At 44.3% G+C, this 72,089-nt stretch overlaps 1 protein-coding gene across 1 annotated transcript; it reads right to left on the bottom strand.

The window, feature by feature from the left end:
• Positions 1 to 33,257: 33,257 nt before the first annotated feature.
• MATN1 (matrilin 1) lies at positions 33,258 to 62,245 on the bottom strand. Its single transcript, XM_020982986.2, has 7 exons — positions 62,044 to 62,245; positions 55,553 to 55,899; positions 41,501 to 41,723; positions 39,545 to 39,670; positions 37,525 to 37,941; positions 34,486 to 34,638; positions 33,258 to 33,352 (listed from the first exon to the last, which is right to left on the bottom strand). Exons 1-7 carry the CDS (start codon positions 62,135 to 62,137, stop codon positions 33,258 to 33,260), a joined length of 1,455 nt encoding a protein of 484 aa, XP_020838645.2. The 5' UTR covers positions 62,138 to 62,245.
• Positions 62,246 to 72,089: the final 9,844 nt, after the last annotated feature.

Below are 72,089 nucleotides of genomic sequence, written 5' to 3'. Positions count from 1 at the left end.
TTCTTAAGTTAGTGAGTTCCCCTTCCCTAGAGGTATGCCACTGGTTGGATGACCATTTGTCGAGGACATTGGAGAGTGGATTCCTGCCCAAGTACATGTTGGACTAGATTTTCTCTGAGGTCCCTTCCAACTCTGAGGTCCCGAGATTCTGAGTCTTTCCTTGACTAAGGCAGGGAAATGACACAGTGAATGATCCATTGGACTTAGCTTCGGGAAGACCTGAGTTCAAATCCAGTCTCAGACACTCGTTTCTGTGAACGTGGTCAACTCACCCAATCTTTGTCCACTTCAGTTTCCTCATCTGTAAAAAAGGGTTAATCATAGTACAAGGTTGTTGTAAGGATAAAATCAGATAACATATAAGGTGCTTTGCAAACTTAAAACACTACATAAATGCTAGCTAAACTCCTCCCACCCTCATTTAATCACTCCTTTCTGAATCCTGTCGACACCCATATCATTTTGCCTATGTTTTCCATTGCCTCCATAGTATTTTATGATTATTCTCTGACATTTCTACCACCTAATCACAATAACTCAGCATTGTGCAGTGGACTGGGATTTATGATTGGGGACCTTAGACTGGGAGGTAGGACACCTGGGTTCTTGTCCATGCTCTGACACTAACTTGCTCTATGACATTGGACAAAATCAGTTTCCCTTTCTGAGCCACATTTTCTTCCTTTATCAAATGAGGGGGTTGAACTAGAGACTCTAAGGGCCTCCTAGCTCTGTCATCCTGTGTTCTAAGGCCCTTCTCAGCTCTGACATCCTGTGTTCTAAGGGCCCTCCCAGCTCTGACCTTCTCTGTTTTAAAGGCCAGCCTATGAAATATCATAATTTATGCATTAAAAAGAGAAACATCTCATTCTGGCCTTACTGTTCACCTAGTTCTAGACTCTGTTCTCAACATGGACTTAAATGCTGGGGATTGAAAAACATCAGTCCCTGGAATGAATTGACCTCTGCTTTCTGTGCTTGAAAATGTGATGTCTTGTGTGAGGTCAGGTTAATGACTTGGAGAAGATACTATATTTAAATGTGGTTGAGTAAACAGAAGCAATGTGTCTGCAGTGGACAAAAAGGATGAGCGATAAGAAATCCTGGCTTTGAATCCTAGCCCTATTGCTTACTATGAATGACCTTGGGCAATTCTCTTAATGTTTCTGAACCTCAGTTTCCTCACTTGTAAAATAGAAAGTATAATACTTGTATACCTGCTTCAAGATGCTGAGAGTCAGCCTGGGAGTCAGAAAGACCCCTCAGTGCCCCCCGGTAACTTTCTTAGACTTTAAATTACTGAAGACTTGCCATTGGTGGGGAGAGTTCCTCACTTGAGAGGAATTGTCACCCAAGGTCACTAACCTACCTCACAGTGTGCTTTAAGGGATAAATTAATTGATGCATATAAACTTCTTCCACAGAATTGGGGGGAGATCATCTAGTCTTACTTCTTTGTTGTATAAGCAGGAAACTAAAGCTCAGAGAGATTGGGTAAGTCATTTAACCTCCTAGGCCTCAGTATCCCTAGCGGTAAAAAGAAGTTGAATTAGCTGGCCTCTTCATCAATCAACAAATATTAATTCAATGACTACATTGTACTAGGCACTAGGTGTACAAAAACAAAAATGAAATCATCCCTGCCTTCAAGAAGTTTACATTCTACCTCTTCCAGCTAAGATACTGAAGTCCAGAGGAAAGTTAGAAATAAAGAAATTAAAAGAGAGGACTCACAAAAGATTAAAATCTTCAAGTCAGCCCGTGGTTCTGGCCAAAGAGAAGACGGGATTCAGAGAGGAACAAGATTTAAGAAAGGGAGGCTGAGGTCAAGTGTTAGAGGCAAATTTGGAGCATATGAAAGCAGGGGACTCCAGAGAAGTCGAGGGTTGAAAAACCAAGCAGCCAAATTCAGAATAGGGTTGGAGGGTAGAGACCAGAGCCATTATTATGAGACAATGCCTACGTGAGGAAACTCCTACCAATGCTTATTAGGACCTTGTCTATAACTGCATGGCTTTGTAACCTACGGTCCATGAACTTGGGGGGAGTGATTTTTTAGTTGTTTTTAGTATTTTGATAACTGTAATTTGATACAATCTTTGAATCCCATGTCTTTTATTTTATACATTTAAAAACATGATTCTGAGAGAGAAGGTCCATAAGCTTCATCATGCTGCCAAGCAGTCCACGATACACAAAAAAAGCGTACACCCACCTCCCGTCTATCTTGGAGGATTTTCTAGACTTCCAGGGGTCAACAAACTATAGCCCCTGGACCAAATCCAGCCCAGCCACCTGTTTTTGTACAGCTAGTGACCTAGATCTTTTTACATCTTTAAATATGAGGCAGGCCTTATTTGCCCAATGCGCCATGGTTTGTTGACCACTGGTCTGGAGTACTAAAATGTTAGGTAGTTGTCCAGGGTTGTACAGCCAGGATATGTCTTGAACCCTGGAATCCTGACTCTGAGACTGGTTCTTCACCCACTGTATCACTCTCACACTGGGAGTAGCTCTGAAAAAATCACAGAACCTTAGACATCTATTTCAGAGGTACCAAACTCTCAGATTAAAATGTCATTGGGAAATGTTTAACAAGATGAATGTAACTACAATACAACATAGATAATGTTAATTTGTGGTTTTCTAAGTCAATATGCTAAGTATAGTTTGACACCACAGATCTACTTCAACCTCCTCATTTTATAGATGAGGAAACTGAGGCCTTTTTAAAGGTCCAATGATTTGCTCAAGATTACAGAGCTCCCTGTATAGGTTTCTGAGCTTCTCTACTGCCAGCATGGCATTCTTCCCATATGCTAGACTGATGGGAATTGTCAGAACCTAGGAAGCTGACGGATATGAGGAAGGGGACTGATAAGAATAAATGGAAAGAAATAGACCAGGTTGAGCTTTATTCCCACTATCACTTCAGCCTCAGCCTAGAAAACTTTATGATTTCCCCCACTCCAGTGGGAACTCATCCTTGACCCATCAGGCCAGCCTGAAGGCCTGCTGAAGAAGGTCAGGAGAACCCCCAGGCTGTGAGCAGCACTGGATTGGGGGGCACGGCAGTTCCTGACAAAGAGAGGTGGAGACTGAGAAAGAACACTCCTTCAAAGCCAGCTTCTGATTCCATGGTGTGTGTGACTGGTTGACTCAAATAGTTTCCCTAATATTCCCCTCACAATTGCTATGAAAGGAAGTTACTGATATGCTCAGGACATGCCTGAGTGGATCTGGTGGACAAGACTTCTCACTAAAAATAAGGTGGAAGAGGAATTATTGGATCTGGCCCAGATGACCAGTGCCACTAGGCAGCCAGGTGATAGAGCACTAGGCCTAGAGTTAGGAAAACCTCAGTTCAAATCTGGCTTCTGACACTCACTAGATATGTGAACCTGGGCAAGTCATTTAATCACTGTCTGCCTCAGTTTCCTCATCTGAAAGATGAAGGGGTTGGTCTGGATGACCTACAAGGTAGCTTTAGATGACGCACTGGGCCTGGAGTCAATAAGACCTGATTTCAAATCCAGCCTTAGATACTTACTAGCTGTGTGACCCTGAGCAAGTCACTTAACCTCTATTTGCCTCCCTTTCCTCAACTATAAAATGGAGATAATAACAGCATCGACATCCCAGGGTTGTTGCGAGGATCAAATGAGATAATATTTGTAAAACACTTACCACAGTGCCTGGCACGTAGTTTGTGCCAGATTAATGTTTCCTTCCTTCTAACCTATAATCCAAATTTGGAACTCTGCTTCTACCCAATACACATTTGTTCAGTGTATACTATCTACAGGGCCCTGTGTTAGGTAATGGTAATATCAGAACAAAAACCACCACAAACGGAACAGTCTCTGCTATCAAAGAGCTTACGTTCTACTGAGAGAATGCAAGTCCTTTCTCTTCCCCTTCACTCCTCAGCAAGAGACAGCAGCAGAAAGTGCCTGGTTTGCAGAGCCATGACTAGGACATCACTGGCAAAGGGGAAGAAAACTTTGGAAACAGAAGGAGGAAGCTCATCTTGGGCCTGGCTAGGGGAGAAAGCATGGAGGAAGCATACCCCAGGATAGCATCATCCCACGAGGCAAAGCCCCATTGGCTCCACCCTAGTTAACCATCTTCTAGCTTGACAGATCCTATGCCCAGGTCCCCCGGCAGTCAGCAGAAGGAGAGGCTGACTTGAGAGATTTTCTGTCTCCAGTCCTTCCCTAGTGCCAGGAGACCTTTGATGCCAAGTGCAATGGCCCATCTAGAGCTGGCATCTCCATAATGCCTCCCAATCTCTCATATGTGCCCTGGCGCTTTCTTCAGCCAGGAGCTCATGCGATCCTTGAAACCACCCTGGGAGGCAGACAAAGCCGGTCTTAACCAGCCCACTTATGCGGGTGAAGAAACTGAGGCTCAGGAGATTAGAATCACTAAACCAAGAGCAGCCGAGTAGGAAGTTATAGAGCGAAGCTCTGCCTCCCAGCCCTGTTCTCTTTCTAGACGGTACCACTGCCTACGGCCCTGATGAGCCAATAACCATAATCACAACAGCAACAACGTAACCAGGCAGGCCCAGCGTGCTTAGGAAAACCTCCGTACCTGGCTGGGTGAGTGAAGGACGGCTCTGGAATAAAGATGTCCTGTGCAGAGGAAATAAATAACATGTTGATTGGCAAGCTAAATCTTCCTCCACCTCACTGCACCAATGATTGGAACGTGAAACGAACTCAAGTGAAACACTTGAGAAGCCAGACCCAACCGCACTCCAAGAACATTTTGCAATCTATTTCATCCCTCTTAGGAACTCCTGCCAGGGATGGAGACCCTCTCCCTTCCCCTGCCCCGAACCAGCCCACCTCAGCCCGGCCTGGCCTCTGGGCTGGCCACGTTCTGGCCTTCAGAGCTCGGCTCTCCCAAGCCCAGATGAGGGAGCAGAACAGAGCCTGGCCACAGATAATGCCCCGGCAGAGAGGAGCTCTGGCTGCAGCTGGCCAACAGCCATGCTTTGTGGTGGAAAAGAATGGGTTTAGAAGCCTGAGACCCAACAGGGAACAGATCAAAACTTCCCTGCTTCATTATCATTATGGCCTATTTTATCCTCCTCTCGCCTTGGGAACCAGAGGTTGCTGCCATAGTAACTGGCATTATATCAGTTAGATAACCAGAACTCTCCCTTCCCCTATGGGATGTGCAAATAAGCAATGCCAGGTATGCAGGATCTCCCTCCTAGGGACCCCTGTGAACCTTCAGTGGGACAGGTATGGGATAAGGGACAGAGCCAGAGGATCCTAGGGTAGGAAGAGATCTCAGAGGTTATCTAGCCCATCTGGTTAGTGCCTAACCCAGAATCCCTTTCATAATGTGGTTGTGGAGAAAGGAAGGAAGGAAGGAAGGAAGGAAGAAAGGAAGGAAGAAGGAAGGAAGGAAGGAAGGAGGAAGGAAGGAAGGAAGGAAGGAAGGAAGGAAGGAAGAAGAAAGAAAGGAAGGAAGGAAGGAAGGAAGGAAGGAAGGAAGGAAGGAAGGAAGGAAGGAAGGAAGGAAGGAAGGAAGGAAGAAGGAAGAAAGAAAGAAGGAAGGAAGGAAGGAAGGAAGGAAGGAAGGAAGGAAGGAAAGGAAGGAAGGAAGAAGGAAAAGGAAAAAAAAAAGGAAAAGAAAGGAAGAAGAAAGAAGAAAGAGAAGGAAGGAAGGAAGAAGGAAAGAAAGAAAGAAAGAAAGAAAGAAAGAAAGAAGGAAGGAAGGAAAGAGGGAAAGAAAGAAATAAAACTACAAATGGTCCATAAATTCAACAGAAATGAAATAACTGGATGTATAGTGGCATATCAATATAATGGGATACAATTATATCCAAAAAATGGCAAATATGAAGACTACAAAGAAATATGGACTTTTAAGAGAGGCAGCATGGATTGCTGGAGAGAGAGCCATCCATGGAGTCAGGAAATCCAGAGATTGAGTCCTGACTCTGACATATATTAGGGGTTGCGGGAGCAGGGATAAACATTTATTAAGCACCTACTGTGTGCCAGGCATTGTGATCAGTACTTTACAAATATTCTTTCATTTGGTATAAGCTAGGGAAGGAGGAGGGGAGCTTTTATATAGCTCTTTAAGGTTTGCAAAGCACTTTACATATATTAACTGATTTGATCCTCACAACAACCCCAGAGAGCTAGATGCTATTATTATTTCCATTTTACAGATGATGAAACTGAGGCAGAGAGGGGTAAAAGTACTTGTCCAGGTTCACACAGCTAATAAGTGTCTGAGGGAGAATTTGAACTCAGTTCTTCCTGACTCCTGACTACTTATTATGCCACCTAACTGTTCTATCCATTGAACCACCTCTCTTGCCAAATTAGACAAATCATTTAGCCTCCCTGGGCTCCTGATGACTATAACAAGTTGCTGATTTGCAAGGAGTGGAGGGAATTTCTAACACGGGAGGTTTGATTTCCAATGAAATCACAGATCCAAGCCCTGCTCCCTCCTCTTCCAAAAAAACAATATAAATTAATAAATGGAAGTCATTATCCACTACGAATTGGGGAAAATAACAATCAATTCAATTAAAAAATATTGAGACTCCCTCTGAGGCAAAGCCCTGGGAATGAGAGGTCAAGCGCCTCAGCCCCCTGCAGATGGCAAGCCCTCCGTCTTTATCCACAAACCCCCGAGACAGTCGAACTGCTCTCAGTTCGTGGTAAAGTGGAGTCCTTAAGGCCTCCTTAATTGGACAAGAGTGGGGCCCCTCTTGTCAGCACGGACGGCAGCCAGTTCTCCTTTCTCCTCCACCCTGAAGGAGACCACGCCCTGGACACGCCAATTTAAATCTGGCCCTCTCCAAAAGAAAAGAGAACAGCTCGGTGGAGGAGAACCAGACCAAAGCCACAAGGCCAATTAAGAAGCTGGAAAATATTAGGAGATGAGATCAAAAAGCAGTCAGCGAGGCAGGGCACAGGCTGGGGATGACTAATTGCATTTTCAGGCCATCAGATGCCAGGGCCCAGCTCTGACCTCTGCTGGGCCCTGCTCGTCTCCCCAGAAGGCTAATGGGAGTCACCGTGACTCAGGGTGAATCTACCTCAAAGACAGAAAGGGAGGGAGCCTGTGAGAGGTTCCGGGACAAAGACCAGGGAATAAGGGAAGAAACACAGTGGGGGGGAAATCTGAAACCCAGAGAGAAAGAGAAGAAAAACCTCTCTCAAGGGCCAAACACAGTTGGAGCCAATAACTGTCTGCCTGAGGAGGAGACCACAGACCTTGAAAGAGCTGTCTGCCCTGAATAAAACCAATTGGGAGAGAATTTAGAATTGGACTAACATTGGAAAATCCAGCCCCTAATAATGCTCATGCTTCCAGACAGAAGGAACTGTCCGAAGGCTGGAAAATCAGCCTGGCTGCCAAACTGCGATTTCTCGGGCACAGCTTACACCACGTCAGTCTCCTGCCCAAGGAGACTCTACGGTTTCTTGTTATCTCTAGGGTCAAATACAGATTCCTCGGTCAGGCATTCAAAGCCCTCCTCCATCTGACTCCAGCCTTTTCCAGGCTGAATAGAACTCAGCCTCAAACACTTGACCCTGCAGCCAAACTGGCTTCTAGCTATTCCACAGACACCACATTCAGTCTCCCACCTCGGTCTTTGCGTAGCAAAAGAAAATCCGATGGCAAGGGGGAAGGAAAACCTCTCCCCAGAGCTAGCCACAAATCAAGCCAACCAGCCCCAACTGCCTGAAGCAGCTGCCAGCCTGCTCCCCTCCTCCTCACCTCCAAGTCTTAGATCCTCCTACCTCCCTTCGAGGTCCGTCTTCAGTGCCACCCCCTGATTCTTCCTGATTCTTCCAGTCTAATGACTAGCTACTAATGTAGCTCCCCCTCCCCCAGCCATATCTTATATTTATTTTGTATTAACTCAAAATCTGTTGTATCTTTCCAAAGGGCAGGGACTATGGGGAGGGAGGAGAGGAGGCTGTCTTTGTATCCACTGGGTCAACAAGGTGCCTGGGACATAGTAGGTGCTTAATAAACACTTGTTGATTGATCCTTGATCATTATAACCTAATTGACCCCTTAAATTTCAATAACACTTTCAATTTTTCAGTATAGCTTCATTTCTATTATTTCACTTAAAATCTATGGCAGTGACTGGATTCTGCAAGATTGGAATTAAGCTCCCATTGCATAGGAAACTAGGAAAGAAGGAAGGAAGGAAGGAAGGAAGGAAGGAAGGAAGGAAGGAAGGAAGGAAGGAAGGAAGGAAGGGAAGGAAGGAAGGAAGGGAGGAAGGGAGGAAGGGAGGAAGGGAGGAAGGAAGGAAGGAAGGAAGGAAGGAAGGAAGGAAGGAAGGAAGGAAGGAAGGAAGGAAGGAAGGAAGGGAGGGAGGGAGGAAGTGAGGGAGGGAGGGAGGGAGGGAGGGAGGAAAGCTTGCTAGTGTTTGTTTTGTCAGGATCTTCCCTTCATTCTTCCCCTGACTAGCCATACCATTCAGACATACTAATGTACCTGCTTTTAGTCATGGACTTTCACCTTGAAATTGGTTCCCTGAATCAGACTCAGGCTTCAGAGGTCATCTGCTCTAACACCTCCACAATACCTCTGACAAGTGGGCATCCAACCTACTGAAACAGCTAGATCCACTTGCGGACAGCTCTGATTTTTAGAGCCAAGTCTTCTCTCCAGACCACAGTAACCATCCCTATATTCTTTGATTGATCACCATCTATCATGGTTTCCAGTTCTTTAACCATCCTGGTCACTCTCTTCTGGATTACCCCAACCTGTCAGTTTCCTTCCTAAAATGTAGTTTCTAGAACTGAACACACAATATTCCATCTGTGGTCTGATCCCAGCAGAATACTGGTCAGTTGTTGTCCTTCTTTCTCAAAGAGAACCAAAATGGTATAACTATGTCAAGTTTCAATGTGTTCGACTCTGGCTGATCAGTTTGGAATGTTCTACCACAGGTCGGGCACAAATAGTCCATGTGAAGAATATAGCAGAATTACAGCTCCCTTCATTCTGGACCCTATGCCTCTATTGTCTATAACAATAACAACTAACATTTATACAGTATTTACTATGTGCCAGGCACCACGCTAAGCCCTTTACAAATATTAACTCATTTGACCTTCATTACAACCCTGGGAGGTAAGTGCTATTATTACTGCCGTTTTACAGATGAGGAAACCAAGGCTGACTAAGGTGGAATGACTTGACCAGGTTCACAGAAGCTAGTGCCTGAGGCTGGATTTGAACTCAGTTCTTCCTGATTCCAAGTCTAGCACTCTATCCTTCAAACCACCAAACTTCCTGAGCTATTAAGAGATCATTGCCTTCAATTAATAGAGTCTTCTTGCTACCTTCTTATAATACCACATCAAAGCCTACATTAGTATCTTTGGCTATCAGGTCACATACTTCAGTCACATTGACCTTGCAGTCTACTAGAACCATTCCCTAGATTAATTTTTTTCACATGAAATAATGTCTAGCTATATGCCTCTTTAGCCTAGCTTTACGATACCTACCTTAGGCAGGAAATATATACTGGCAAGTATAAGAAGCTTCCTAGTTGAGGAAGTACTTGGCTTGCCCACCAGCTGGATTCCTTTCCTGTGTTCTATTCTCTTTGCCTAGTCAAGCCCCTAATCTGCTGGGAGTTGCAGGAGTCCTGCGTTTCCTCCCTGTTCTGACCCCTGGAACAGTTTAATTCTATTCTTTCCTGCTTAGATTTCTGTGATCAGAACCTTAGCTTTCTTCCTGGCATTTTCTGGTAACACTGCTCCAATACTGCCCGTCCTACATGGCATCATTCTCCTCTCAAGAAATGTTCGGGGGCAGCTAGGTGGTACAGTGGATAGAGCACTAGCCCTGAAGTCAGGGGGACCTGAGTTCAAGTCTGGCCTCAGACACATAACACTTACTAACTGTGTGACCCTGGGTAAGTCACTTAACCCCAATTGCCCTAAAAAAAAAAAAGTGTTCGAATTCTTGGTCTAGGTTCCCATTGTCTTCTTTCTGTGTGGAGAGAGAAGTCCAAGGTTCCACAAGAGAAGACTAAGTCTGTTCTATTCCAGGTGCTCCTTTCTCCTCCTAGAGAACATGGGCCAAGCTTGTTGTGATTTGAGTTTGCCTTTTCTGGAGCAAATAGATATGGGAGGGAAGGAGGCAGGGAGAAAGAGAGAGGGGGGATAGGGGAGAAAAAGGGGAGGGAGAAAGAGATTGCCAAGAGTTCCTGAACAATTCAGTTCCTGAATAAGGAAACCAGGTTAAGAAAATGGAGGAGGTAAAGGTCCACTTTGGCCCAAAGCCAAGCCTATCTTCTTTGGGTGGTCAAGTTTGTCCACAATGTCCTAACCTCCTCTTTTCTGTGACCTTTCTGCTCCTCTCAGCAACCCTTACCTCATTTGTCATGGTGCCCCTGGGCCAAGGAACAAATAATACAGGCACATGTGGGACATCATCAAGCTATAAATTTCATCTAATCTAAAAACCGTCTAGTAGTGAGGTGTGACCTTAGATACCATCAAGTCTAATCTTTCATTGTATACATGGGGAAACTGAAATTCAGAGAAAGGAAATTACTTGACCAATGTCACTCAACTAGTTGGTAACCCAAATTTTTAAAAAATTACAGACCTGGGATCTGGTATTAGCTGGGTCTTTTCTCGATCTTTCTGGGTCTGTTTTTTCACCTATAAAAAGAGGTTAGAATAGACAGCCCTCCAACATCTGACATTTTATATTCATTTATATTTATATTCAAAGGTCCCTTCCCAGCTCTGACATCCTGTGTTCTAAGGGCCCTCCCAGCTCTGACATTCTGTGTTCTAAGGGCCCTCCCAGCTCTGACATTCTGTGTTCTAAGATTCTTCCCAACTTTGACATTTTATGAAGAATAATCACATTAAAAGTTCACAGAATCAAAGGACTTAGAGTTGAACAGAATCTTAAGGATAATCACACATCACTGGCCACTCATGAAGGCAACTGGCCCAGAACAAAGGAAAGGATACCAAGGCCCCAGAGGCATTCGGTGTGTGAACAGAAGTAAATCCTCGGGGAGGGGAGCTGGTGATGAAGAGGGAGAACGCTTCAGCTCCCCATTCTTTCTGTGGCAGTGAGCATCATATCTGGCCCCACAGGAAAGAATTCTGTACACAGTGTGAATTCCTTTTTGGATGCAAAGGTTAAACCCATCAAACATTGCAAGGCAGTATGAATGACAGAAGGCTAAATGGTGTTAGCTCTAATTACCGTCAGTGTCAAACTCAGCCGCAAGGGAGGCCAGCCAGGCAAGCCGCCATTCCTTCTCTGATGGCGACCTCTCGTGGCCATATCATTCATAGCAACTTAGCACCAAGAATTCCAAATGAGGTTATGCTAGGCTGACTCTTGTTGGAAACTCATTAATTCACTGAGCTTTCATCGTTACCTTGCCCAGGTCCAGACTTCAATAGTACTTCCTAGAAATCCTCTCACCATGCTGCAACAAGGCCTCATTCCCTCCCCACTTTTAGTGGGGAGCTATTGTCTTTCTCCTGTTTGAACATAAACTCTTGGAGGGTAGAAACTGTCTTGCTAATTTGTATTTTTATCCCCAGCCTTTAGTACAATGTCTGGGATATAGTCAATGTTTAATAAATGCTTTATCTGTCTAGCATCTAGCATCTATCTAATATCTGTCATCTATCATCTATCATCCATTATCTATCATCAACTATCTGTCAACTATGCCGTCTATTATCCATCTATCTACCCATATTTGTTGTTGTGGTTGTTGAGTCATTTCAGTCATGTCTGACTCTTTGTGACCTCATTTCTTGGCAAAGACACTAGCGTGGTTCACTATTTCCTTCTCTGTCTCATTTTACAGATGAGGAAACTGAGGCAAACAGGGTTAAGTGACTTCTTCAAGGTCACACAGCTAGGAAGTGTCCCTGACTCCAGGCCTGGTGTTCTATCCACTGTGCCACCTAGCTACCTTCATGTCATTTTAAAAATAATATATACTAGAAACTCATCAAGAGATAATATTAAGCTTAGTGACCTATAGTTTGTGATCTTTATTCTCTTCCCTCTCTTTTTGAAAAATAGTGATATTTACTCTTCCCAAGTCCTGCAGCACCTCTCAAATTCTCTATTATCTTTCAAAGATTATTAACAGTGGCTTAGCAATTATAGCCACCAGTAATCTCAGTGTGCTGGGTTGTAGATGGGAAGCAACAGAGCATAGTAGAGAGAGTTGGCTTTGGAGTCAAAGGATTTGGGTTCAAATCCCAGATCTGCCATGAGTTATATGTATTACTTTCCTCATTTGTAAAATGAGAAGAATGGACTAAACTATCTATAGAGTACCTAGCAGCTCTAGAACTATCACCAATTAAAAAGTTAAAGTAATCTAGTTGATCTGAGCCTAGTCACTTGGACTCATCAAGGGTATGTATTCTTACTATCTTTATAATTATGTTTGGTTTCAACTCATTAATCATTTTTGTTCCATGCTTTTCAAGCACAGGTCTAAGATCATTGTCCTTAGCAAAGAAAACAAAAGTGAAAGATGAGTTAAGTAATTTTGCCTTCTTTGTACTGTTTCTACTCATCTACCCTGAATAGTGTCCTATCCCTTCATTTATCTTGCTCCTGTCACCCAACATAAGCCCGTTTTTGTTTGTTTGTTCATCCTTAGCATTCATGATGTGATTTTTCTTGTAAATGACCTCTTGATGTGGTTCTTTTATGACTGTACCTTTTTTAAGTTCAATCCTACATGATGAACATGTGCTTTTGTATTTTATTTATGGCTTTTAAAATTCTAAGTAGGTTGGTGAGTTGCCTGGGCATCCACATCTGTCTCTTTAGATAGCTTCCCTTTAATGGAACGGAAGGACTTGCAAGCATTCCTGATGAAAAGACCAAAGCTGAGTAGAAACTTTGAATTGCAAACACAAGAATGAAGAGAAACCTATAAAGATTATATCTTGTCAATGTATTTGAGCAAAAATTTAATGCCTTCCAAGGTAATAAAGTTAAATAAGATGAGTAGAAAACGTGAGGGTGGATTTTTTCTGTTTTGATAGTCATAAAAGAGGAATGAAAGGGGAGGGGGAAAGGAATGCACTAGGGAAGAAAAGAGAAAGAAGGGAGAGAGCTTAGTTTTTCTCATAATTGGGTAGATGAAAAAGTATTTATTAAGGGTATACTATGTGCTGAGCACAGTGCTAAGTACCTAGAATACAGATAAAGTAAGAGAGTCTTTAGTACTCTGAGGGAACTTACATTTTAATTGGGGAGACAACAAATAAAAACAAAGTTTAGCTTCAAGGCAGATGGAAAGGCCCAGTAGGGCTAAAAATTCTTTGGTGGGATGGCATGGCATGGCCCAGGGGCATTTAGGCTACATCAGCTGATTAGAGCACAGCTCTGAGGGATCAGAATGGTACAGAAACAGGGCAAATGGTAAAACCTGGTGACATTCCGTATCACTGGAAGAAATAAAGCTGGTGACTCCCCAAGTCATCTCCCTTATCCAAGCCCTCTGAGCAGTCACATAGTCCAGATGGGTTCTAGATGTCCTGGAATCAGCTCTGCTGGTGACAGGTCTTACTTCTAATGGAAGTCCCAGGTGAGTACTGGGTTCCCAGGGCCAGGGGAAGAGACAAGAGGGGAAAGAAGGGGTTGTGGGGAAGGAGTATTTATACAAACGTGGAGGAAGCAAAATCCACATGAGTCTCACTTATCTAAACCAAGAAAAGTAGAATCTCTCTCTCTCTCTCTCTCTCTCTCTCTCTCTCTCTCTCTCTCTCTCTCTCACACACACACACACACACACACACACACACACACACACACACACACTCAAAGAGTTTGTTGTAGAAATATCTTAAAATCCACAAGGAAATAAGCAGGGACAAGGAGAGGAGAAAGGCTAGTTTAAAAGGGAAAATAACATTGGAGAGGGAATAGACAAAAACAAATTTCAACTTCAGAAATTTGATTGTAGGAGAGGATTAAAAAGGAAAAAATGAAAAGGAGAAAACCAGTGATTGAGGTCTGGGGGAGAGGGTGAGGTGGGTTAGTGAAACTGAAGATCACTCCAATTATATATCATTAGGGCCAATCACATTCCTCTTTGTAAAGAGGAAAGTTCAGAGACAAAGAGAGAGAAGAGTTCAAGAGGACAGGATGGAAAGAAACACAAAAAAATCAACTATCATAAACATGACTGTAAATAGGATGAACTCATCTATAATATGAAAGAGGATAAGAAAGTTATTAAAAAGTAGAACCCAATAATACATTGTTTACAAGAAAAACACATGAACTATTAAAAATTCACACAGAATTAAAACAAGAGGTTGGAACAGAATAAGGTAGAAATAAAAATAGAGACAAGATTAAAAGACATTAGTCAAGGACACTAAATTAAACCTAATGAAGCCTAGACGATGAAATTTTTAAAAATTTATATACATATATGTAGGTGTGTATGTATTATTATATATACATAGTGGCATAGCATCTAAGTACCTAAAGGAAATTTTCATTGAATTAAAGGAAAAACAAACTGCAATAGTGGAAGACCTCAATATACCCCTTTCAAACCTAGGCAAATCTAACAAAAGATAAACAAGAAAAACATTAATGCTCTGAACAGTGTAATACAGGCTCTGGACTTACTCTCCCAATCCCTACTTACACTGAAGGGCCGGGTCTTCAGAGGACAGTTGCCATGTCTACCCTCAGGATTCTAACAGCAGCCTTGAGTATTTAGGGGTACATTTTAATGTTATAACTAATGAGCCCCCACAAGTGTAGTTCCCCCTTTGGTTACTTGTTCATAGCAATTGGTCAGCCAGACAATTAGCTTTTAGAAAAAGGCATTTGTTAAGGTACCACAGTAAGAAGAGTTGGTACAAAACATTTCCCCAAAAGTCTGTAACACATTCTCCCACTGGTACATACAAGTTCCAGGGGAAAGTAGACTCCAGCTTAGATATCACATGTAGCAATGGTGTAATCCATACTTCCTGGTTTATGGAATTCCTTTTTCTTTTTTATGGAGTACTCATGAAGCTCCCTCAGGCATAGTGTAGTTTCCTGCTGGGCTCCTTAATGAGTCCTGTTTTTCCTTAATGTGCTTAGGTTCTCCTCAGCTCTTGATGAAAACACTGCTGTTGCTGCTGTTCCAAGATATCAGTAGGACACAGAGAAGTCTGAAACCTCCAACTTTCCAAAGTCCACAGTCCTTCTCTGGTGAAGGCAGTAAGAAAGGAGACAGAGACTTCTCCTTGCTCCTCCTCACCTGCCGAGAAATTCTCTCTCAGGGCTCTCTGCCCAATTCTGAACTAGCTTGTCACTTTTAGATAAGCCCCATAAGGGATAATCAAGTCTCCACTTGATTAACAAAGTTATTCTTGCTCATCTTAGTTTAATGCTTTTGATTGATTGGTTGAATGATTCAATTGAGATATCTAGGTTTTGTTCATTATTAGATCATATCTCTCTGTAATATATTCAGTTAAGAAGTCTAGGCCCTTTGCAATTATTGGGGTGGAATTTAGAATAGAAATTACAATAGAATTAGACATTCTTTTGCAAAAGAAATTTTTTAAGTTACATATGGTAGTTCTTTTGTAATTACAGAATGGAAATTGGAAGGAGCATGCATATTTCTCAGCTAAGAAACTTTACAAAAATTTACCACATTTTCCTATCAAAAACCTCAGGAAAAATATAGAAAAGAAACAGGGAAATATAAAACACATGCTTTATGGATCACAATGCAATAAAAAATCATAATAAATAAGGAGCTTTTGTAGAAAACAACCAAACTTAATTGGAGACTAAATGATTCAATCGTCAAGAAGTGGTGAGTCAAAGAGCCAATCACTGAAACAACAAATCACTCCATCAAAGAAAATAACAACAATAAGACAACTCAGAGACGGGAGATAGAGTGTTAGGAGGGAGGAACAGCAAGCCGGCCAATATGGTTATAACATAAAGTCGTGGAGAAGAGTAATGTATAAGAAAAATGGAGTATTTTGAAGGGAATATGTTGTGAACAGCTTTAAATGCCAAACAGAGGAGTTTATATTTATATTTATATGTTTATAAAGGTGTTACATTTACAAGAGTTTACATAGTTTACAGGGGTAATAGGGAGTCACTGGAGTTTATTAAGTGAGGGAGAGGGAATGACAAGATCAACTTTACCTGCAGCTAGGTGGTGCAGTGGGTAGAGTGCCAGTCCTGGAGTCAGGAAGATTCATCTTCCTTAGTCCAAATCTGGTCTCAGATATTTACTACTTGTGTGGTCCGGGGCAAGTCACTTCACCCTGTTTGCCTCAATTCCTCATCTATAAAATGGGCTGGAGAAGAAAATGGAAAACCACTCCAGTATCTCTGTCAAGAAAACCACAAGCGGGGTCGTGGAAAGTCAGACATAACTATACAGCTGAGCAACAACAGCACACTTGAGGTGACGTACACGTTAAGAAGATCACTTCAGTAGCTGTGTGGAGCGTGGATTAAAGTGGAGAGAGACTTAAGGCTGGGAGTCCAATTAGAAGCCTTTTGCAGTTCTCCAGGTAAGAAAGGATGAGGGCATCAACTACGATGAATGCTGCATGAGTAGAAAAAGGGGGATATAGATGAGAGATGTTAGAGACCAAGAAATTACAAGACTTGGCAACTGACTAAGTATTTGGGGTGACAGCGAATTGAGGACAACACTGTTTGTAAGACTAGGTGACTAGAAGGATGGTAGTCCCTTCAACAGAAACAGGGAAGTTTGGAAGAGCAGTGAATGTTTACTGAATTTTGAATGGATTTTGAGATCAAGTGGTCATTTTTACTGCCCCTCCAACTTCAAGGTCCCCATCATTTCTTCTTCAGCAGACAATCTTCCTTGTCAGATAGAACCAAGCCAGGAAAAGCAGTTCCTCCAACTCTTGAAGAATGAAATTATCCTTAAAGCAAGACAGAAGTGTTATAGTAGTTCTGCTTTTGTCAGAGAAAACATTCAACAGCTATCTGAATAAGTGAAGTCCTCAACCACTGGTAAATCATGCCTCCATGGCAGACCTGTGAACTTTTTCCTGAATTTTTCATATATTTCCTCCCTCTGTCCAGGTGGTCTGTAATTTACTTCCACGATATAAGTTCTACTTCTTCCTGTTTATCTTCAATTAAACTAAACCACACATCACCCCTCATGTCCCTTAATTTCCTCATATAAGCATCTCTTCTCTACCCCATGCCATGCTGTATTCTCTTACTTTTGACTATAGTACACTTCCCTATTTTAAACATTGTTCCAGAGGTTCCCCTTTCCGTAAAATGGATATAATAATATCCCTACTAACGACCTTATAGAGTCCCTGTGAGGAAAGCACTTTGTAAACATCAAGGCATTGTAGAAGGGTGGACTATCATCTCATCATCATCATCATTATCGTCATCACCATCCTTGTCTTGCCTTCCTGCCTCCTGAATATTTTCTTCAGGTTAAATGTGCCTATTTTCTTCCACTAATCCTCATGTCCCTTGGTTCCCAGCCCTCTCACCATCTTGGTCATTCTCTCTGGACACCTTCCAACTTGTTGATGTCCTTCCTGAAATGTCATCCTGAGAAACGAAAATAATTCTCACGATGTACCCTGGCCAGAGCAGCAGACAACATGACTCTCATCTCCTTCAGTGTGAATGCTCTGCCTGTGTCAATGCAGTTCTAAGATCCTATTAACTTTTTTGGTTGCTATATCACCCTGTTGACTCAAATTGAGCATTAGACCCTCAAATATTTTTTCACATGACTTACTGTCCAGCCACTTTTCTCCATCCTTCACTTGGGAAGTCAATCTTTTTCATCCAAGGTGTAGGGCTTTCCATCTACCCCCTTTAAATTCCATATAATTTGATTCTTTTCTAACCTTTTTGGATCTCTTTAGAGACTGTCACATGTTCTTTATACCTCCATTATTTATATATATATGTATATATGTGTGTGTATATATATATATATATACACACACACACAATACCTGTATCACTTGTGAATCTGACAAATATGCTTTCATCTGAGTCACTAATAGCAATAATGAGTAGCACAGGGCCAAGAACAAACAATTCTCTTGTTAAGAGAGTTTAGTATATTTAGAATAGGCTTAATGATTAAATCTCAAAAGTGCCAATTAGTAGGTTGAAGTCCACTGTTGAGGTCCCTAGTGAAGTGCCACAGAGCTCTCATTCACTCTAAATCTAACCCTAAACTTCAACCCTATGTCAGCACCTGAGCTTTTAAAAACAACCCATCTCAATTAAAATGGAATACTCATCCTAATCCGCACAGTGGGCTATACTCATTAGCCTCACATCTGGAACATATGGGCCAGTGTGATTTTCATTTTTCACAGAGCTTTTGTTGGAGAGATAACCATGTAATTAAAAAGGGAGAAATGCAAAACAAACCTCTTTGAGGGCAGATTCCATCTTTCCACCATTGCAGATCTATTAATGAACTATAATTGCAGTGATAAAGCCTATGTTGTAACCTGGTAACTAATTCACTTAGGGGCCAAGGGGCTTCTTTTGTAGTGCCAGACCAGAGGAGGAAGAGGCTTAATTAGTTTAGTTCTGTTTATCTATAAAATCAAAACACAAAAATATTAGTTGCAAAGTAATCTGGCGCCTGCCAATATATTCAGGATCTTCCACCAAGGGTGTCGGTTTTCCATTCTTTCTTAGGCTTATTTATAACATTCTGTTAATCAAACCTACAGCAGAGCCGTGCTTGGAAATTATCCAGAGAAGAGGTGCTTCATTAGAGCCCAGAACAGACGTGCTGAGAATGGGAAGGAGCCAGTATCAGGAGGTTGGGCTACAACTTGCCCCTCTAAAAGGAAAGAGGAGTCCTCTCTCAGGGTTTAACTTGACCCTTCGAATAAGATGCATGGCAGCTCCCCTTCCTCTAGTCCAGTCAAACTGCCATATTCAACACACTTCAGCTCTCCTGCCCTCCCCAGAATTCTTATAGATCCTGTCATTGTTTGTGTAGAAAAACCAGTCCTTCATGTACAGGACAAAGAAGACACAATCAAGTGAAAAAAAAATTCAGAGTCTTTCTGGAGGAGAGTGAAGGTTGGAAAGGAGATTAGTAGACTCCAAACTCAATAGGACTCAACAGCTTACTGGTGCTCTCTTGATTTCTAAAATCCAATGGTCTTTTCTCAATCCCCATTTTTCTTGACCTCTCTGCAGTTTTTGTCAATGCTGTTTCTCACAACCCCACCTTCTCTACATTCCTTCCTCTCTAGGTTTTCTGTGACCCTGCTTCCTTCTATTCCTATTTCTAGCTCTACCACTCTCACCGCTTTTCAAGCTCTTTTTGTTCTCTTCCCTGAGAGTTCTTGATATTGAGGTCTCTTGGTTCTCCTCCTGTGGTTGAGGGGACTGTGGGTACCCCCTTCTACCTTTCCAATAATCCAACTTTCCAACTTTGATGTCGTCCTCTGCTCTCCACTTTCCCTCACCTCCCTTATACAGTCATTTGTCGAACCTTGGTCTCTACGCATGAGTTTACTCCAAGGCTCTGTCGTGGTCCCTCTGCTCTTCTCTCACTATATTCTGTCTCTGGGTGACCTCCCCAGCTCCCATGGGTTCAATTATCATAGCCATGCAGGTGGTTCCCAAATGTACACAGTCAGCCCTTATCTCTCTCTTACGCACCAATTCTATATCACCGCCTATCTGCTGGACATCACCCAAATGTCCTACAGGCAACTTAAGCTCTGCAGAGTCCAAAACAGAACTCATTATCATTCCTCACAAAACCAACCCCAAGGGGACAGCTAGTTGGCACAGTGGATAGAGCACTGGCCCTGAAGGCAGGAGGACCTGAGTTCAAATCTGGCTTCAGACCAAACACTTGACACTTACTAGCTGTGTGGCCCTGGGCAAGTCACTTAACCCCAATTGCCTAAAAGGAAAACAAAACAAAACCAACCCCTCATCTAAACTTCCCTATTTCTGCTGAGGGTCACACTCTTCCAATCACCCAAGTTTCCAACCTTAATGTTATTCTCAACTCTTCACTTTCCCTCATTTCTCTTATCCAATCACTTGCCAAATCTTGGCATTTCTCCTTCCATGACATCTTCTTGCATCCAACCTTTCCCTCCCACCCAGAGACCACCCTAGTTCAGGCCCTCATCACCTCTCACTTTTATTGCAATAATCTATTAAATAGTCATCCTAATTCAAGTCTCTCCCATCTACAAACCATCCTTCACACAGTTGCCAAAGTAATGTTTCTACAATGTAGATCTAACTATATTACAACCAATTCTTGCCTATTGTAAGTAGACTTTTCACAAGCTGCCTCTTACCCTAGCAGGTGTTCCTGTGACTCTGCCCCATTCCAGACTCTTCAGCCTTGAAGCCAGAGAAGCTTCAGTGCCTGAAGCAGAGGACCCCTAGCATGGGCTATGGAGTCAAATTTGCATAATGAGAAGTTACATGAAATGAGAACCATCTATCTCTCTATATACTTACGTATATTTGTCGTCCCCCCATCTCCATTGGAATATAAAATCCTTAGGAGTAAGGATTATTTCATTTACTGTATTTATATTCCCAGTGCTTAACAGAGTACATGGCACATAGTAGGTATTTAATAAATGCTTGTTTATTGATTGATTGGTCATGTCATTCCCTTAATCAAGAAACTTCAGCAATTCTCTCTTGCCTTTAGGATAAAATATAAACCTTCCTGACTATCATTTAAAGCCTTCCACAACCTGGTGCCAAGCTATCTTTCTTTTTCGGTTCGAGTCTTCCCTTCCCCATGCATACCAGCTTCCAGTTAAACTCACCTGCTGTTTCCCAGACACAATATTCCATCTCCTAGCTCAGCATATTGGCACAGGCTTTCCTCCATGTCTGAAATGCTCTCCTTTCTCACCTCGACTTCTTAGCACCATTCAAGTTCCGGCTCAAGTACCATCTACTACCCGAGACCTTTTTCTTATATTTCCAATTATTAGTCTTCTCCTCCATCCCCCGAATTGCTTTCTATTTACCTTATAAATACTTTATTTCTTTATTTCTGCATGCACATATTGTTCGACTTAGAAGAATGTAAACTCCTGTACTGTTTTGTTCCTATCTTCGCATCCCTAGTAATGCCTAGTACATAGTAGATGCTTAATACATGCTTGAAGAATTGAAGTGAAAGTATTTAAAGGACTGTCACCTAAAAGAGTAATCCTCTTTGGTCTAGCTGGTCCCAGAGGGCAAACCTGGGGTGAGAAGCACAAAAAATTGCAAAGAAGAAAATTTTGGCTCAATATAAATTTAATGTAAAGAGAGATGCTCAATGCACAGTGCTTGGGACACTCGTTCATCCTCTGTCCTATACAGAGGTATTGTAGTTTGTATACCAGGTTCAAGCCTGTCTTTAGTGAGATGAGGTTCCCTTTTCTCACATCCATCAGTTCATTAACAAACCTCCACTGCAGAGTTCCAGGGAAAACTTCCCATGTCTTGAATTATGGCTCTCTAAAGGAGAGAATAAAGGAGGTACAACCTGAATAGGGCATAGTGCAGGTAGTTTGTAGGTAGATGGCCCAGTGAATAGAGTGTCAGACCCGGAGTTAGGAAGACTCCTCTTCCTGAGTTCAAATCTGGCCTCAGACACTTACTACCTGTGTAACCCTGGACAAGTCACAACTCTGTGTGCCTCAATTTCCTTACTATAAAATGAACTGGAAGAGGAAATGGCAAACCACTCTGGTAGCTCTACCAAGAAAACCTCAAATGGGATCATGAAGAGTTGGACACAACTGAAAAACAGCTGAACAAAAAAAACAGGTACTTTATTCCTACACAGAAAGAAATATCAAATATGAAAGAATCAGTATCCATTAACAAAGTTCACAGGATCATGAGGAATCAGAAGCAACTTAAAATCATAGTTACGATAGACTGGAAGACTAATATTTAAGTCTATTAGAACATAAAGCAGTTTTTCAATACTGTTAAACAGTCATTTTATATTTCACCTTGGTCCTTCACTGTCCAACTACTCTTGGGTCCCACCAAAAATTGTCTACTGGTAAGCTTGGGCCAATTTGCTTATTAAAGACCATCATTTCTGATGCAGAAGCTTTCCCACCAAAAGTCACTGTCATTCCAGGAATACCATATCTGGTGTGTCCACAGGCTTCCCAGGATCTCTGGACCTTTCAAACTTAGAAGGATGACACCAGTCCTGTATACATCCACCATGGGATACAAAACCAGGAAAGAAAAAGCCCAAAATAGGCAGAGGAGGCCCTGTACTCAAGACTGGGTGGAGGCTGAATAGAAAACTGGGCAATCATCCCTTCTCCTACTTGACTCTTGGGGATGAAGTTTGAAGCAGTCCATATACTTTTGGAAGGTGGAAGGCTCCTCCCAGAGCCTCTGTTCAAGGAGGGCACCCAAGCCCACCATGTCTTCATTTCCCACCCAGAGGTATTCCTCTGGACTTCTCCATCATACCCTTCCCTCTTCTTCATTATATCCCTCCCTTTTCAGTTTCCTCTTATGTACTGTCTTCCCTCATTAGATTGTAAAATCCTTGAGAGCAGAGACTGTCTCTCTTTTTTAATGCTTATAATTCTGGCACACAGTTGGTGCTCACTAAATGTTTGCTGACTGACTGACATACTTCACAAACAGAAAGGAAGAGAGAGAAGAAAATAGTGATAGCTCACTTCTGCACATTCAATGAGTCATCAGCTCTTCTGGCTCAAGCAATTAGGGGACTCCATCATTTCCCATTGCAAGACTGTCATCAATGAGATAGACATGACTGGAAATAGCCCTATTCCCAGTCTTCCATGTGATAACCAGGAAAAGTCACCAAAAATGTTCTAGTGGAGGGAGGCGATGGGAGGTAAGAGCCCAGGCCATAGGGAAAAATGTATGACTATTAGAGCTATCCAGAAGTAGTGTGAGCTGCCATGAGGCCAAGAGGGTTCTCTAGCCTAGAGGAAGTCTTCGAGCAGGGTCTAGAGGACAACTCACTGGAGGTGCTAGAGAGAGGATACCTGCTCAGGCAGAATTTGGACTAGATGATCTGGCTTCTTCCAACTATGAGATTCCATGATCCTCCAAGAGCACAAGGAACTTTTTGACAATCTCCTTTGATCTAAAACTGCTAACCACAACATTCACTGATTCAGACAGAGGCAAAGGATCATAGTACTGTGTATTTGACCTTTCTAGATACTAAATCATGATTTGCTGAATAATACCCCTGTTTTGTTGGGTATGGTTCTGAAAAGTCTGGCCACTTCTATCTATGATGAATCACCTGCACTTACTGGGAAATGTGCTGCATTGAGTCATTTGGCTATAGCTAAAGTGATTGAGGTCCATGCAATATTCTCCTAGCCCATCTGCCAGTAGCTCAATCATCTTCTTAACCAGCTGTTCACTTCCCAGATCTGCCTTTCACTTCTAAAGCCACTGGCTTTGATCAACAGCAGTGATGAAAGTACTGCCTGTGCCTCAAGGTATTCTATCTCTTTCCCAAGATTCCATAATCCTCAGGGCAGCTAGAAGGCACAGTGGATAGAGTACCTGGGCCTGGAATCAGGAAGACTTATGTCCTTGAGTTCAAATTTGGCATCAGACCCTTACTAGGTGTATGACCCTGGGCAAGTCACTTAACCCTGTTTGCCTTAGTTTTCTCATCTGTAAAATGATGGAGAAGGAAATGGCAAACCATTCCAACATCTTTGCCAAGAAAACCCCAAATAAGGTCATGGGGAATTGGACGTGATTGAAACAACTCAACAACAAAAACACAACAAATTTGTGCGCGATTTAAATGACTCGACAACAAAAACACAATAAATCCTAGAGGACTCAGGTCATAGGGCTTCTTTCTCCTTTATTCCTGTGTGTGAATGTTTGTGATTCTCTCAGATTTCTTACTACAGGGCTTGGTGTCCAGGAAGCTTGTTCTGGATATTTGTGGAGGGTGTCTGTCTCTTCTGGCAAACTACTCCAGTATCTTTGCCAAGAAAAGCCCAAATAGGATCATGAAGAGCCAGAAATTACTGAAATGACTGAACAACCAACCCTATAATCTTCACCAATTTATTCTAGATTATTCTAGCAGAATTATTTGTGCCACATAAATCACTAGAAGTGGATAACAGGCCAAATCTTGGGAGATTCTCCATCCTATCCTATAGGCATGCTCCTCTCCTACCCCATCCCCCAGGAAGACAGTAGACCTCTCCATATTTTCCCGTTATTCACACAGTATAAAATGAGATAATATTTGTAAAACACTTTGCAAACCTTAAAACTTACATAAAAAACTTGCAAACCTTAAACTATATGAACACTATTATAATAATAATTATTTTTATTGTCAAAATAGAGAGATGTATAGTGTATACATATGTATATATGTATTCAAGTATTGTTGAATGGCCAGAAATATGACAGTCATAGTATTTTGTAGTAATAGCTCATTATGACAACCTCGAAGGGGGTCTCTAGTGGAATGACACAGGATACAGGCATTTTCCATGAGAGGAGCACAAGAAATAAACAGGGCAGCACCCCCTTCATGGGATAGTGCAGAAGAAAGGTTGACACAGTCCTATGGAAAGAGAAAATAAGTGGCAGATAAACCTGAGCGCACATGCAGCAGTCGGGGAGATGGTCACTATTCCTAACTACTTCCCCATAGGAATTTCTCATGAACAACAGGTCCATTTCAGGTAGGGCCAGGCCAAGGTCCACTGCTAGTGATCATTAGACTAGCCTATTCCATTCTGATCAAGTCAGAAGGAATCAACTGTGCCACAGTGGTAGATTCCATTGCCTTTTCCTGCATCTCTCTGCACTCACATGGCCCGTCTCCCATGGCAGGGGAGGATCCTTCCTCTTCTGCCCCTCTGAGTTTTTCTCTTCATTTATGGTTTGGCTCAGAAGCTCTATTTTTAGGAAATCTTCACTGATCACCCCAGTTGTTTGTCCTCTTTCTCTCTTCAAATTACCTATTGTTAATTTACCTGTGTGGATTATATACTCCAGGGGAATGTACATTACTTGAGAGCTAGGACTGTTTCTGGGTTGCTGTTGGTTTTTTTATTCTTTTTTGTTTTTCTGTCTTTGTGTCCCTAACACCTAGGAGAGTGCCTTGAATAGAGGAAGCACGGAATAAATGTTCCTTGAGTTGAGTTGAACTGAATTGAATTGAATAGGGTTGAGTGGAATGGAGTTGACAGTGGTGTGTCATAGTGGTGGCATAGTGGTTAGAGTGCTGGGCCTGGAATCAGGAAGACCTCATCTCCCTGAGTTCAAATCTGGTTTCAGACACTTACTAGCTGTGTGACCCTGGGCAAGTCACTACACCCTGTTTGCCTCAGTTTCCTCATCTATAAAATGGGCTGGAGAAGGACATGAGCAACGACTCCAGTGTCTTTGCCAAGAAAGCCCCAGATGGGGTCATGGAGAATCAGACATAGCTGAAAGGACTCAACAACAAAAACACAACAAATCCTAGGGTACTCAGGTCATGGAGTTTCTTTCTCCTTCATTCTTGTGTATGAATGTTTGTAATTCTCTGGAATTTCTTTCTGCAGGGCTAGGTGTCCGGAAAGCTTGTTCTGGGTATTTGTGGAGGGTGTCTGTCTGTCTGTCTCTTCTGTCTGCAGGCTGAGGGAACAAACCAGAGCCTGGAATTCTCAAGTGTGAGGGAGCCCTAGAGGGTGCTCCCTGGCTTGGCTCTAAAGCTGGCAGCTGAAGTTCTCTCTGCTGTTAGCATCATCATCATTGCAGTGTGCATTCATTAAGTGCCTACTATGTGTCACACACTGCACTTTACAAAAGGGCTTTACAAATATTATTCCATTTGATCCTTACAACAACCCTGGGAGGTAGGTGCTATTATTATCCCCATTGTACAGATGAGGAAACAGAGGCAAACAGATATTAAGTGATTTGCCCAGGGTCACTCAGCTAAGTAAGTATCTGAGGCCAGATTTGAACTCAGGTCTTCCTGACCCCAGGCCCAACACTGTATCCACCATGCCACCTACCTACCCTAAAAGACAGTGATGTGTCTGGTAGGAAACCTGGGCAATTAAGATGACTAATCTGACAGCTTCACAGGATGGATCGGAACATGCGAAAAAACACTGGCTCTGAAGTCAAGAGCCCAGGTTCAAACACCACCTTATTGTCTGTGTGACCTTGGGCAAGTCACTTTCACAGGCCTCAATTTCCTCACCCATAAAATACTGGACTAGACAGCCTCTAAGTGTCCTTCTAAACAGAACTAAGGACCTTGCATGTGAGTAGAGAGAATAGAAAGGTTTAGAGTAAACAGGTCTCCCTAACCATCCTTTTCTAAAATTCTACCACACCTGTGATTTCATTGTTTATTCACACCTCCCAGTGACTAAACTCCTTCTACCAATGTAATCATTGAGTAACATACAGCCTTAGAGAGTCCTCTGGAGCACCAAGACATTAAGGTGCCTTGCCCAGGCTCACAGAGCCAGTATGTATCACGGCCAGGACTCGACCCGAATAGTCCTCCAGCCTAACCTTTATCTATCACACCACATGGCCTCCGAACTATATTTCTTATATAGCAGGGATTCTTAACTGGGGTCCATGAACAAAGAGAGACAGAGAGACAGAGACAAATAGGGAGGGAGAGAGGGACAGAGACAGAGAAGAGAGAGGGAGGGAAGAAGGGAGGGAGGGAAAGAGACAGAGGGAGGGAGGGAAAGGAGAGGGGGGAAGAGAGAAAAATATATATGTATATGTATGTATGTATGTATGTACATATACATACATACCTATATATGTGGAGAGAGAAAAGTTTTTCCTTGTAACTGGCTTCCTCTGTAATCCCATGGATTTTGTCTTGTTTGTTTATAAGCATTCTGAGAAGAGGCCCCTGGGTTTCACCAGACTGCCAAAGGGGATCAATGACATAGAAAGATTAGAAGCCTTGTTACGTACAAACACATAACCACTGGTCTTCACCTCTCCCTCTGTGTCCCTTACATAGCCCTGCTCTCCATCCTCATCGTGACTTCCCATCCCTTTCTCTCTCAGTTCTCTCCCAGGCCATCTCCCCTACACTGGCCACTTTTTCCTCTTGTCCCCATCTTGACTCCTTGGGGAACCAGTCCGACTCTACACCATCCTCCTCTCTCAAATCCCTAACCTCTCATCATATCACTGACTATGCCCATTCAAACCTCAGCCTTGGATCACTCCTTCCATTCGCCACCTTTGCCCCTACACACATGCTGCTGAATACAGGTGGAGAAAATCACACAACTGCTCTGACTGGGTCCGCTACAAATTTACGTTATGCAACCTCACCTCGGTCCTCACTGCTACCAAGCAATCCCACAATATCTATCTCCTATATCTATCAGCTCACTCTCCAACCTTATCATTCCATCAAAACTGCTCTCTAAAGCTACTAGTGATCTCAGAGTTGCCAAATCCAATGGCCTTTTCTCAGTCCTAGCTCTCCTTGACCTCTCTCCGGCCTTTGACACTTTTGTTCACTTTCTCCTCTCTGATACTCTTTTCTCTAGGTTTTCAGGATGCCATTCTCTGCAGGTTTTTCTCCTACATCTCTGATTGCTCCATCTCTGTCTCCTTTGCTGGATTCTCATCCAGATCATGTCCTCTAACCATATGTGTCCCTTGAGGTTCTGTCCTGGGCCCTCTTCTCTTCTTCCTCTATACTATACTTGGTAATCGCAAGAGCTCCTATGGATTGAATTACTCTCTCTATGCTGATAATTCTCAAATCTACTTTTCCTTCCCTAACTTCTCTACTGACCTCCAATCTTGCATCTCCAAATGCCTTTCTGACATTTCAAACTGGATGTCCAGTAGACATCTTAAACCCAACATGTGTAAGTAAAACCATTATCTTTCCCCATAAAGCTTATCCCTCCACCACTTTCCTTATTACTACAGCCGGCAGTGCCATCTTCCCAGTACCTCAGGCTCATAACCTGGGGGTCATCCTGGACTTTTCACTCTCTCTCACCCCACCCTACCATATCCAATAGTGCCAACCCTGTCAATTTCACTTTTGTGCCAACTCTCCAATACTCCCCCTTCTGTCCTCTGATGCTGTCATCACCCTAGTGCTGGCCCTCATTACCTCACACCAGAATTATTCTAATAGCCACTAGTGGTCTGCCTGCCTCAGGTCTCTCCCCACTCCAACCTATCCTCAATTCAGCCACCAAAGTGGATTTCCTAAAGCACAAGTCTGATCATGTCACCCTTCTGCTCAATAAACTCCAGGGACCCTCTATTGCCTCCATAACCAAGTACAAAATGCTCTGCTTGGCATTCAAAGCCTTTCATAACCTAGCCCCCTCCTACCTTTCCAGTCTTCTTACACCTCACTCCCCAATACACATACTCTCTGATCCAGTAACACTGGCCTCTTGGCTGTTCCACAAACAAGACACTTCATCTATCAGTTCCGGACATTTTCTCTGGCTGTCCTCCATGCCTGGAACACTTTCCCTCTTTCATTCTACCTCCCTGGCTTCCTTTAAGTCCAACTAAAATCCCACCTTCTACAGGAAGCCTTCCCCAACTCTCTTAATTCTAGTGCCTTCCCTGCTGAGTATTTCTGATTTAATCCTGTATATAGCTTGCTTTGTATGTATTTGTTTGCATGTTATCTCTCCCTTTAGGTTGTAAGCTCCCTGAGGTCAGGGATTGTCTTTTGCCTCTTTTTGTATACCCAGCTCTTAACCCAGTGCCTAGAACATAGTAGGCACCTAATCCATGTTTATTGGTTGCTTGAGAAGGCATCAAACAATCACAGAATCTCCATGCTGAAAGGCCTGGGACCCCCAGAGCATCCAACCTATGCCTCCCTTCAGAGGCCTGGACACTCTTCCAGTCCCTTGCTCAGAGGAAGTCCTCTCTTGACCAGCACAGGTCCACAGACTCTCAGTGCAAGACAGGCCCTCAGAGGTCAAGCCCAACCATTGCCTGAGTTTGGAATCCCTACGCCTCCCCTCTAAAGACCTCCACAGATGGAGAACTCACTACCTCCCACAGCAGCCCATCCCTCTGTTGTTCAGAGTTGTAGTCAGATACTTTTTCCTTGCCTTGAGCACAATTCGGCTTCCCGCCAACACCCTCCCCCCCACCCACCGGCATTGTTGCTGTTCGCCCTCAATGTTTACATCTCGGGATTCTCCAGCCTCTGCCATCTGTCTTCCTTCCATCCCTTGAGAGTCCGGGGCCACCTGGCATCCTGTTCTAGCCAGGGAAGAGAAGGCCCACCCTCCAGCTGGTTCTACCACCACCGGGCCCACACCCATCCATCATGGCCCAGGGCCACAGAGGAACAAAGTGGTGATTACTGAGTGTGATTACACACCCTTATGTTTTTCTCCAGAGAGCTCAAAGCACATTAACTAATTTGTTTCCCCAGGCTCTACAGGAAGTAAAAAAAAAAAGCAGGGGGGGGCCAGAGGGTGCAGGCAGTGAATAATACAACCTTCCTAACTGGGGAAGGAGGGTACAGGGTATGGAACCCAGTGCATCGTCCAAAATAATGGTAAGAAATTGTTGTACTTAATTCTATTTCCTGGCAGCAAAATTGTTTTGAATTCATTCGTATTTGGAGAAACCATCCTTCTAGGTGAAGTATATCAGCCTTGTCATGGGCTGATGAGGCTTTCTGAAGAGGAAACGTCTGGTTCAACTTAGACTGTGCATCCCCTCCTTAGCCCCAAATGCTCAGAAAATGAAGGCCCTGATAGGGGAGGAGGGAACCTCTCACGGCTTTGACTCCCCCATCCCCACTCCCAAGCACCAAACACAAACTTTGCCTCTAGTCAGTGCTTGGCCAATGTTGGATTATTAAAAGGAGCCGTAGGAAAAAGCCTAGGCAGGGTGGGGAACCTGCGGCTTGTTCTGTGAAACCTGGATTCAGTCAAAGGGCCACGCCTGAGGATCTACAGGGCCACATCTGGCCTTGAGGCCACGGGTTCCCCACCCCTGGACCCTAGGGGTTCTCTTAGAGAGAAGGGACTGGCAAATAGAAGCCAGCACTGGACAGGAATGCCTCGTCTACGAGGTGGACCCTCTTCTCCTCTTCCCAGTGTGATGAAGAGTTCCCTTCTTCAAATCCTTCAAAAAATCAATAATTTGGTCACTTTGATATAAATCCAGCAGCTACTGCCTTCTCCCCATGTAACCTGTATATCTCTTGTTTTACACAGCTGTCTGCATGCTGTCTCCCCCACTAAACTGTGAGCTCCATGAGGGCAGGGGCTGTTTTTTTGCTTTATATTTCCAGCACTTAGCACCAACCAGGCCCAGCATGTGAGTGCTTAATAAATGCTTGCTGACTGAGAAGGAGAAGGAGGTATTTAAAACCCGGAGGACGAGGAGTAAGGTTGTAACATCAAGGACACCGAGACTAGCTGGGGCTTGGGAATCTTTAATGATTTCTGCCGCCCTAGATCGGCCCTGAACAGGACGTTTCTACGCAGTTGGAGATACTCTGAAAAATCTTTTACGTATACTGAAGTATAAATATTCTGATGCCTGAAACATGAGACCAAGCAGGACCAAAAGAGGGGAATCTGTTGTGTCCTGAGGAGCACACGGGGAAATGGTGCAGATATGAGGAAGGGACCCCTGGAGGCAGGGTTTGGAGGCCAGGGTCCAGAGCCTCCATCTCCACAATGAGAGCAGTGGAAGGGCAGTGTCTGCCAAGTACTGAGAGCACTGCCTGGCACATAGTAGGTGCTTAATAAGTGCTTGTTGACTTGACTACACAGAGTACAGCATGTGGAATAAGGGGAGTTGAGGTTGGGGTCGTCCTTCTCCGTCCCTCCTGTGGTAGCTGGGGTGGGCATGGGAGACAGCGGGGAAGGCAGGAGGTACATCTTGCGGATGGAGTAGGGATGGCGGTGGCAGCAAGGCCCACCACAGCAGCTGTACGATGCTGACCACCACCTGTGGTGCCTGAGCACCAAGATGCCAATCCTACTGAGAATGAAGACCGAGAACGCATCTTAGGGGGCCAGCAGCCCTCAAGTGGCGGGTATATGCTAGGGACTTTCCTGTGGAACATAAGCTCTTTGGGAGGAAGGAATGTTTCATTTTTGTCTTTGAGACCAATACCCAGCACAGTGCCTGGCACACGATAAGTACTTAGTAAATACTTGTTAAATGGAACTAAACTAGAATTGAATTGAATTGAATTCCCTGGACATATTCACTATGGGTCCCCCCAATCTCTGGACTGACAAGGAGCCCAAGAGCCTCCGTTAGATCTGGGCATGTCTTCTTCTTCTTTGCAGGAACCCAGACCAGTGTCAAAGGAATCCCTCCTTACAAGTATTCCAATGAGTCCTATCTTCTTCTCAGCCAGAAACTCAGTCCCCCACCGTGTACATTTAACACTTAAGTTATATAGAATCACTCTATAAAGAGAAAATGGGACGTCACCAAAGGGTCCACAGAACTCATAGTCAAGTCCGTGTTGACCCAAAATATGGGAATATATTAAGCTTTGGATAGTAAAAAATGAAAATCAAAACTCCTTTGGACATACACAGATGCATACACTCACACACACACACACACACACACACACACACATACACACACTCACACCTCTTTCCAGGGTTTCTAGATGCACACTAGATGAAGAGGCTGGCCAGGCTGGCCTACACCCCCAAGAGCCCTACCCCCAGCATCCCAGTCTCCCAGCCCCCATCATCTCCCCCAAGAGGAGGATGTTAGTGAGGCTAGACTCTCAGCTACAGAAAGATGGATGGAGGAGGTGGCTGAGCTGCTCTCAGGCATAGGTTCCTCAGCATGTAACGGTATGTGAAGGAGGAAAACCAGGAGGAACAGAAAGGAGAGATGAGGCCTTCTTCAAAGAATCCTAGATTACATTGTTCTCCAGGGCAGCAAGCCGCTTGGTCACAGCTTCCAGTGAGCACGATTAAGGAAGGACAACCGGGGTCCAGCCACAACACCCTTGGAATGGAAGTGAACTCCTCCCCTCCCCCTTCCTCTGTGCTCTTCCCATTGGCTTTTCCACTCTCATCTCCAGTGCTTTGATGCTTCCCCAGACTACCCATCAACCCTTGGTTCATTGGTGTCCAATTCCTGTCTCTTCCTTAGCGGCAGAACTCCCCCATTTTGCAGATTAGGAAAATGAGGCCCAGAGAGGTTATGATCACACAGAAAGTGGAGCAAGACCTCAGAATCGCACCCTTCGGGCATATGACAAACCAGACTAACCTAAGGCCAAGCCCCCTCTGCACCTGCCGTCCGAAGATGGTTTCACCGGCTCAAGGCCTGCTCCCACACTAGCACACACAAGCATGCTTTCCCAGGGACACCAAGGAGGGAGCCCATCTCTCCCACACTACCATCCAAATGCCTTTTACATCGACTCCAACTGTCTTTGCATTCCTAATTCAATCAATTAATCAATAAGCATTTATTAAGCACCTACTACAGTCAAGCTCTGTACTAGGTCCTCAGGATACGGGGAATAAAGAATGAGATTGTCCATGCTCAAGATGCCCTTACAGTCTATTGGGAGTAAGAAAACAGATACATTGGGAGAGATATAGGGCCTGGATCTGTTACTTCAATAGCACAGGGGGCTCATTCTCCCAATGCAGGTTGGTGCTTTATTGGCCATCTGGAGTCTTAAAGCTATACAGGTCACATAACCAGCACATGTCCCACAGAGAATTTGCACTCAAGTTTTCCTGACTTCAAAAAGAGACAGAGAAAGAGAGAGAGAGAAAAACAGAGAGAGAGAGAGAGAGAGCAGGAGGCAGGGAGAGAGACAGAGAGAAAGAAACAGAAATAGAGAGAGACAGAAAAAGAAAAACAGAGAGAGAGAGAAACACAGAGAGATACACATACAGAATAAATATAGGGTAGTTTAATATAAGGTAATTAGGGGACACTGTCAATTAGGGGAATCAGGAAAAGCATCCTAGAGAAGTGGGTTCTTAATAAATGCTTGTTGAATTGAATTGGATTGAATTAATTTGAAGCCTGGTGATCTCAGAGGCAGCCAAGAGAGTCTAATGAGAGGATCCAGCCCCTATTCCATGCTCCTTCTGCCTGAGCTGCCTGGGTCTTCCATTTCTGGTCCCACCCTGACCCTTTCTCACATATCTGATCCACTCCCACTAGGAAAGGATATGTTTCTGTGTCAAGGCTTGAAGGAGCTCCTCCACCTTGGTCTGGAACTTCACGACAGACTCACAGGCACATGGGTCTTCCTCTGCATCAAATCCAAAACAAAAAGGAGATGAAGCTACAATCCAGCTGGCCTCCACCACCCCTCCCTTCTTCAGGTCCTGTCCAAGGCTAGGCTTCTAACCAGCAATGCAGGCCATGGCAGACCCTGGGAGTCTCTGTGAAAGCTAAAGCAGAGATCCCAGGAATTTCTCTAAAAGCTGGGAGGATACTGAGTGTCCCAGCAATTGCTGGGTTAAAGTAGTGGAAAGGTGTTGGAAATTTTGGCTGGGATGAGAAAGACACTGGGAGTCACTGGGAGTGATGAGACAGAGCAGAGGGAGATGCTTGAAGACCCTGTGAGTGTTAGGGGCGATGCCAAAGTCCCTGTCATTGATAAGGGAAAACTGAAAGAGGGGGTGAGCTTCCCTGTGAGTGTTAAGGGAGATGCAGGCAGTGCCTGTTAGAACTGAGGGAGAGAAGTGAAGGGGAGACTGAGTCATCCTTAGTGTTAAGGGAGATGCTGGGAGTTCCTGTGAATGCTAAGAGAGATAGATGTAGTCCCTGGGAGTGTTAGAGAAGAGCTGAGAAAGATGTTGGGAGTCCTTCTGAGTGACAGCACAGGCCTAGGGGAGACTCTAGTTCAAGAAATATGTTGTCGACCTTGATAGGGTCATTTGCTAATTCTCGGGTCAAACTAAATAGGTGATACAGACAAGTGGGGGCTGCTGATGATCCCTCCAGACAAACTGAGATAAATCAATATGGCAGGATGGAGCTAGACCAGAACCCCACCCACTATTCAATGCTTTTCACCCACCTGTACAAGGCTGGGCTATGCCAGGTAACCTATGGACCCTATGACCCTTATCTCTTCTTTCCCAGACTCTCAAGCCTCAACCCGTGGCTGCCCAACTCTCTTCCCCAGTCTCTCAACCTGGGGTCTAAGGCCTGTTGCCTGACCTCCTGGACTTTGGACCTTGCCTGTCCACAACCCACCCCATGATGGTACCTGCCAGCCTTCCTCCTCTCTAGATGAACTCTTGGCCTTGGCCTTGCCCACTTCCAGTTCTTTCACCACTCCGATGACAACATGACATAACCCTCAGATTTGACATGGCTTGGGCTGAGGTGCCCCTCTCCAATGTCCAGGCCACCTCTCCCATCCCTCCAACTCACCCACACAAATCTTCTTCTGAAGTTTCTTGCCAATCTGGTTGATGGTCCTGAAGTCGGCAGTGTAAAAGTAATGTTCTGCCACAGGATCTGAAGCAATCTCCCTCAGCTCGTCCTCCACTGCATTGCCAACACCCACAGCAAACATCTTAAACCCTGAGAGGAGCAGAGAGGTCATGCCTCCTGAGGGCAGGGCCAAAGCTGTGCTTGCCTGACCCTCCCACCATGGAGCAGAAGACTTGCCCCTTCACTGGAGGTTCCCATGGTCCCAGTTACTGGGAGAAAAAGAGTCACCTGGCCCACAGAGCTAAGCCAAGGGGATGGCAGACATGGTGCCCTGGAGAAAAGACTTCTTTGTTTCCCAGAAGGAAACAGCTTCAACAGGGCCGCACTATTAGAAGATGTCAAATATCATAGGCAACATTTTTCCAGAATGAATGTGTATGGGGAAGAAGCATGGAATCATAGAAAAAATGAACAAGCACCTTTCTTTTGGTAGAGAGGTAGGGGCCTATGGGGGCTAAATATTGCATGCACTTTCAGACATGGGCATTTTATTGGTCAGATTTGTTTACCTGTTACTTTTTGTTACAGGGGAGGATTTATGAAGGTGGGAGGGGGGAGGGCAGAAACTTACAAATGATTGTGATATTGAAACAGAAAGCATCAATAATATTTTTTTTAAAGGAAAGATGGTTGTAGAGTAAAGCAGCAGCCTTATAGAGGGTTTAAAGAAGGCAGACTTCCTGAAAGTCAGGTGTTTTGAGGTCCTTCCCTCTATGCCCCCGGCTTCTCTCTGAGCTATATCCCCTGATGAAGGGTTCTAGGGATCAGGAAACACAAGGCACAGCTAGTAAGTTGCAAAGTTGGGCCTGGCCCCCAGGTTCCATCTCATCATCACTATACAATCACAGAAGAATCCCCACAGCATCAGCCTTGCTTTCCAGTGACTCCCCAACCTCTTCCAGGAAGCCACCCCAGATTACTCCAGTCCAAATCCCCTTCCATTTACAGGAAGACAATAGCAGTGATAAGTGACATTTATAGAGAGCTTTAGCATCTACAAAGAGTTTTATATACATTATTTCACTTGATCATTTATCAACAATCTCCTCCTTAACCGATTCCTACCATCAGCCCCCAGCACTTAGACCCTAGAGTGGACCATTTTGTCCATACAATATCACTCCAATAGAGAGAGCTATGTAAACATCAGTTATTACCAATGTCTGCTATTGCCAATGCATGCCTTGGCTTTTCAATGAGACCCAAGTTCCTTCCTCACATACCCCTCGGTACCTAGCACTGGACTGGGCAGATAGAAATGCTCCTTGATTTGTGGGTTTAAGATCAGGTACCTCATCTTCCCTTTCCTTCACCCATTCTCTACGTTCCTATGTGAGAGTGATAGCGTTTCTAAGAAATTTCCACCTGGGGTTTCCTCCCTTCTGGAAACTAAAATCCCCTTCCTGAATCCAAACCTATGACCACTTTCCCCTTCGTTTAGCCAAAGCAGCATTAGGTGATATTAGATTAGATTAGAGGGCTAATCTTAGATTCAGGAACACCTCCATTCAAATCCTATCTTGGACAATTCCTGGATGTGTGAACATGAACAAATTATTTAACCTCTCTTACTTCAGTTTCTCTATCTATAAAATAAGCTTCATAACACTTGTAGAGTCTCTCTGAAAAGGTAGATATGTGACAAGAGGCTCAAACGAGATAGTATATAAAAGCACAAAATGAATGCCAATCAGTATTATTAATATCATCATCATCACCATCTTCATCATCATTACCACCATCATCATCATCATTATTATTACAAGGGTTCTGTCACATGTTAGCCATATGACCCTGGACACCCCAATTGCCTCAGTTTTAGCCTCAGTTTTCTCTCCTATGGTATGGAGACAATAATACTTGGACTACCTTCAAGGCACAAAGAGTTATTGCAAGGCTCAAGTGAGATAATTGACGTAAAGCACTAATTTAATATGAAATATTATTTTTTTTTAATAATGACATCTGAGGTTCCTTTCAGCTCAAACTCTTGTGACCTAAGAGTTTTGTTTCCATCACTGAACCTTTCTCTGATGAATCAGGGTCAAGAAAGGGACATCCAGGTCGGCACCATGAACACCAGATGTCACTTGGTCCAGGGCTGGAGATGGAAAAGGCACAGGACATGAGGCCCCATCCATACTAGTCCTTAAGACATAGAATGAAAGCATTGGGCTGGGTCATCTCTTCCAGCTCTAACTTCCTGCCATTCTTTGTCCTAGGACACACCCTGGAAATGTTTGGGGGGTTTTTGTTCTTGACAAAACCCATGATCCCAGGTGGCTTTCATACCATTTGATTTTTTTTTCCCTAAAAGTTGAGTGCAGGGAGGGGATATTCAGATAACTGAGGTTCAGCTTATTTGGGTTCTGGTCAGCAAAGGTTGTTATCATATGTGGTTCTGACCGGATGACTGACAAAGCTCCCATACCAAACCTGGAATGAAACCAATACTGATAGCCCTACCCCCAACCACCGTAGCCCCTCTCACTCCCAACTCTGACTTCAGACCTGCATATCCCCCAAAACTTCAATAAGCCAGAACGGAGTCAACTCAAGTGGGTTGAGTGTATGGATTAGATAAGGGCAATGTCCTTTAGGGTGCTGGAACCATGGATGTCCAATCAATGGGGATTGGGAGGGAGGGAGAAAGGTAGAAGGGAGGTAGGCAGAAAGGTAGGCAGGGGAGGTAGTAGATTATAATAAAAAGAATAATTACTTTAGAGTCAGAAGACTTGGATTTAAATCTTAATTTTGCTACTTACTCCATGTGTGATCTCAGGTAGCTATCTGAACATTCTGGGCTCCAGCTCCCTCAGGTATGAAATGAGGGAGTTGAGTTAGATTTTAGGGATCTGTAATCTAAAATCTAGGAGGATCTAAAATCCCTCCCCACCCTAAATCTATGGTTCTATGAAACAACTTCTAAGACAGGCAAAGATAAGCAGCCCACTGGGAAGGGCAGTGGGGTCCTACCAAGCTCCTTGGCTTTCTTGGCTGCATCATTGATGTAATCCTGGGACCGGCCATCAGTGAAGACGATGCCCACCTTCTGGGCACCGGGCCGTGCCCCACTGGAGATGGTGAAGGTGTTGTCAATGAGGTACTTCAGAGCTGCCCCAGTCATGGTGCCCTTCTCCATGTAGGACATCTTCTTGACTGCTGCCTTAATGTCCTTCTTGGTTTTGTACCTACCCAGGGGGAATTCCTGGCGGACTGAGCTAGAGTACTGCACCAGGCCCACCTGTGCCTGCTCGTCGGACACATCCAGCGAGTCCACAATCTGGTTGATGAACCTCTTCACCAGCTCAAAGTTCTCAGGGCGGACACTCTTGGACCCATCGATCAGGAAGACGAGGTCAGTGGCAGAGCCTCCACCGCCTCCACTGCAGGCTGGAGAAGGGGGGTGGGGAATAAGAGAGAGGATCTCAGGGAGATTATATGAGACCTTTATTGACCAGTTAGGGGGACAGCCAGACCCAAAATGGTCCTGCAACCAGCTTTCTGCATTGGTAGAGCAGGTAGTTGTCTATATGGTAATGTGAAAGCTAGTAGGAAAGTCTCACAGCTCCCCAAATCTCTCTCCTACATGTGTTACACTGCCTGAAATTCCACCATTGTTAAATATTCATCCTGTTAAGTTAAGCACGGCCCCCTTCAATCATCTTTCTAATTACAGATCCCTGGGGGATCATTGATTTAGTACTTCACCATCTCCTTTCCCTGGGTGAATGAGAAAGGAGCACTCAGGGAGAATACAAGGGAGCTGGTGGGAAAAGTATGACTGCAAACAGAGAAGGAAGGTGGAGAGGGCATTACCTAGAATACCCACTTTTATGAATCCACTATTTTGCTGCCATCCTGGCCTGATCCTGCCTGGATGTATTTCTGGGACCATGATTGATGGTCTGAGTCAATAAAGGCTCTTTCTTCCTCTCACTAAAGAATGACTGACTTCAATTTTTAATGACTAATGCCTTAACAGAACCCTCTGCTATGGGGAAAGACACATGGTTTTAGGTCAAATCAGTTTCATCTATAACAATAAGGTGTTTAGATTAGATGGTCTCAAAGGGCCTTTCTAGCTCAATGAGTCAATGAGTCCAGCCTGGCAATTAGTTTCCAGAACCTCCATTGCTTCTTCTTACCCCCAACCCAGCCCTGGCCAGCTCTGAATCATCCCCTCTTCCATTTCTCAACATAAAGCCCCATGAGCACTTTCATGAAGCCTAACCATAACAGCAGCTACATCAGATTTACCAAGCACTTTCATGTGTTAACTCATTGGATTCTCACCACAACCCTATGAGGGAGAAGCTATTATTATCCCCATTTTACAGATGAAAAAACTGAAAATTAAAAAAAAGAGATTTAGTTAGGGTCCACACAGCTAGTAAGGGTCTGAGGCATGATTTGAAGTGAGGTCTTCCTGATTCCAAGTACAACACTCTATCCTCTGCCCCACCCAGCTGTGAGAAGCTTTATATCCCAACACACCACCTGGCTTCTTTCAAGCCATGGGCTTAAGATCTAAATGTTCCTCTCTGGTTACCAGCACCTTTCCTCCTGTGTAGGGCCTGAAGAGGGATAGACAAGCCCAGTTCTCCTAACAACACCCTGTGACGCACCTATGCCTGGCACTTAGCTCTGTGTGATGAGCAGCTGGGGACAGAAAGATGCTGGTAATTAACAAGACCACGGAGCACAGCAGATGAGGAATCCACTTCACAGGGAAAGCACCCTGAGCCTTAGCCCCAGAGCTTCTGTCTGCATTGCATCTTGGGGCCAACTAGAAGAAAGTCATGGGTGCCCTTCTTTTCCTCAGGCTGCTATAATGTGAGTCCAGTGTAGACACCCCCTATCCTAGACACATCAGCCCTGGCCTCCACCCAGGACCTTCTGTCTCTCTCCCCACTTAGTGTCCCAATGTGTGACACCCTCCTCATTCCCACTCTGTTCCAGGTACCAGGGGATGGGGGTGTTTAGGGACACTGACCACTGCAGGTTTTCCCATCACTGTTCAGGATGAAGCCATCCTGGCAGGAACAGGTGTAGGAGCCAGGGGAGCTGTTGCAGATTTGTTGGCAATCGTGATCTCCGGTGGCACACAGATCAGATACCACTACAAGAGAAGAAAACAGTGACTTCACGGGTGGGGGGTTCTTAGTCACAGTGAAGGCAGGGGTGATGGACTCTGAGCTTGACTATCCACCTCTCTCCTTTTCTCTGGTATCCCTTGAATGATCCAGGACAATCATTTTTTCTTTGTTTGTTTGTTTCTTTCTTTCTCTTTCTTCCTTCCTTCCTTCTTTCCTCCTTTCTTTCCTTTTTGTCTTTCTTGTTCCTTTCTTTCTTCTTTCCCTTTTCTTCCCTCCCTCCTTCTTCCCTTCTTTCCTTCCTTTCTTTTCCTCCTTCCTTCTTTCCTCATATCACACACACACACACACACACACACACACACACACACACACACACACACACACACTGTGCTCTCTATTCCAGCTAAGCTGAGTTATGTCCTGCCTCACACACCCATGCTCAGCACTTCCTCACCTCCAGATCTTCACTAACACTGTTTCATATGCCTGGAGGAATGCTCTTCCACCTCCTCTTCCTCTCTTGAATTCAAGCCCACAGGCTTGAATTAAGCCCTACTTAAACTCTACTTCCTCCAAAGAGCCTTCCCTAATCCCTTCTGCCAGTAAGGTTCTTCCCCCTCAAATTTCCTGCTGTATTTTTCTTGGCACCCCTCTAATGCACCTATCCTGGTCTGTTGTGCCTTGGGTTTCTCTGTATTTGCATCTCATCCCCCTCCTGGGCTGTGGGCTCCGTGAGAGCAGGGACCCGATTTTATATAAACTTTGCATCTCTCCCAGGTCTGAACAAATTTCTGAGCACAGCACACCTTTTGTAAATGTTCATGGAATAGAATGGAATTCTCCTGAGCCTTCCAGCCCTACCCGAGCTTCAGAGAAAGCCCAAGGGAGCAGGAAAAGATATGGGCTTGGTTTTCTATAGAGATTTCTCTTTCCTTATACTTATGCAGTGTTTTATCCTTTTAAAAATTGCTTTGGTGTCTCTGCAAGGTTGGGGAGGGCAGGAATTGGCATCCCTGCTTCACAGAGGAGGAAGCTGACACTCACAGAGGGCAAACAATTTGCTTAAATTCACACGGTAGGAGCCATACCTGGAATCCAGGTCTCCTGAGGACCTTGTTAGTTTAAAGGTGGAGAAAATATTCAAGGATACCTCCTAGCAATGCAGGATCCAACAACATCCCCTGACCCCTGACCCCTGACCCCCCATAAAAAAAAAAGAGGGGATGATGCTGGAGCACTGCAATTCCAAAGGGTCAGAGCCTTTACAGAAGTCTTTCTGGAGCACTCTCAGCTCCTCCCCTCTGTTCTCTGCTCCTCCCTCTACTCCCCTCTGTTCCCTTCCCCTATACCATTCCTTCTTTCTTCCCTGCTCTTCCCCCCACTCCTCCTTTCTGTTCCCTATGCATGCCTTTCTTTCCCTCTTCCCTATTACCCCAACCATTCCTCTCATGTGTTTCTTGCTCCTCCATACCCCGCCCTTTATCCCTCATTCCTCCTGGCTGTTCATCCTCTTCCCACTATTCTCCTTATCTGTACCCTGCTGTTGCTTCTACTCCTTTCCCCACTTCTTTCCCTTAATCCCCACCCATTCCCCCTTTCCCCTGCTCCCCTACCATTCCTTTCACCTACTTCCTCTTGCCTTCACACCCTCCTCTGTGCTGTATTTCCCACTTGATTCCTCCTTTCCATTCCCAGCTCCTCCCTCCACTCCATTCTCTGCACCTCCTTTCACTCTCCCCCATTCCCTGATCTTCCCACCATTCCTCTTATCTGCACCCTGCTCCTCCCTCCACTTTATTCTCCAACCCTCCCCTCTCTCATCTACTCCCTTTGCCCAGATGCCTCCTCCTCACCACAGAAGGCCTCCTGGAACTTCTTGGATAGTTTCTCAATGACACTGTAACTCTCCACGTAGTCCACATGCTCCTCCAGTGGCTCACTGGCAATCTGCCTCAGGGTGTGCTTGTCCACTCGACCCACGCCAATGGCAAAGAGCTCAATGCCACTCTCCTTAGCTCTGGCTGAGACATCCTTCACACCATCCTGAGGCCGCCCATCTGTCACCACAATAGCCACCTTTGGAGAAAGGCAAGATAAGGAAGAACAGAGCCTGTGAGATCTGACATTAGGGGCTTCAACCAACTGACTTACCTACATTCTCTTGGGAACCAGAGCCACCTGGGACTCAGTCCTGTGAAGAGAAGAAGAAAAAGGAGGAGGAGGAAGAAGAGGAGGAGGAGGAGGAGGAGGAAGAAGAGGAGGAGGAGGAAGAGGAGGAGGAGGAAGAGGAGGAGGAGGAAGAGGAGGAGGAGGAAGAGGAGGAGGAGGAGGAAGAGGAGGAGGAGGAGAAGAGGAGGAGGAGGAGAGAGGAGGAGGAGGAGGAGAAGGAGGAGGAGAAGGAGGAGGAGAAGAAGGAGAAGGAGAAGGAGAAGAAGGAGAAGGAGAAGAAGGAGAAGAAGAAGAAGGAGAAGAAGAAGAAGAAGAAGAAGAAGAAGAAGAAGAAGAAGAAGAAGAAGAAGAAGAAGAAGAAGAAGGAGGAGGAGGAGGAGGAGGAAGAGGGAAGGAGGAGGAGGAGGAGGAGAAGGAAGAGGAGGAGGAGGAGGAGGAGGAGGAGGAGGAGGAGAGGAGAAGACGAAGAAGAAGGAGGAGGAGGAGGAGGAGGAGAAGAAGAAGAAGGAGAAGAAGGAGAAGAAGAAGAAGAAGAAGAAGAAAGAAGAAGAAGAAGAAGAAGAAGAAGAAGAAGAAGAAGATACAGTCCTGTTTTTCATAGGGCTCACAGTATAGCAAAGGGATGAAACACCAATGCAGTAATTGTAGCAGTGCCTGGCACATAGTAGAAGTCTAATAAATACTTATTAATTGTTTGCTATAACACACAACTGGGCAGATGTGGATGAGTTACAATCTTCATCACTGGAAGGAATATTCATATTGATGAGCCCACAGATTGATTGGAATAGTAAAGTGTATATAGTGCAATAGTAAAATATAAGTTCACTGGAGAATTACAAAACAAAAAATTCAGTATGGCCTGAGGGAGGTGGTCATTACTCACTGAGAGACCAGGAAAGACTTCCTGGAAGAGGTATTATTTAAGTTGGACTTTAAGAAGTGTAGTGATTCAACATGTGAAGAGGAGAAAGAAAGGGATTAAAAAAAAAAAACAACAGCTAGAACAGAAACACAAAGTCTTGGAGCCATGCATGGCTTTGACTCTATGGAACACTACACCCCCATGCTGAGTACTCCCTGGTGGCCCTCCTCATCCTCTTGGGTGTTGCCTTCTCCCAATAGATCTTAAGCTCCTTGAGGGAAGAGACTATCTCTTTTTCTTATTTGTATTCCCAGTGCTTAGCATAATGCCTGGCACACAGTAGGCACTTAAATGTTTATTGAATTGGATTAAGGAGGCAGAGAATTGTCCAGTTTGACTGGAGTTTAGAATATATGGAGAGTTATATGAGATAAGACTGGCATGGTCGACTGATTCCAGAATATGGAGGGCTTTGAATACCAAGTCGTAGAGTTTGAATTTTATTCTCTAGACAATAGGGAGCCACAAAAGATTTTCAGTGTACGGAGTGAAGCAATATGACAAAATCTATGGGCAAGAAATATTATTCTATTTGAGCTGTGAAAAATGGATCAGAAAGAAGCAAAAGTAGAATCAGGAAGAACTATTGAGGCTGCTGGAATAGCCCAGGTGGATGGCAATGAGATCTGAATTAGGATGGCAAAGGTTGAAATAACAGAGACATCTAGTGTGAAGGATATTGTAGATATGGGATTGGCAAGACTTCGTGATTGAACATGAGAGGTGATGAAGAAGAGTCAAAAATAACAATGACCTATTGATAAGGAAGACAAGGCAAATGGGGAAAAGAGAGAGGGAGAGAGACAGAGACAGAGAGACAGACAGAGAGACACAGAGAGAGATCAAAAGGAAAGGCAGGTTTAGGTAGAAAAATAATGACCTTGGCTTTGGACATGTTGGGTCTGATAAGCTGGTGAAACATCTAATAGTGGTATCCTATAGACAGCTCAAGGTGTAGGTCTGGAGCTCAGAGTGAGAGGTCAGGATTAAAGACACAGTCCAGGAGTCTCCATCCTGGCTAAGGCCATGTTTTGAATAGGTCTATGCATCCTATTAGAGGGCAGCTAGATTGCACAGTGCATAGAATGCCAGGCCTGAAGTCAGGAAGACTCATCTCCTTGAGTTCAAATCTGGCCTCAGATATTTACTAGCTATATGACCCTGGGCAAGTCACCAAACTCTGTTTGTCTCAGTTTCCTCATCTGTACAATGAGCTGGAGAAGGAAATGGAAAACCACTCTAGTTCTTTGCCAAGAAAACTTCAAATGGGGTCATGAAGAGTTGGACATGACTGAAAAATGACTGAACAACCAAGTGTATCCTATCCCTGGACCTGTCAAGGCAAGGGCAGATCAAGACTTATTAGGCTTTTAGAGAGGAGAATGACATTTGTGAGTGGAGTTTCAGGCATCCATTGGAGACTGGTCCTCCTTTGGGTGTGGGAGTCACATCAGCCCACACAACTGGGCCAATTCCTTGAAGGATCCACCAAATGAGTGATGACAAACCTGTCTACAGGTTTGACACTATCCTTGGGTTGTAATCAAGGCCCTTGTGGCAGAGTAAACCCAAGCCATGCCCCTCGAGCTGTACTGGCTCTCCCTTATGGATGCTATGTTATAAGCAGGTGGTCAGGGCAAAGACTGAAAGGACTGGGATGGTCCAACCAAAAGCTTTGGGATGATAGATTGAGAGCTGGGAGGGACTTTAGAGGTCATCCAGTCCAACCTCCTCATTGAGGCCCATCAGAGACAGATGACTTACCCAAGGTCACGCAGACAACAAAAGGCAGAGCCAAGAATCACACTCCCGGCTCTGTGACTCCAAGCTCAGCAAAGGACAACTCTAACAACGCAGTTTGCGGATAGATCGGTAGTTTCCGCCATCTTGGCTAGTTCCTTTTGAATAGCCCTGGAGAAATCACCTAAAAAGGCCTCTCCCAGGACAGGTGCATTCTCAAGCAAATCCTAACAGAGATTCCTGAAGGGAACCTTCAGGTGTGTGTTCCACCATGGCCTCTTGCCTGAGCCAGCACATACAGAAGGTGGATGCCTCAGAGCTCCTTCCCAGTGACATAGCAGGTGGTCCAGCAGGAAGTCTATCCCAATGGATGGGATGACACAAGAGTTACCTTGGCCAAGCTGGAGGGAGTCCCCAGGGAAAAAAGGCCATGAGCAGTTTGATGTGCACCAGGCATCCTGGAAGTCTACATCCCATTTGGTCAAACAACATGGGATTTTTGCTGGTTTTGCTGATGGTGGGTGGGACAGTTGACTCCACTTGCTTCCAGGACCTTCTGTTCTTTCTTGTAGGACCTCTAAGCATCCTCAAATTGAGGCCAGCTCTTTGGCAGTCTAGCCTGACAATTGATAGAACTTAATGGTCTTAGACTTAGCCAGAATGGGAATTCTTAATCTGGGGATCATAGACTGTGCCCCCAAGGAAATCAGGAGTAGATTTCAGGGACTCTGCTAACTTACATTTAAAAAAATTACATATTTATTTACATTGACCTCTAACTGAAATTTAGCATTTCACTTCTAGGGCTATATCACAAAGAGATCACAAAGATGGAAGAAAGACCCACATGTACAAAAATATTTATAGCAGCTCTTTTTGTGGTGGTAAAGATTGGAAATTGAGGGGATGCCCATCAATTGGGGAATGGCTGAGCAAGTTGTGGTATATGAATGTAATGGAATACTATTGTGCTATAAGAAATGATGAGCAGATGGACTTCAGAAAAACCTGGAAAGACCTATATAAACTGATGCCGAGTGAAGTGAGTACAATCAGGACACTGTACACAGTAATAGCCACGTTGTGCAATGACTAACATTGATAGATTTAGCCCTTCTCAGCAAGGTAAGAAATCTCCAAAAGTCTCATGATGGAAAACGCTATCCACATCCAAAGAAAGAACTATGGAGTTTGAATGCAGATTGAAGTATACTATTTGCTCCTTTTTTTTCTTCTGTTTTGTTTTGTTTCCTCTTTCTTGTGGTTCCTCCTATTGGTTCTAATTCTTCCTTACAACATGACTAATGTGAAAATATGTTTAATAGGAATGTATATGTATAGCCTATATCAGATTGCATGCCATCTTGGGGAGGAAGGTGGGGAGAGAGAGGGAGAAAAATTCAAAACTCAAAAGCTTATGGAAGTGATTTTCAATCATTCAAAATAAATTATAAAAAATAAATTTAAATTTTTTTAGAAAAGAAAGAAATTTAGCATTTCCTTTAATTATTTAAAGCCATTTTCTGAGAAGGGGCCCACAGACTTCACCAGATTGCAAAGGAATTCATGACATGAATTAGGTTAAGAATCCCTGTTCTAGAGTGTCTTCAGGGCAGCAAAAGACTCTCCAAGGTTTGGGCTAGAGGGGTTGTTTTTGTTTTGGGTTGGGGGCTGCATTTGTTGGGAATGGAGAGGAGTTAGCCGGAGTCTTAGAAGTCTTCTGGCCATTCCACTAGGTCCCTGGCATGCATACATATTTCCTGTGACTGGACATACTGGCCAACATCACGTCACAGTCATGTTCTCCAAAAGAAGGCCAGCATGCGTAGATCTGGAATTGGGCACCTGCAGCCTGCTCCTGGGCTGCCATGGCACAGATGGACACAAGTGGAGATGCAGAAGCCCACCTGAGACTCAGCCTCCCTGAAGGGGGAATGTCAAGCCTGCCATGCCAGGCAGATAAATGGATCTGAACACAGACAATCTGCACCTGCTGCTGGGGAATTAATTCTAGTAGATCTAAGGCCTAGGAAATATGGAGAGGGAGCAAACCAGAGATTTCACTGGTGTAGTGAACTTCCAGGTAAGAAAGCTCCCTCTACTAATGCAGGTTAGTCCCTTCTCTTCAACTTATATAGTCTTAGAGAGTAGCCTGAGCACAGAGACATTAAGTGACTTGCCCAGGGTCATGCAGCCAAGCTGTGTCAGAGGCAGGATTTGAAGCCAGGTTTGCTCTCAATTCTTCCATATTGCACAGCCTGACATCTGTAGAAGGGCCTATGGGAATGATTGCCCTGCTAGTGGCCCACATCTGGGGGTTTGGAATGGCACATCTGCTCACTGATTGCAATACAACAGAACCTGGGTGATAGTGGGTCTGAGATAGATGGAGCTTTAAGGCATTCTAACGATGCTCGATATTCTCCTGGTTAGCATGGGAAATGATGGGATGCTGTGACCGCCAGAGTGGTGACTTCACATCCCAAATGTTGCTCTGGCTCCTTCCTCCCTAGCACACAGTTCTCCTGTGTCAGGCGAGTGGCAGGAGAGAACACAGGGTTTGAGTGTGGAAGACAGACTGACTGGATTGTGAGGCAGAACTTCCTCTGCCTCAACTACCCTGCAGACATCCCAGGAATCCCGACCACAGAAAAGGTGATCTGGGGCAAGATCTGGGTGGGCAGGGGAGGAAGTGTGCTGGGTGCTTCCCTGGGCAGTGACCCTGGGCATTTCACCTAACTTCTCTGTGCCTTAGTATCTTCATCTGTAAAATTGGATAATAATAGTACCAACCTTGTAGGGTTGTTGTAAGGATGAAATGTTTGTAAAGTGCAAACCTTCATAAATGCTAGCTAGTGGTAGTAGTAGTAGTAGTAGTAGTAGTAGTAGTAGTAGTAGTAGTAGTAGTAGTAGTAGTTTATCACAGATGAACCCAGTCCGGTCTACCAAAAGCTGATTCAAGAGGAGCGTTCCATAAAAATCTGGCATATTCTATCATAGTCCCTTACTTTTTCTGCAACCAGAGCATCTGAGAGTTATTAATTTGGGCTTTAAGGTGGCAGATGGGGAGGGCCTTGAATATATCCTTCAACTCCCAGAGAAGCCCCTCCAAGTTTCCAATCAAGGTTACTTTCAATAGATGAGGAGAGTGACCCTGTTGACAGGCTGCCCCATGATGATCACCAAGATATAAGAAGGATCACCAAGGGTAGAAATCTATAAACATCTTGTACTGAGCCAGGAGCCCTTGGAGGGTCTCCACTCACCCAGCAAGAGTCTAGAGGATTCCAGGTGGTGCCTGAGGTCAGGACAACTGACTCCAAGCCATACCTATGCCAAGAGCTCCCTTCCTTTCATGCTGCCACTCTTCCAACGTATGGGGGTAACTTTTGCCCCAACTCCAAAATCTTTGGAGCCCCCTCCTGGGGACCTTACAGTATTACAAGCAGCTCTGCAATTGTGAGCCCACGGGAGCCAGGCCCTATCTCATATCTCTGGTAATGTGTTGGGCAAATACCCAGGCAAGGAAGGGGCATTTCCCATCTGAAGGTAAAGGGGACAGAATCTAGACTGGCTAAACCAAAGAGTCCGTCTGACCTGTACAGCAAAGAAGAAGATCCCTCCTGGGTCACTGCCTTGTCACGGTGGAAGGGCTTTCGTAGCTCAATGAAACTATGAACTATGCCATGCAGGGTTACCCAAGACAGACAGGTCATAGTGGAGAGTTCTAACAAAAGGGGATAAACTGGAGGAGGAAATGGCAAATCATTCCAGTATCTTTACCAAGAAAACTCCATGGACAGTAATCCATGGTCCATGAGGTCACAAAGGGTCAGCCACCACTGAACAGCAAGGAGAGGAATGGGGGAGAATAATCAATTGACAGACATTTGTTAAGCAACTGCTGTGCTAAGTAAGCACTGGGGAAATGAAGAAAGGCAAAAGACAATCCCTGACCCCAAGGGGCTTACATTCTAGTAGGGGAGACAATGCGCGAATAATTAAGTACAGACAAGATGCATAATGGGTAAATGGAAGGTAACCTCAGAGAGTCACCAGATGCTCCAGCTTCTGGGCGAAGGGGAGACCATAAAATGGCCTTCTGCAGAAGATGGCATCTATGCTTAGTCTTGAAAGAAGCCAAGGATTCTAAAAAATGGAGAGGAGGAAGGAGGACATTCCAGGTGAAATCTCTGACACAAGAGACAAAGTGTCACGTATAAGGAAGAGCAGGTGGACCAACATGGCTGAATTGTAGAGAGTGTGGAGGAGAGGAAAGTATAAGAAGTCTGGAAAGACAGGCAGGGACCAAGTTGTGAAGAGTTTTAATGGTAAATAAAGGCCCATGCCAGGTCCTGGAAGACCCTAGCTAGAATAACATCTTCCATTCCGGGCACCACACGTTAGAAAGCACATTGATAAACTGAAGTGTCCAAAGGAGGGACAACCATGATGGTGAAGGACTTAAAGATGACATTGTACAAGAATTTGTTGAAGGAACTTAGAATGTTTAGCCTGAAAAAGAGAAAACGTCAGGTGGACATAGTTGTTTTCAAAATTCTGAAGGGCTATCATTTTGACAACAACAGATTTGCTCTTTTTGGCCCCAGAAAGTGGAACTAGGAGCAATCCATCTAACCATTCATTCATAGGATGAAAGATCTAGACTTGGAAGGGACCTAAGAGATCATCTAGTCTGAAGCTCTCATTTTTACAGATGAGAAAACTGAGGCCCAAGAAAGCTAACGGACTTGCCCAATGTCACACAGGCATTAAGAGTTATAGATGGATTTGAACCCAGGTCCTCTGACTCTGACTCCACCATATACCTCCTGTTCACTCATTCAGCAGAAATATATTGAGTATCTATCGTTTTAGATGCTAAGGGACAAAGGTTAAATAATACATAGGTCATTCCCTTGTGAACCTCGCAGTCCTCTGGGGCAATAAGCAAAAGATAGATCTAGATCACTATATTAGATAGCATATATAGATAGATCACTATACATATACATATATATATATATGTATATGTATAGTGATAGTATATATAGATAGATCACTATATTAGATAGTATATATAGATACATAATATTACACAATCAGTATATTAGAGAGGTGCAAAAATGCTTTGTGAAGTCTGAGGGGAAAGGTCATTATGGGATCAGGGCAGGATTTCTGAAGGAAATGGCATTTGAGTGGGGCTTTGAAGAATAGGTAAGAATTCCACCAGTGAAAATGAGGAGAGAGGGCATTCTAAGCATAGGAATGGTATGGAGGTGGGAGAGTATGTGTCTAAGAGTGGATCACGATGCAGTTTGGCTGGAGTGTAGAGTTCAAGGAGGGAAGTAAGCCATAACAAGACTGCAAAGGTAGGCTCATGTTAGATGGTGAAGGGCCTTGGGGAGCAGGCACAAGAGTTTGAGCTTTATTCCCAGGCTGGTTGCCCACCAACTGCCAACCAGTTGTCACCCACAGGGCAAGCAAAATGGCAAGGCACCCTCAGTGCCTTGGGGGGCATGTGGCAGGTAAGTTAAACCACTTCCATCACTTGGAATAATACTTCCCCCCAGAATCCAACAGAAACAGCTCAGGAATCTGAGTCCAAGATCCCCTGGAATTACAGGACCCCCAGACTCCTGACCCTCCAGCTAAGCCCCTGCAGCTACCGTCCCAGGAAGCAATGTGATCTGGCAACCTCCCTTGAAGATCACTCAGTCCTCTGCTCCTCAGCAGCCACAGAAACTAAAAACCCAGAAATGAAAGTTCTCACCACAAAAGTCCTCTGTGTATTCAGGTGGCTCAATATCATAAATAGCTAGAGTTTTATCAGCGGAAATAACATTTTAAAATATGCATTGTCAACTGCTTTACCACGGTAAACTGTAACCTAAGGATCACAGGGGCCTTTGCATCCATCTGACTTATAGCTGAAATCTCCAACATTTATCATTTCTCTCTATTCAAATGTGAGTGCCTGCTGTCTTGCTTTTCTGCTTATATCCTTGGCACTTAACACATTAGCACTTAGCACTTAATAAAGTTTTTCATTCATTCATTCATTCATTCATTTACTTATTAAGCTATAGGAAACCACCAAAGATGTTTGAGCAAAAGAAAGATAAAACCAGGTCTGTGCAAAAGAAGAATCATTCTGGCAGAAGTGTTATGGGTAGATTGAAGTGTGGGAAGAATGATGTCTTGAAGACCTTTCAGAAGGCTCCTGCAGTCGCCCAGGAAGGTAATAATGAAGGCTTAGACAAGAGTGGCAGCAATGGAAAGAGAGAGGAGGGAGATAGGTGCAAGAGCTACCCTAGAGGCTATTTCAAGAGTGCTTGGTAATTGATTGGACACAAGGTATGAAGAAGGAAGAGTCACATGTAACCTCAAGGTTGGGGACAGAAGAGCCAAGGGGAATATTAGGGCCATGGACAAAAACACAAAGTCAGAAGATAAAGATAATTTTAGGGGGAAATAATAAGCTTGGTTTTGGTTACACTGTGTTTGAGGTCCCACAGGGATACCCAGGTAGAAGTTTCTTGTGGAGAGCTAGAAATATAGTTCTGGAGTTCAGAAAAGGGGAGAGGACTCAAGGGGTGTGTGTCTGTCTGTCTGTGTGTCCACGTGTTTGTATGCAAGACAAAGAAACAGAGACACAGACACGGTGTTGGGGAGAGAGAGACAGAAAGAGACAGAAAGAGAGAGAGAGAGAGAGAGAGAGAGAGAGAGAGAGAGAGAGAGAGAGAGAGAGGGAGGGAGGGAGGGAGGGAGAAGGAGAGGGAAAGAGAGAGAAAGAGAGAGAGAGAGGAAGAGGGAGAGGGAGAGGGAGAGGGAAAGAGAGAGATGGGGGAGAAGAGAGGAGACAGACAGAGACAGAAAGAGGAGAGGGGAAGGGAGGAAGAGAGAGAGAGAGAGAGAGAGAGAGAGAGAGAGAGAAGAGAGAGAGAGAGAGAGAACAGAAGAGAAAGACAGAGAGAAAGGGGGAGCAATGGTTTTAGAAGCTCAGGGACAAATGAGAATATCTAAGAACAGGCCCTTGAGAGATACCCACATCAGGAGTGGGGTGGGAGGAGGGAGGATGGTAAAAGATGAGGAGCAAAGTGAATGAGTTGGAAGAGTAAGTTCAGAGGTTTAAGGAGGAGCAGGGAAGTGTTCTCAGAAGCCAAGGGCACAGAGAGTTTAGAAGCAGAAAGGTGAGCAGCAACCTCTTTGAAAGATCTCAGAGAATAAAGACAAAAACAAAGACACCTCATTTAGCGATGAGGAAGTGACTAATGTTCTTTGATAGAGAAGGTTAAGGAGTTAGGTACAGCTGAGCTTGGAACTCAGGAAGCCAAATCAGTTTCATGACCAGGCAGATCCAGGAGGTTTAGGAGGTCATGGGCATTCTGGTGTCAGGGAAGTTTTAGGACATGGTACTTTAGTACATAGGGACTAGGCCAAAGAAATCATTGCTGTAAGGAATTCCCTCTACCAATGTAAGTTGCCACGTTCTCTGTAACTTATAGTCCAGAATCAAAATGTCCAGGTCACTGAAAGGCCACCGAGTCAGTATGTGTGCAGTTCCTCGTAGCTCCCAGCAGGTGTCTCCAAGAGATGCTCTAACTCATTCTTCAGCTCCAAAGGGGGAGGAGGAGAGGAACTAAGGGGAGAGGTAAAAGGTGTGTCTTTCTTTCCATCTTTGGCCCCCCAAAAAGTATGTAAAACCTTGGTGTTAGCAAACCTTCCTCTGTTCTTGGGCAGGGTCATCACTGGTGGGAATATCTGCCATCTGTCTGATGGGAAATAGTTCTCCCACGACTACAGAGACTTGGACGTGGACATTTTGACAGGAAGTGGATCAAGCAGCAGTTTTCTGGAGGAAGGGGCTTTGGGACAGATGGGTGCATTCTGGTCCCTTGTTATCCAAGGGAGCTTTGGCAAAGTCAGGATGCTGAATCCTTTGACCTGCCCTTGTCTATTCTCTCCAAAGAGCCTTAACTACTTCTGACCACAAGGTGGCACCCAAGTCCCAGGAACAGGGATGGTAGGCTTCTATTTGGAAAAACCAACTGCCTTCCAGGTGTGGGGAGGAAAGCACTGGGGTGAAGAAATGCATGTGCTCACAGCCCAGCAGATCTGAACCCAGGCCCCAGCACATCATCAGCTCCCCATCTGCACTGCAGGGGCCAAAGAATGAGTAGGCCCCACCCTGTAGACTCAACAAGCTTACTACACCTGTCAGAGTTAAACAAGAGCTTAGGACAGAGAATATCAGAGCTGGGAGGGCCCTTAGAACACAGGATGTCAGGGCTGAGATGGCCCTTAGAACACAGGATGTCAGAGCTGGGAGGGCCCTTAGGACACAGGCTGTCAGAGGGTCCTTAGAACCCAGAGTGTCTGAGCTGGGAGGGGCCTTAGAACCCAGAGTGCCAGAGCTGAGAGGGCCCTTAGAACACAGGATGTTTAAAAAAAAACTAGAAAGGACTTCAAACACAGAATGACAGGGCCAGGAGAGCCCTTAGAACACAAGTCAGAGCTGGGAAGGGCCTTAGAACAGAGAATGTCAGAGCTGGGAGGGCCCTTAGAGCACAGGATGTCAGAGCTGGGAGGGCCCTTAGAGCACAGGATGTCAAGAGCTGGAAGGGCCCTTAGAACCCAGAATGTCAGAGCTGGGAGGGCCCTTAGAACCCAGAATGTCAGAGCTTGGAGGGCCCTTAGAGCACAGGATGTCAGAGCTGGGAGGGCCCTTAGAACCCAGAATGTCAGAGCTGGGAGGGCCCTTAGAGCACAGGATGTCAAGAGCTGGAAGGGCCCTTAGAACCCAGAATGTCAGAGCTGGGAGGGCCCTTAGAACCCAGAATGTCAGAGCTGGGAGGGCCCTTAGAACCCAGAGTGTCAGAGTTGGGAAGGCCCTTAGAGCACAGGATGTCAAGAGCTGGGAGGGCCCTTGAAAATCCAATCCATCTTTCACAATCTCTCTCCCATCTGCCCCATCTTTTCCATTCCCACAGTATTCATTTTAGTTCCCCTCTATCCTTTATGCTCACCCAGGTCATTGTAAGTGCCCATTAGCTGATCTTCCTGTCTTGATTCTACCCCATCTCCAATCCATCCATCATACCTAGCCCTGTTTCAAGATTCTGATGACATCACTCACCTACTCAATAATCTTCTCTGGCTTAACCTTTCCCATACAATAAGGCATAGCTGTCACTCCTGAAAGGCAGCCTGATGTTCTTGGGGTCGGGAGGGATTTGGGTTTGAATCCCAGCTCTGATACTGATTCTCTCTGTGTCCATGGACAAGTCGCTTAATCTCTTAGAGCCTCGTGCTCCTTCATCCATGAGATCAGGATGCCTGTGGTATCTACTTCATACATGGAGTTGTTAAGGGCACATGAAATAATATATGTAAAGTACTTTGTAATTCTAAAGCAGCTCTTATTATATTATCCTGGCATTCAAGGCTCTCCAGTCCAGATCCAGCCTACCTTTATAGCTCTGTCTTATTCAGCTCTCCTTCGCATACTCTCTATTCTGTTTTGCCCCCGTGCCTCTTTGCCTTCACTATACCATCTCTCATCCCTAGAATAGACTCCTCCCATCTTTTATCTATTGAAATCCTTCCTTTCCTTTAAGGCCCAGCTCAGGAGCCATCTCCTTCATGAAGACCTGTCCATCCCTAAGCAAGCTTTCCCTCCCCAAAGTTCTCCCACAACTTTGCTCACATCCCTCCTTTGTTTGCACTTATCACCCTCTTTCTTTTAATCCCAATCATTTTACACAGTTTTTCACCAATTAATTTGGAAGATCCTTGAGAGCAGGGCCTGTCTCCCAACCACAGAGCTTCAGAGTTGAAAGGGGCCTCAGATGCCATCCACTCCAACCTGAGCAAGAGTCTTAGCTCATTATCACCTCCAGGTTCAAGTGTAAAATCCTCTGGCTTTTAAAGGCCTTTACAACCTGATGCCTTCCTGCCTTTCCAGCTTTCTTATATCTTACACATACTCTAGCATCTCTGACCTCCTTGCTAATCTTTGTATTAACACTCCATTCACCTCTATTGACTTCGTTTCCACTGGCTGTCCCCCATGCCTGGAATTCTCTCTCTCCTCATATCCCCCTCCTAGCTTTCCTGGCTTCCTTCAGGTCTCAGATAAAATCCTACATTCTGTAAGAAGTCTTTTCAAGTCCCTCTTAAAACTAGTGTTTCCCCCCCCCCGTGGATCATTTCCAATTTATCCGGTATATATCTTGTTCGTACATAGTGGCTCGCATGCTGTGTCTCCCCCATTAGCGTGCGAGGTCCTTGAGAAAAGGACTGTTTTTTGCCTTTCTTTGCATCCCCAGTGCTTAGCACACTGCCTGGCACAAAACAGGCACTAAAGAAATGCCTGTTGACTTGTCTTGACCTGACTACAAAATCTCTAGCGAGTGGTAGTAAAGCCTCATTTTGGATCGTTCCAGTGAACAAAAAGGAATCCTCTCCCAAAATGGGCCTACTACTTGGGGACCACTCCTTTGTCACTGAACCAAAGAGTTCTTCCTTTGTCAAGCCTAAATCTTCCTCTCTGCAAATTCCATCTAATTCTACCCTCTGGGCCCAAGCAAAACCAGTCTAATCCCCTTTTCCCCCATAATAATCCTCTTTTTTGGTTGGAACTAGGTTGTGAAAAGCTTTAAAAACCAAGCACAAGTTTTTATTTGATCCTAGGAGTACTAGGAAACCATTGATGTTTACTGAGGGGGGGAATGACATGGAATTGTGAATAGAACCTCATCATTCCTCAGAGAGTCCATACACTAAGGGTGTGAACACATTTCATCAGAGTAATGACCATCCTTGTCATCCTTCTTTCCCATCACCACTATCAAAGCCATTATCGACATCACCTGCTATCACCATTATCTCTACCACCATCAGCAGAGAGATGATGGAATCCCTGTAGAATTCTTGACACCATGAGAGGGTTGAGGACAAGCATTCCCTGCCCTGATGAGGCTTAGGATCTAGTACCAAGAGGGCCAAAGGAATCTGGTACCAAAATACCAAAGGCCTAGACACCTAAGAAAATACAATTGACACCTACCTTGCTGATCTCTGGGAACTTGAGCCGGGCTCCCTCCACCTCACTGAAGGCCTTGTTGATGGCAAACTGGATGGCCAAGCCTGTCATGGTGCCTGTGGATAGGGGCTCGATCTTTTGCACAGCCTGCAGGAGGCTGGCCTTGGTCCAATGAGCCTTGAGGGGGAACTCGTGCTTGACCGCACTGGCGTAGTTGATCACGCCTACCCGAGTTGTGTTGGGCCCCAAATCTAAGGACTCGATGACTTGGGACAAGAAGACCTTGACCTTTTCAAATTCCCGGGGCCGCACACTACGGGAGCTGTCGATGATGAACACCAGATCTGTGGGCCTTGTCCTGCACAGATGCCCTGTTTGTGGGAGGGGAGATGGTGAGGTGTAGGAGAAAAGGAACCAAGCAACACTTTCCGAGGCCAAGCCTGGGAAAACAGCTAGCCATTATGAAATTCAGAAGAACTCACTAGTCAGGTAAAACAGAGGCAGTAATTACCCAAGCATTTGTGGATAAGCTGTCCAGAGTATTCAGGGCCAGTTATCCATTCCTTGAATTAAACAGGTTGTTTGTCTATGCCTAACCACATATTGGTCCAAGAAGGAAAGCCTGGATGATTCCTACAGTTTGAAGAAAGTTGGGGGACTGGAACAGGGTTTCCTAAGGAATTTGCTGATTGACCTTGTTCCCTAAACACACTCAAAGGAGTGGTTTCCCCCTTCTCTCACCACTACTACTACTACTACCCAAAACTTGGTATTCAATCCATGGGGGAGGGGGGAAGTTAATGGTCAATTAGGATCCCAGCAGGGTAACCACAGATTCAAGAATCTTGGAGGATAGAGTAAGGTAAGAGGAAAAAATAAAGCCTGGGTGTAAGGAGGCTTACAGTCCTGGCTCTCCTATTAATTTGCTGTGCAACCTTAATGAAGTTCACTTCCCCCTCTCTGATCCTATTACTTCATCTGCAAAATAAAAGCTTTGTATTATCTCTAAGAGTCCTCCTGGGTCTAACATTTTATATTCATAGGTCCTTTCTAGTTCTAACTTTCTGTTAGAAAGCCTTTTCCAGACCTTTCCAGTTCTGACCTTCTGGGTTCTAAGGGCCTTCCCAGCCATGACATTATGCTCATATCCTAAAACATTCTTTTCCTGATTCCCTCAGATGTCAACCCCTCCCACGCCCCCACACCCATTACTTTGTATATAGTCTATGTTTACTTATCTGTAAACATGTAATAAACAATAGAATGTAAACTATTGGAGGGCAGATACTTTCTCACTTTTGTTTCTGTATCCCCATTCATAGCACTGTGCCTGGCACACAGTAGCACTCAACAAATCCTTGTTTATTGATTGTTATTCTGAGCTGGGTAACATATATATTTGTCTCATCCTGGAAATTGTAATGCAGATGGGAGTCCTCTGAAATACAGAGTTTGCCAGCACCAGGGGCCAACTCATTGATGCTTCTAACCTTCATTGATCCAGGAGAAGATGGAGCTTCCCTCCCCTACCTCAATGCCACCACCACCATCTAAAGACTAATTCTACAGGTCTGGTGCTTCCAAGACATCAGCTGACCACATAGATAGTACCAGAATACTGGAGTCAGGTGGGGGCAGGAATCATAGATTATAGTGGGAGGAACCTTAGAAGCCGCCCACTCCAAACTGCTCAGATGAGGAAACTGAGGCACAGAGAATTAAGCGACTTAGGATCACACTAGTGTGAGGATTTAAACTTAAGTCTTCCTGACCCCAAGTCCTAATGCCTTAGCACTATCTACCTGATCACCACACTCCCTAGTATTGTCTGCTCACTCTTTGATGAAATATTCTAAGAGAATATGTACTCATGCATTGATTCATTCAATAAACATGCAGTAAATGACTACTGTGTGCAGAGCGCTATGGTAGACAGTGAGATACAAAGACTAAATAAGATGTAATCAGAAAGAATTAGAATATACAATAGTTCATAAATGCATTAGAGAGCTACCCCAAAAAATTCAGTTCTTGAGATCTAAGGGGAAATCCCACTAACAACAAGGTATCAGGGACTACCTCCTGGAGAAGGAGGCATTTGAATTAGACTTTAAAGGTAAGGTAGGAATCCAGCAGGTAGGAAATGGGGCTGTGGGGTAGCACAGTAAGAGCATGAGAACTAGAGTTAGGAAGACCCAAGTTCAAATCTAGCCTCAAACGCTTAGAGACCCTGGACAAGTCACTTCACCCTGTTTGCCTCAGTTTCCTCATCTGTAAAATGAGCTGGAGAAGGAAATGGCAAGTCATTCCAGTATCTTTGACAATAAAACCCTAAATGGGGTCACAAAGTGTCAGACACAACTGAAAAACAATTGAACAGGAATTCAGCAGTTGAAGAGAGGGAGGGAGGGCATTGGAGGAGCAAAGAGGTAGAGAAGGAATGGAGCACATGGGAGAAAAGGCAGTTTGGTTTTGCTGTAGCAGAGACTGTGTAGAGGAGTATAATATGAGCGCAATCAATCAATAAGCATTTATTAAACACCTACATACTACAAGATAGTAGGTGCTTAGTAAAACCCTACTACTTTGAAGTTTTCAAGCAGAAGATGGGTGGCCTGTAGTTGGTATGTTAGGGTGAAGATAGAGGTCAGACTAGGTGCCCACTGAGGTCCTTTCCAACTCTCCAGTTCCGTGAGGTAAGGCAGAAGGTAGCACAAGATTATGGAGGGCCTTGAGTGTCAGGCAAAGAGCCATAGAGCTGGTAGTCATCTTAGAGGTGCCTAGATCAACCACCTCATTTTACAGATGAGGAAACTGAGGCCAAAGGAAATTAAGTGACTTGGTCAAAGTCACCCAAGCATTAGGATCATAAATCAAGAGCAGGGAAGTACCTGGGAAGCTGTCTGTTCCCACTCTCTCATTTTACAGCTAAGGAAACTGAGGCCCGAGGCAGATGAGTGACTTGCCTAAGGTCACACAGATAGTAAGCATCAGAGGTAAAATTTGAATTCAGGTCCTCTTACTTCAGACCTAGTACTTCCCCCCCCCCAACTCTGCTATGCTAAATAATGGAATCCCAGAGTTCGAAGGACCTCAGAGGGCATGTAGTTCAATGTTGACTGATGCAGGGGTTTCTGCCCCCTGCACTATCCCTGAAAGGCAATCTCTAGGCCCCAGTTGTTAGAGACAAAGAACTCGCTACTTCACAAGTCAGGCCCTCCTATTATGGGACAGCTCTGGTTGTCAGGCAGCTTTCCTTACATTAAACCCCAAATCCGACTCTTTAAATCTCCTTTCCCACCTCAACCAATTCTGCCATCTATAAGCAGAGCAAACCCCACTTAACATTGAAAACTGTTTCTGTGAAAGCCCGATGTCATGTGAGACCACATTTTTTTGAGGTCGTTTGGTCCCCTAGGAGTGGCACATATATGCAGCTGGTTCAAATCAGAGGAGTTAATGCTGTTTCCATGACCAGGGAAGAAGGGCAGGTGAGTTCGTTAGCCTGTCCTCAATAGCCTTAATGAGATTGGGTGCGAGCGCGTGCGCGCGCGCGTGTGTGTGTGTGTGTGTGTGTGTGTGTGTGTGTGTGTGTGTGTGTGTGTGTGTGCATGCTTGCACCTCCATGGGGAGGGGCGGGACTCATCTGGTGGCAGATTGCGATGGGGGGGGGTGTAGATTAAGGATGTAGAGGTGGAACAGACAGAGCATAGTAATTGACTGTCTATGAGAAATAAAGGAGACAAAGATGCAAAATTACTTTTTTTAACATGGTTTTAAACATGGGAGACCAAGGGAATGGTGGTGCTAGAGACCAAAATATCTCTAGCCCTCTCACTTGCTCCAGATTACCCTGAACTTGCAGTATACTTAACTGGTAAGCACAAAATATGGCATAATGGAGTGGACACTGACCTGGAAATCAGAAGGCCTACCCAAAATCTGTTATTCACTTCTTCTGTGACTGTGGGGAAGTCAAGTCAAGTGAACAAACATTTGTTAAACCCTAAGTACATGCCAGGCCCTGTGGCAAGTGTGGGGACCCAAATAAAATAACAACAACCACGATCGTAACTACCACCACAATAACAATTATAATAGCTAACAATCACACAGCCCCTACTATGTGCCGGGTACTATGCTAAGCTCTTAATGATTATTATCTTATTTGATCCTCACAACAGCCCTGGGAAGTAGGTGCTATTATTTTACAGATAAGGAAACTGAGGCAAATAGGGTTAAGTAATTTGCCCAAGGTCACACAGCTAGTCAGTGTCTAAGACTAGATTTGAACTCCAGTCTTCCTGACTCCCAGCCTGGAAAGACAGTCCCTGCCCTCAAAGAGCTTAATGGGGAAAGATAATAACTAAAAGAAAACTAAAAAGGGTGCAGAGAAGAAAGGTCCCCAAGTAAAGATATGTCATTGAAGTCGGGAAAATGAAAGAGGGCTGGTCTGAGCCTCTTCTCAAAATGGTGGTTCTGAGAGGAACTCACCAATGGAAAAAAGGGCTGCAGGGGGTGGAGGGAGAACGCACACTTTATCTCTCTGGGTCTCAGTTTCCTCTACTGGCAAATTGTGATATTGCTTATACTAAACTTTATATTATTATATTATATTGCTACTAGCACCATCTACCTTATTGGCATGTTAATCAATAATCAATCAACCAATAAGTATTGATTAAGCACTTACTGTGTGCTCGGTGCTGGGGCTATAGAGACAAAGAATAAAGGAGCTCCCAGTGGTCATCCAGCCTTCTTTGCACCCCTCCTGCAAAGGGGACCCTCTGCCTCTGCAGCTTATACTGCTGCACTTCGGGGCATCTCAAACTGTGAGAAAGTTTTCTTAAGAGAGGGCAAGACCTGCCTCACTCCACCTTTTCCACATGGCCCTCAGTGCAGTCATGGGGGGCCACACAGAGCAAAGCTAATCTCTCTTCCACAAGCAGCCCTCCAAATACTAGAGCATGGCCACCAGGACCCCCTTACTGAATCTTCTTCTTAGCTGAGCTCAATGGTCACACCTTCCCAGTTACCCACAAGCCTTAGTGGCCTGAACAGCCAGGTGGAGGACCTATGTCAAATCTAGAATTAACTCAGGGCTGGGTGAATGGCAGGAGAGCACAGTTGGACACCGATTTGGGGCATCAAGCAAATGCTCCCCAGATACTTCCTTCCAAGAATCAAAGCATGTGATTGAGGAGAAGTCAATGAAGCTTTTCCTGAGTGTCTACCAATGAGCCAAGGCAAAGGAAAGAGTGCGAATTCCCAGCACCTGCTGCTCTCTTTGTGTGCCCATTCTTGCCTCTTCCACTGTCCCTGACATTGCCCTTTTCCCTGTCCACTTCTCTACCCCCATCATTGTACCTGCTCCCATCTATTTCCTCTTATCCCTGTCTCTATCACTAGCTTTGTATATCCCTTTTGCCCTGACCCTCTCCTGGTCCCTGCTCCCTCCCTTGTCCCTGCTCCCTCCCTGCCTCTATCCCTACCCATGCCCTTGCTTCTGCTCTGGTGTCTTTCCTATCCACCACACCCCCATATCTCTACTATCTGTGTGACCTTCAGCAACTCATTCAATCTATCAGGGCCTCAGTTTCCTCATCTGTAAAATAAGGGGATTGGATTAAATGAACTCAGAATCCCTTCCAGCTCTAAATCTATAATGCTGTGACTTGATTCTTGCTTTTGACCCCTGCCCCCTCTCTCTGTCTGTCCCTGCTCCTTCCCCTCTCTCTGCCTCTTTTGGTACCCTATCCCTGAGCCCATCTTAGTCTCTATCCCCAACTCAGCCATTGTCCCTGGCTTAGATAAAACAATCAACCAATCAATAGGCATTTATTAAGCACCTACTATGTGTCAGGCTCTGACCCCATCCCTGCCCCATCTCTTACTTTGTTCCTGCTCCTCAACCTGCCCCAACCTCCACCCTAGTCCCTATCCTTGTTTCCACTCCTTCCCCCTCTGCCAGGCGGTGCACTGGCCTTAGAAGTCAGGAAGACCTGAGTTCCAATCCTGCTTCAGTGACTTACTATCTACATGAGTTTGGACAAGTTACCAACCCCTTCCCGGAGTCAGTTTCCTCATAAAAAATGGAGACAATAAGTTACCTCTTCACAAACTTCTTGTGAAGCCCAAATGAGACAAAGTATGATGTACTTCGCAGACCTTAAAGTGCCGAATCAATGCTAGCTATCTGTATAATTATTGTTATTATTTATTCTGTCCCTGCCCCATCTCTGCTTCTGATTCTGTCCCTGCTCCCTCCCTATGCCCTGGACCCTGTCCCTGCCTCCCTATCTCTGCCCTGATCCCTCTTGATGTACCATATCTCCAAGAACCCCTTCTCCCCAGCAGGGCTCCCTGAGCCTGGATGACTGCAAGCCTGTGCCTTAAAGGCAGCCCACTCTCTCTCCAAGGAGGCAGCTCTTTTCAGTGATCCTGGACTCCCTTGCATCCTAAGGCACCTAAGCCTTCCGACCCACTCCAGGGGCAGATGCTGAGCCATCCCTTACCTCTGACCTGTGGGGGTACCCTCTGAGCCCCGGACTTCTGGAGAAGAACCAGCAGGCTGAAGAGCAGGAAAGCAGAGGAGAAGGTCCCCATCATGTTCCGTGAAGGCTGGAGGCAGACACCAGAGTGTCCCCAGAGCAGCTGGAGCAGAAGTAATAACCTGAGGGCCGCCCCCCTCCAGAGGCCAGGATGAGGCCCCTGACTGACATGGGGCAAGGAGGGGGGTGAGGGCGCTGAATGGATATGTGTGTGGTGGGGGGCAGGGGAGGGGGAGGGAGAAGGAGGAAACAGGTTGGCATCCAAGCTGCTCGATCTTGCCCTGCCCTGCCTGCCCACAAGGGCCCCATTGCTTGCAAAGGCAGCCAGTGATTTGACTGGAATGCAGGGAATCTTAGTAAATCCCATCAGGGACCAGGTAAGTGGAGGGGGGGAGAGAAGAGGAAGGGAGGGAGAGGGAGCAAAAAGATGGGAGGAGGGAAGGGATGGACTGATGACTTGGTTGGGATTGGGGGTGGGGGAGGAGCTTAGATGTACTCTACCTAAAGTTTCCTGAGTAGCCAATGGGCGCAGGCAAGTGGGGTAGCCTTCCTCAAGGTGAAAGTCACTTTTGACTATGGTCTCATACCATCATCATCATCTCTCCTGTATGTTTCAGTCAAGGATTTCCTTTGCCTTGGTGTTTAAACTTTAGTATTCAGTGATTTCTTAGTTTGGGAATATATTAGCATTTCTATAGGGCTTTATAGAAATCCTCTTTTTGGATCTTTACTGCAAGCCCATGGGATAGCTAGGCAGGAAGAAATATCCCCATTTTCCAAGAGGGGGAAATTAGCTAGGGAAGCTCAAACAACCATATTCAAAAGCAGGCTTCATAACTAAAATCCAGCGTCTAGAACCAAGAAGCTGACAGTCCCACTATCTTTAACCTTGGTCAGGCAACCTAAAGGGCATTCACTGTATTCAGTCCTGGGCACCAGTATGAGAAAGGATGTGAAGAGACCAGAGACCAAGGAACTGGGGGATGGCTTTGGGGAACACTGGATCACGGTCTCCAGAGAGTCAAAGGGCTGTCTGGCATCATAGAAGTAGAGCTGGAAAAAAAAATCATAGAAGCAACCATCCAGAGCTAGAAGGCCACATAGTCCTGTCCCCTATTTGACAGAAAAGGAAACTGAGGAACAGGGAGGTTTAAATGACTTGCCCAAGATCACACAATCAAAATCACAGGTAGTAAGTGGCAAGATTCAAACCTAGTGTTACTTCTGCTACAATGTGGTAAAAGTCAGGTCAGTAAGCATTTATTTACATGTATTATATTTATACATAATATTATATATTATATTGTTTATATTTATTATGTTTATTAAGTGTTATCTATATTCCAGGCACTTTATTAGACCCTGGGAATACAGAGACAAAAATTAAACAGTCTCTGCTCTCAAAGAGTTTGTGTTCTGTGGGGAGAGACAAATACACATATAGAGACATATGTAAAATATATAGGTTGGGTAACTGGGGGAGAGGGAAGGCCACAGTAGTTTAAGGGAATCAGGAAAGGCTTCACACAGGAGGTGACGTTTGGAAGGAATCATAAAGAAAACTAGGGATTCTAAGAAGTGAAGGGAACAAGGGAGTGCGCTTTAGGCATGGGGGAGAGACAGCCTGGACAAAGATTTAGAGATCACAGGCTCATGAGGTTAGGGCTAGAGAGGACCATGGGGACCATCTCGTCCATATCCGAGTTTAACAGATGAGGAAACTGAGGCCTGAGGAGGTTAGGTACTTGCCCAAGGTCACCCAGATTGTGTAGCATCATAGGCAGGATTTCAGCTCAAGTCTCTGATTCCAGAGCCAGGGCTTATTGGAGTGATGGGATATAGAATATCATGTAGAATGGGCCATAGGTCACAAAGTGTACAAGGAATGAATGAATCTATGGCGTGGGCACTGCATCCACCAGGATCACAGCCCATTCATGCCTTCTCATTCTGTGTGTTTTGTGTCCTTTCCCTTTACTAAATGATCTGTACACATCCTACCCATCTAGTAGAAGTCAACTTCTAGATCTGGGTAATGATGGTCTAGAACTTGAGTAGCCCATCAGCCATCTCTCATTCTCACTCCATAACCATCGCACTTCCTTTCCTGGTCCTATGTGCCACTGGTGGCATCTTCTATGCCACTTACCACACAAGTCATGGTGCCAACTTATACTCACTAGTCTATTAGTAGACTGACATATTCTACTGTCTGTTGAGTCACCTGCAATTTTAATTTTTTTTTTGAGATTATGATCTTTCATGATTCACAGCTTTTTAGCATCACTGGGAGAAAATAAGCATTAAAAAAATAAACTTTTTCAGCAGCAAGCAATTTGTAGTGACTGTTCTGCCTGATTTCCCATGCAAATTCCAGCCCACTTTCCTCCTCCTCCTATCCACTTCCATATATGTAGGCAGCTAAGGGACATAGCAGAAAGAGAACTGAGCCTGGATTCTGGAAGACTTGACTTCAAATCTTGTTTCAGACACTATTGTGACCCTAGGCAAGTCACCTAACCCCTCTATTTCCTTGAAAATTAAATGAGATAACATTTGTAAAGCTCTTAGAACAGTCCCTGACACATAATAGGCAATTAATAAATGCACTAATGGACTAACTGTCCAATTGCATATCGTAATCAGAACAATTGACAATTTTTATCCACTTTGTTTTTCTTTTGTGGCTTATTGGGGCTGAAAAAGTAATCTCAGATTTCACTGAATGTTCTAAAATGTGGTACAATCAACACAAAGTCATCTGCAAATTGGAGTTTCTGGGTGAGCTTGCTATCCATAGGAAACATCTCTTATTTATTTAGGTCATCCTTCACGTCATAAGCAACTATTTTTGGTAAGCATGCGATTTCCTGTTTTATGTCCAATTGTCATTTATAATCAGAGTACTGTCAAACTAGTTTATCTTTATGATTTCATCATTCAAGGGATCATTTCCTTATCATGTCTGGGTTAAACACCTTTTCAGAAACAACAAACAACAAACAAAAGAATCTTGTATTTTCTACATCTCTCAAGTAGTTATGAGACTGTGAAGATGGAGTCTAGTATTAAAAAATCATCCATGAAAGCTTATTTGTAGTTGCTGAGTGGATTTGAATGCAATGCTCTTTCTACTACAATGTAGAACAAGTGTCATTGGGGGGAAAATTACAGGAAAACAGATTCGAACTCAACACAAAGTCACCTGAAAATAAGAGTTTGTGAAGTATCTTATTGTCCATAACTATCCACCATTACCTTTATTTGCTTCTCATGCTTTCATCAAGGATTCCCTTGATCTATTCCTAGACCATAAATAAAGCTTTCAAAGCTTTCAAAGAACAAGCAACATAGGTTTTGACCCCATTGTTGATGTCATCTTCTTTGTCATTTCTTATTTGCAATGATATTATCTATGATATCTTTCATTCTTTGGAAATTGTCCCTTCTTTGAAATATCTTGAAGATTAATCTCTAAACGCTTTAAAATGACAGTGTCTCCAGTGCAGATTTCTTCTGCATAGCTTTGGTCAGATGCAATTGGCTCTTTCCAGCTTTAAAATTTGAAGGGCTCTCAGGTACCATTTATTCCAACCTTTTCATTTTACAGATGAGGAAACTGAGATCAAGAGTGGTTTCACCTTTTTAAAGATGATTTTGTTGGTGCTACTTCTTTTTTCTATAGTATTGGCTATTCCCAATGACTCTCTCCACACCAATTGAGCCTACTCTTCACTCTCCTTTTAACAAATAAGCATAGCCAATGATCAAAGACAATTCCAAAGGACTCAGGATGAGATGAACTCTGAACACAGATTGAAGCATACTTTTTTCACTTCCTTCATGTTTCTTGCTTTTTATGGGGGGTTTTTGTAATGTGGCCAATATGGAAATATTTTTGCATGATTTGACATGTATAATTGATATCATATTGCTTTTCTTCTCAATGGGAGGGGGAGGGATGGAAAGGAGAGAGGGAATTTGGAATTTAAAAAAATTTAAATGTTAAAAATAAAGAAAAAGAAATAAATAAGTATAGTCAGGTAAAACAAATCGAAATATTGGCCCTTTTCCCTCCTCCCTTTCTTGCAGTGAGATCAGTAGGTCAAGGGGTGTGGAGGGGGAGCTAAAAACTACCACCAGGAAGTGTTAATGGGTGTCTTAGAAGAGAAGCACATGGCAGAGACAGATATGCCCTCACGCATAGAGTGAATGGAAGGTTCTTAGATAATGCTAGAAGCTCCTAATCCTGTATGGGAGCTGTGAAGAGGGGAATCATCTGACCAAGTAGTAAAAGTTGTTCAGGGTTTCCTCTCTACCAGTCCCAAATTTGACAGTCCCAGAATGTAGCCTTCCATCCAAAGGAGAAATATCATGAAAAATACCAATATTGGAGAATACCCTACATGGAACTCCAGATTCAAGAGTTTTGGAATCTGACCTTTTTTCCAAAAGAAGGGGAGTTGCCTAAGTGGCAAGCCTTTTGGAGAGGGGAGCATATCATGCGTGGAGTCTCTGGTACTGGGAGGAGCTGTCTATCATAAGAGACTAAAACCCCAACAGAGAGAAGCAAGGGATTTAGATCTTTCCCTTTATTGTCAATTTGAGCCTTTGAGATGATATGAGTCTGGTGGGAAGAGGAACTGCCTTTCTAGTAGAAGTAACTTCCCTTTCAGAGGAGTCCAGGATGGAGTGTCATAAGGCTGAATGTCTGCTAAGCAAAAGAGGAACCCACTAGAATATCGAGGCGTTGACTTTCTAGCAGCTGCAAATTTGTTTCCCTTTGGAAGGGGGTGGGGAAAGGTTCAAAACACAGAGTTTTGTTGAGTTTGGAGAACTCTAAGACCCTGATATAAAATGGAGATATCACCAGACAGGGAAAAAGCGTGTTGATTATTTATAGAGAACTAAGTCTTTTATTTGTTTTCTGCATTTATTTATGGGCCCCTGTGAGTCCTTTGTGTTTTCTGCATTTTCTGTCAGATAAAATAACCCACCCACCCCCAGAACTGATATATTTGCATTGTTACATTGAGTATTTCCATTAATTCTAGCAGGAGCCTTTCACCTTCATTTGTGGGTACAGGCTGTTTTTGGAAATTTTCCTAGAGAAAACCCCAGGTAGAAGCATAAGCAAAGAGTCAGAGTTCTGATATTTTTTGGAGGAGGCCTCAGAATGAAACCTGGTCCATGGGGTTCTAGGACACCATTTATAATAATAAAAGTCTTACAGAGCAAGGAAAGTTGAACCCAGATAATAATATACACAATAACTACAATAGTAGAAGTGAAAATAACACCAGAAGTCGGGTGAAATCAGACTAACTGCAATGAACAATCTTGGTCACAAATGACAGAGCGTGACACACATGCCCCTTATTTCAATAGAAAGGAGGGGGAACACAAGTGAAGAATATCATGTATACCGCCTGACTTGGTTACTTTGTCAATGCATTTTTCTCAGCTCTTTTTCTTTGCTGCAAAAGAGACTTCGGTGAAAAGGGGGTATATTTGGGAAGAGAGGAAGTATATCAGGAAATGACTGAGATATTTTCAAATATATCTGACCAAAAATGGGGGAGGTGAGAAGAAAAAATATCTTCCTCCTCTCTTAGACTATGAGTTCCTGGGGTACAGGGACTGTTGTTTGCCTTTCTTTATATCTCTAGCTCTTAGTCCAGTACCAGGCATGTATGTAGTAGGGACTTAATGAATGTTTGTTTCCTTCCTTCCTTAAATGGTGCCTGGCACATAATAAGTGCTTAATAAATGCTTATTGACTAGCAGAATGAAAACTCAATCAACAAGCATTTACTGTGCCAGGACATTCAAGAGTCAAAGACAAAAACAAAAGTCTCCACGTTCAAGGAGCTTATCCTTTGCTTATTTTTATTTCTCAATTAGTTTTCATAAATGTCTTTTGCTTTTTATCATCACAGTTATCCCTAGTACCCCTCCCACTTCCTCTCCCAGAGAGTGATACCGTAACATTTTTTAAAGACAAAATGTTTCAACCAACGAAGCCCTTTTACTGTGCCCTGTGGAATGCCTGTTCCATAAGCGACAAACTTTCCTTCGTCCTAAATTTTTTTCCACTCCCACTCCTTCTATCTATTAGCTACTACTGAAACCTTTTTCCCCCTGATGACACAGCCTCCCTGGCCATCTTCCCACTACTGGCTGCATCTTCACACCTTCCCCTTGGCTCACTGGTCAAGGCAGGAGAGTTAGAGTACTCCTTACTCCCCATTGCCACTTCCAGATTTTCCTCCTACCTCCATCACTGAGTAGCCTCTCCTCCTTTGAGATTCATGTTATTGATTTACCACCCAATCAAAATCCTGATAGCTCTGCCTGTAGACCTTGAGGTCACTCCCCTTCCTTCCTCAACCTGTCTCACAATTTTTCTCTTCTCCTCAACTAATACTAGGGGACTTCAACATACCTATTGACTCTCCCTCAAACACCCTAACCACTCAGTTCCTCAACCTACTCACTTCCCATGACCTACTCCTCCAACATGTCTCAGCCACACACAAAAAACGGTCATAACCTTGATCTTGTACCACCTGTACATTCAAGAATTCTGAAATCCCTTTATCTGATCATAATCTATTGGATTTTCATTGGTCCTTCTGCCTTACCTTACAAAGCCCTACACTTCATCCACATCTTGACCTCCAGTCCCTTGACCCCTCAATTCTCTTCCCAGCCATCTCCCCTGTACTAGCCACTCTTCCCTCGTGGCCTTTCACTGTGAATTCCCTCTTCTCCCCTCTTTCTTCTCTCATATCACTTATATACCTTCTGCCATTATATCCTCCTTCACCTCCATCTCACATGATGAAGTAGCCTTACTCCTTACAAAAAGTAAGTCCTCTATCTGATCATATGATCCCACTCCATCCTATCTCCTCCAACAGATTGCCCCTCTGTCATCCCCACTCTTTCATTTATTTTCAATCTCTCCCTCCTTCCTTTACAAACATGAATTTAATTATCATCTCAATGGTAATGATTCCGAAATCTACCTTTCCTACCCCAATGTCTCTAATGACCTCCAATAGCACATCTCCAACTGCCTTTCAGACATTTCAAACTGGATGTCCAGTAGACATCTTAAATTCAATATGTCCAAAACAGAGCTCATTATCTTTCCTAAAAACCCTCCCCCCCTCCCCATCTTCCCTAATACTGTAGAGAAAACACCATCCTGCCAGAATCTTAGGCTCACAACCTAGGAGTCATCCTTGACCCTTAATTCTCTTTCATTTTCCCTATTCATTCTGTTGACAAGGCCTGCCAATTTCACCTTTACAACATCTTTCCAATACACCCCCTTCTCTCCTTTGACACTGCCACCACTATGGTCATCACTTCACTTCTTGATTATTTCAATAACCTGCTGCTAGGTCTGCCTGCCTTAAGTTTCTCTCCATTCCAATCTATCCTCCACTCAGTCATTAAAGTAATTTTCTTAAAGCACAGGTTTGACCATGTCAACCCACTCCTCACACATTCTCAATAAACTCCAGTGGTTCTCTATCAACTCCAGGAACAAATACAAAATTCTCTGTTTGCCATTCAAAGCACTTCACAACCTAGCCCCTTCCTACCTTTCCAGTCTTCTTACACCTTAGACTCCCCAGCATATACTCTTCAATCCAGTGACAAAGACTTCTTTGCTGTTCCTAAAACAAGACACTCCATCTCTTAGCTCCAAGCATTTTCTCTGCTGTCCCCCATGCCTGAAATGCTCTCCCTCCTCATCTCCACCTACCAATTTCTCTGGCTTCCTTCAGGTCCCAACTAAAATCCTATCTTCTTCAAAAAGCCTTCCCCAACCCTTTAATTCTTTTTTAATTATTTCCTCTTTTAATTATTTCTCATTTATCCTATATATACCTTGTTTGTATATGCTTGCTTGCATGTTGTCTACCTCCATTAGATTGTAAACTACTTGAGGACAGGCACCACTTTTTGTATCTCCAGTATTTAGCACAGTGCCTGGCACATTGTAGGCACTTAATAAATGTTTATTGATTGATTGATTGATTGACAATAAAGGAAGCACATGCAGATGGAAATGGACATTGAATATAACTTTAAGAAGGCAATGATACCCAGATTCCAGCAGAGAACTACTAAAGTGTAGGAACTTCATTGGGTCATTATACAAAGCAAAAAGGATTATTTGGGCCAAGAGTTTAGAGGTATCCCTTTGTCCCACATGCTTGACCACCTCTATAAAGAACAATGTGGGGAAGGGAGAGGACCCTCTGGTTTAGAAGGATTAGTTCATAACAATTGCTCTTGCTGTAACTTCTCAGTAAATACCTTTCTTCTAGAAGTTAATGTTGTCGTTCAGTCATTTCAGTCATGTCTGACTCTTCGTGACTCCATTTGGGGTTTTCTTGGCAAAGATACTGTGGTTTGCCATGTCCTTCTCCAGCTCGTTTTACAGTTGAGGAAACTGGGGCAGAAAGGGTTAAATGACTTGCTTAGGATCACACAGCTAATAAGTGTCTTAAATCAGTTTGATCTCAGGAAGATGTCTTCCTGAGTTCAGGCCTAGAACTCTATCAACTGTGCCACCTAGCTGAATTCTACTAATCCAGGGGTGGTCTACTAGTCAGTTGACATTGGGGATCAGAAAGCATACTAGATCAGGGCCCAGGAAACAAGGTACTAGAAACTCCAACAACTAAGAAGATAATTCTAAAACCCTGAAAGAATCATTAGTCACTGCCCTCTGGGGACCCAACCTGCTAATGCCCATGGCGGTTGAGAGAGTGAGCCCAGAGGGAAAACTACAAACAGATAAGTAAATGCAAGATAATTTGGTAATGTTTAATGGACCTTCCAGCTCTGCAGTCTAAGTCAAGATAAGTTAATGCTTTGTCTTGCTCCCACTGATAAATGATGCTCACTTTGACAAAGTGCTTCTGAAGGAGACAGGGTCCCCAACTCCCTCCTACTTCTCAATTATTCTCTAAACTGGGGGTCTACAGCAGGGCCCAGGACAGTCCTTGGCTACACCAATGCGGTTCAAGTTAGGGTTAGTAACGGAGATTGTTCAAAGGCCTTTAATGTTTTCCCCAAGGAAATCCTGAAAGAGGACAAGCAGAATTAATGTGAGCCAATCTGAGTGATTTCCGCCCCTTCCCTCCTCCAACGCAGGTATTAAAGGAGATTTATTTTCTGCCGTGGGCAGTCCACAGACAAAGATCTATTGGCGGACATTGGCCGACATGGCAGGATTGCCACTTATGAAATGGAGCATTCAACTATACCCATAAATGGAGGCTCTATAAGCAGTTTTTGAGAAGGAAAATATAATGTTTCTCTGTGTCATTTTTCTTCTAATTAGTATAGAAAGATAAATGTGGTGCAGGTAAATTTTTAGGAACAGAGGTGGGGCCTAGAAGGCAGAAAAACAGCATCAGAATTTTGCAATCCAAGAAGGGGGGAGGAGATGGAGGAGGAGCAGACTAACTTAGAAATTAAGCCTATATATTGCAAAAAATAAATAAACATCAGTGAATTCAAAATATGAAAGCTTCTACCCCGGGGACTCCAAAAATTAGAACAGTATGTCCAGTATTGGCCGGGGGAGAAATGAACTTAGGGTCTCTTCAAGTCTGTCTATACTAGACAGGCAGATTCAAACCCCTTTGACAGGTCCCTGGCTGTTCCTTCTCTCCATTTTCACACAGTTGAGATTTCTAGAAAATTAAAAGTTCATTAACTGAAAGCAAGCTCAGTTACAATGCAATGCACTGAGATTCATCAACAATCTGGACTTGTAGGCAAGAAGCTACCTTGAGGACCAAATCTACCATGGGGCTGACCCAGGAACCATGAATTCCCTTAATGATAGGGGCATTAGAGGAGGTGGAATGTAACAAAGAAAAACTGGAGGTGCCCAATACTGATTCTTTCAAACAAAAGTGGACTAGCCCCAGCCTAGAGCCAGGTTTCATCCACCCTGACTTCCTCTCACACTCCAA

Source organism: Phascolarctos cinereus, unplaced genomic scaffold (assembly GCF_003287225.1).
Source record: "Phascolarctos cinereus isolate Bilbo 61053 unplaced genomic scaffold, phaCin_HiC Scaffold_726;HRSCAF=1367, whole genome shotgun sequence".
In the NCBI taxonomy this organism is placed as follows: Eukaryota; Metazoa; Chordata; class Mammalia; order Diprotodontia; family Phascolarctidae; genus Phascolarctos; species Phascolarctos cinereus.
This window is presented reverse-complemented; position numbering and strand designations above follow the sequence as displayed.

Excerpts from the sequence above, each read along its gene's own strand:
- MATN1 (XM_020982986.2), bottom strand. The coding sequence starts at position 62,137 with ATGATGGGGACCTTCTCCTCTGCTTTCCTGCTCTTCAGCCTGCTGGTT. Across the intron at positions 41,724-55,552 it reads AGTTCCCAGAGATCAGCAAG|GTGGCTATTGTGGTGACAGA; the intron begins GTAGGTGTCAAT and ends CTTTCTCCAAAG. Across the intron at positions 33,353-34,485 it reads TCAGAAGAAGATTTGTGTGG|AGGAAGACCCATGTGCCTGT; the intron begins GTGAGTTGGAGG and ends GATTTGATGCAG.